General features: G+C 41.8%; 4 protein-coding genes across 17 annotated transcripts; 2 read left to right on the forward strand and 2 right to left on the reverse strand.

The window, feature by feature from the left end:
- Window positions 1-1095: 1095 nt before the first annotated feature.
- plcxd2 (phosphatidylinositol-specific phospholipase C, X domain containing 2) lies at window positions 1096-10232 on the reverse strand. Of its 2 annotated transcripts, XM_071485505.1 has the most exons (9): window positions 9640-10232; window positions 9402-9416; window positions 9153-9289; window positions 8915-9034; window positions 8201-8254; window positions 7923-8078; window positions 5803-5913; window positions 5251-5381; window positions 1096-3704 (listed from the first exon to the last, which is right to left on the reverse strand). In XM_071485505.1, exons 1-9 carry the CDS (start codon window positions 9740-9742, stop codon window positions 3545-3547), a joined length of 987 nt encoding a protein of 328 aa, XP_071341606.1. In that variant the 5' UTR covers window positions 9743-10232; the 3' UTR covers window positions 1096-3544. The 2 variants fall into 2 exon arrangements, with proteins under 2 accessions (XP_071341606.1, XP_071341607.1); XM_071485506.1 differs by lacking the exon at window positions 9402-9416 and having other exon boundaries at window positions 1097-3704; window positions 9640-10225.
- Window positions 10233-10637: 405 nt separating this feature from the next.
- mak (male germ cell-associated kinase) lies at window positions 10638-25156 on the forward strand. 9 transcript variants are annotated; one of them, XM_071485497.1, is made up of 16 exons: window positions 10638-10976; window positions 12892-13292; window positions 14631-14685; window positions 15168-15289; window positions 15877-15956; window positions 16923-17055; window positions 17173-17344; window positions 18223-18390; window positions 19378-19653; window positions 19915-20123; window positions 20484-20623; window positions 21705-21851; window positions 22821-22919; window positions 23625-23744; window positions 24056-24151; window positions 24339-25156. In XM_071485497.1, the coding sequence occupies exons 2-16, from the start codon at window positions 13189-13191 to the stop codon at window positions 24494-24496; spliced, it is 2079 nt and encodes a 692-aa protein (XP_071341598.1). In that variant the 5' UTR covers window positions 10638-10976; window positions 12892-13188; the 3' UTR covers window positions 24497-25156. The 9 variants fall into 9 exon arrangements, with proteins under 9 accessions (XP_071341598.1, XP_071341597.1, XP_071341605.1 ...); XM_071485496.1 differs by lacking the exon at window positions 15877-15956 and adding an exon at window positions 16414-16496; XM_071485504.1 differs by lacking the exon at window positions 24056-24151.
- Window positions 25157-25191: 35 nt separating this feature from the next.
- tmem14ca (transmembrane protein 14Ca) lies at window positions 25192-28049 on the reverse strand. Of its 2 annotated transcripts, none has more exons than XM_071485507.1 (5): window positions 27966-28049; window positions 27526-27610; window positions 27154-27255; window positions 26933-27020; window positions 25192-25388 (listed from the first exon to the last, which is right to left on the reverse strand). In XM_071485507.1, the coding sequence occupies exons 2-5, from the start codon at window positions 27599-27601 to the stop codon at window positions 25331-25333; spliced, it is 324 nt and encodes a 107-aa protein (XP_071341608.1). In that variant the 5' UTR covers window positions 27602-27610; window positions 27966-28049; the 3' UTR covers window positions 25192-25330. The 2 variants fall into 2 exon arrangements, with proteins under 2 accessions (XP_071341608.1, XP_071341610.1); XM_071485509.1 differs by having other exon boundaries at window positions 27963-28035.
- Window positions 28050-31485: 3436 nt separating this feature from the next.
- On the forward strand, window positions 31486-46384 carry tfap2a (transcription factor AP-2 alpha). 4 transcript variants are annotated; one of them, XM_071485511.1, is made up of 7 exons: window positions 31486-31620; window positions 36359-36778; window positions 38092-38143; window positions 39866-40091; window positions 41036-41154; window positions 43145-43286; window positions 44724-46384. In XM_071485511.1, the coding sequence occupies exons 1-7, from the start codon at window positions 31588-31590 to the stop codon at window positions 45010-45012; spliced, it is 1281 nt and encodes a 426-aa protein (XP_071341612.1). In that variant the 5' UTR covers window positions 31486-31587; the 3' UTR covers window positions 45013-46384. The 4 variants fall into 4 exon arrangements, with proteins under 4 accessions (XP_071341612.1, XP_071341611.1, XP_071341614.1 ...); XM_071485510.1 differs by lacking the exon at window positions 31486-31620 and adding an exon at window positions 33478-33635; XM_071485513.1 differs by lacking the exon at window positions 31486-31620 and adding an exon at window positions 34690-34944.
- The last annotated feature ends 24329 nt before the right edge of the window (window positions 46385-70713 follow it).

Genomic DNA, 70713 nt, shown 5'->3' on the forward strand with positions numbered 1-70713 from the left:
GTCTACAGTGCAGAAAATCCAGTGAAACAGTATCTGGACCACTTAGCATCAATACTCTAAATTGAAACCAGCACAAATTGAATCCTTTTTCATTATCTGGCAGCTCATTTAATCTCAGAGGGATTCCTCGCATCATTCGGAGCATTTGTGTGGGTAGAACTATTCAAACCATTTGCTTTGAATAACATCTTAATGACAGATAATTGGATGAAACTGACACTGTCTTGTGGCTTACGGGTAAGCGAGGTGAATTTTCTTCTGCCTGCAGCGGTCTGCTGCAATGCTCCACATGTTTTGTCAAGTCTTTCGGTTGTTTCACCCCCCCCCCCAACCCGTTCTATCAGAGGTAGGATACTGCCATTTGTTTTCACAGCTGCTTCAGTACTGTAATCATCGTGGTCTAAAAGAGCGCACTGATAAATCTGTGTGTAATGGATGTTACCCACCTGGTTGGCTCTGGCCACTGACCTCTCTGAACACCAGGGATATGCAGCGGCTTCATCAAGCATGCAGACCCCGTCACCTACCCTTAAATGTGCCATTTTTGCCAATCAATCTGTACTCAATAAGCCATGATGCTTATTTTGGTTAAAAAAATCACAAACTGAAAACCATTTTCAAGCACTCAGACCCTTTGTCGTACCACTTCAAACTGCAGTCACGAGCATCCTGTTTACTTTAATTAACCCTAGGATGTGTCTAGAACTTGAGTCCAGCTGTGACAAATTGAATTAAGCGCACATAGTTTAAAAAGGCACACACCTGTGTATATAAGGGCCAGCAATTCACACTGCATATCAGGATGAAACGCAGGGGTATAAAACCATTTTTAAAGCTTTGAGCCCAGGAGCACAGTGGCCTCAATAATCAGTTTATGAGTTTTAATATAATTTGTAAAAACTTCCTACAACAGTTTGACTTGGGTTATTAAGTGTAGACTGATGGACAAAAAATCGAGTACACAACAAAGCATTATTTGAGGAATACTTTTAAACCACTGTTTTAGGCTAGTTGCAGGTCTTTACAAACACACCATGCAACCAAAGTGTAAGTGTGACAATATCACTGCCATTCAAATGTGAAAGATTTTCATGATCTAAGATTAGAGGCTGCACCATGTTTGGCTGTGATGAAGTCTGCCTCTGATTTATGAGGTAAAATGATCCAACTGGACTGTTTGCTGTAACTTGAGGTGTAGAGGGAACTGAAGCGCTGTGTTCGGAGCACGCTGATGTCGGAGGAGGCAAACTGCAATGTGTTTAGTTGCTGTTACAACATCTGATGAGATTGTGGTGCCCGACAGGAACCAAAGAAGTCTTGGAAAGCTGTGTGCAAACGCTGCACCACCTTTGTGCAGAAAATGTTTGCAGAGAAAAAGGATTTTGGCTGTCAAACACATGTACATGTGCAGTTTGATTACTTCAGGACTTTATTTACATCTGGGAGACCATACTCGAGTTGTGCTCTCCTTTGAAACCAGGGAAGCATGGAGAGAGAGGGAGAGGGGGAGGTGAATGCTCTCCATCAGTCAGAGCTGCTTCTCTCTGCTCTCTCACTTGCATGCCATGGTATGTGTAATTGCTGCACAATTAAAGTGTCTGTGTGTGTGTGTGCTCTCCCTTTGCGGTGCCTGGTGATCACGCTCAACTGTGTCAACAATGTGGCCTGGACAGAACAGGCAATTTCACACTAGTGAGTCAGGGAGTGAAATAAAGGACAGAGTTGAAATGAATAAAAAAAAAACAAAAAACTTTCCAGCCCTTCTAAACTTGAGCTCATTCGCCGTCTCTTTGTCTCTTATGGACTACACAACCGTGATATGTCATTTTAATTTGTTGCATTTCTTTCCTTCTCCTCTCTGCTCCGTGAATGTGTCTAACTTTGTAAGTCACTTTTACCTTCTTTTTGCTGTCTCCCTCTCCTCCCCTCGTCCCCTGCTCTGACCACAGGAATGCAGGTCGCCTGTCACTGCACTGCCGTCTCTGTCATGCATAGTAATCACTGGGCCCACAGTTAGTGCACATAAACACCATAACACACACTGCCACACATACACACCCAGATACACACACAAAACATTTCAGTCTACAGTATGCTGGCCATTTTTTTTCCCCATTGCTCTTTCTACACGGTCTGTGTTATGGAGCCTGCTGCATACTGGACACATGCTGGACACGGCCATATACTGTGGCTCTTCGGTGCATTTCCCCCACATTCACTGGACACTGTTTACGTTTTCTATGTGTCTAGTTAAACAGTGGAAGTGAAAAAGAAAATACTATAAAGATAAGAGTGGATAGCTGTGTATACTATATGTATGGGTGCATGCTTTATGGGACTTGTGGCACATGCCCCACACATATCTGGGTCTCCTTCTGTAATTCTGTGTATAAAAGGTGCCAATGTTTGTATCTCTATTATAAACAATATGGTCAAACCATAAGTGTTGAGACTGTTGGCAAAGCGGGCTCCTCTTTCACAATACCTGACTTTGCTCAACATAGAAAATATCAAGAACTGCAATCACCACTGTTTGTCTCACGCTCTCAATTTCATTATTGGAAAAACACCAAGTGCACAGTTCAAACCCGACTTCAGCTCTCAGGCCGAGTGTTTACAATCATTCATGTGTTTGAAACACACTGTAAACAAATTCTGTTACCATCATGTCAGGAGTTTTCTTTCGTTGACTCTCCTTTTTGGATGTAATTAGCCGTATACCTAATGTGTACACTTAGGTGCCTTAAATACCTACATACAGTTCTTTAATATCTGTTCCTGGCTTTCACCATAATTCAGAAATTGAGTAATGTGATCGGTGATGTCATAAGTACATTAAGAAATAAAAAGGAACAAAAGCAGCTGTTGCAATATAGATATATTAATGATATGGAGAGAAAAAAAAGTGAAGTCTAAAACCATCTCTTAAGCATCTGAGATGTAGAACCTTAAAAGTTGAATCGTTGTTCATGTCACAGGCTGAGAATCTGGGGACCTGTGTGGCAGTGCCATGTCAGAGGCAACGTGATATGTTCCCATTTTCCCTCAAAAGGAAATGTATGAAAAGAAATCTGCAAATGAAGCCAGGGCTGTGGTGTAACAGGATTTTGTTGGTTAAAAAATGCAGCCGGGCATTTTTGTTCCTCTCTAAGCTCTGGCTTTTTTCCCTCTTTTGGACTGTGTGCATGATATTGTGGCAGAAAGTTGGCTGCAACCAAAAAAACCAAAACCATGATGTTCAAAATACCAAAAGTTAGTTGATGAGTTCCTGGAAGGTTTAAAGGCTTTGTGTCATTCAAAGGTCTAGAGGTCTCTGGCTCATACAGTATACCTGTGTATCTTCATGCTGAAGTGTAACACAATGAAACATCATCGGCTAAACTAGCTCATGATAAAAATCCTTATTTGAGTCACTAATACATTATCATTAATTAACTTCACGGAATATTTTCAGAAACTAATTCCCGGGCCTCCAGCCATCCAACGTCCAAGCTCCGACACACTGTGGCTCAGCTCACATCAGTCCCACGTGTGCAAACGTGGGTCATCTTAGTTTGCTCCCCTGTTCGGACAGTAGCTGGTTATTGAGTTTGATGACAATGTTCGCAAAGTCAGTGAGCTCCACAAAGTCAGAGGTGATGATGTTGACGCCGTCCACCCCGGGCCTCTGAGCCTCAACCCAGGAAATGATGGTAGGCAGGTTCCTGGAGCCGCAAAAAAAAAAAAAAAAAAAGAGAGGTGGAGATTAGAGTTGGTTGTTGGTCAGTGTGTGAATGGAAGAAGCTGTGATAGAACGTAAACAGTTCCACCAGTTTCTGTTACCCACAAAATCCTGTCACTTATTCTTCACCCTGCAAAACCGAGTAACATTAGATATCCATAATCCTGAACATTCCTTGGCTGAATGCCTGTCCAAACGATTTTATGAAATATCTTGATGACTCACAATGTGGGAGAAAATTGACCTATTGAAAAAGTTAAAAGGAGTAATGTTTGTGTCTGTCTATCAGTGAGAGGCCACTGTCTCCAAATCACTTTCTGTTTTGGTTCTAGGCATGCACGCGCGCACACACACACACACACACACACACACACACACACACACACACACACAGAGGACCACACGCCATGACTCTGTACCCGTACCATATCTAACACCCTTGAGTTCTTTGCTATGTTTGAGCCGCCAGCAGAACAAAACCAGGAAGTCAGAATGTTTATCCAGCGGTGATAAACAATCCCATTTCCTCGGAAGTGCAAAATTAGGCCACCTCCTGTCTCGCCACAGCTTCCATGCAGGAGTTATACACCCTGGCATCAGCGGCTGTTTCTCTCAGATTTAAGGGCATGGTGGGAATGTGGTCTACTCAAGTCACGCCGCTGTCATTTCCACCTAAATCTCAGGCTCTATGAGCTACATGACTGAAAAGGTTTGTGCAAATAACTCAGTCCTCGCTTAGGAAATGAGATCTCTTATCTGAGAGATGACATGTGCTGCGGTTTGAGCCTCTGCGGTTTGGAAATGGATATAAAGGATTATAGATGATTGCCAGTGGAGTAAAGCCGTGAAGTGACTGAATATTGTAACAGAGAAGCTAGACAAAACAATGTTTTGTAATAGTAATCATAATTTTCTATAAGAAAATGAAACAGGTGGAAGAGGCAGAGAAACTTTTTCACACTGTGGCAGCTCTATAAATGTCTATCCTGCCATGACACAGTGTTTTCCTTTTTCCTTTTTCAAGACCATGTACAAAACTGGAAATCCTCTTTGTTACAGGCAGTCGCTGTTGTTGCTGCTGCTGTTCTGCCCCCTACTGACCACAGGATCAATAAACGGAGCAGTAGAGAAGATTCTGAGACGATAAGCATTTTATTCCAATGGACCAGTGCATAGGGTTCAGGTAAGGTTGAAGTCAGGTTAAACATCATCATTGTTAAGGCTTAAAGTGGAGGTTAGGTTCAGGTTAAAGTGAGTGGAAACACATTAATAGGGAAAAACTACACTTCCCCCAGAATGTACTTGGAATTTAATGTCAACCATTCTGAGGTGAATGAGCATATATACAAACCTGGAAACTCTGGAAGACATCTGTGTTCAAAGGAAGTTATATGTAAAATGCATGTATCAAAAAAAAACAACAAAAAAACAGATGACATGCTACTTTTTTATTTATCCACATATCTGCAATGTCCCACCACACCTACTTTAGTTACACCCTCCTAACCACAACCAAACTTGTCACTGACCTCTCCACCAGGTAGTTACGTAGCCCCCAGACCAGGCCCTTGGCCACGGTGTTGACCCTGGGCGTGAGGATGGCCTGGGACACGTGGAAGGAGCCCTGTTTCGCTCTCTCTTTCAGTGTAGTTTCCAGGAACTAGACAGGAGGATGTTAAATAAAGGGAGTCTTATGGAAATAATTCTTTTTAATGGTGGGGTTTTTGATAAATAGCTTATGCAAGTAAATTATACATGTCTAAGAGGAAAAAAATATACACTTTGGTCTACTTCACTAAAATAGAGTAAGAAGGCGAGGGATAAGGAGAACCATAACTACAGTGAGTAGCCAGTCTTAAAGTGAGCCATGCTCATATTAAAGGAATTATATTCATTATTGAAAAAATTATTAAAATTAAGCCCAAAAAATATGTACTGCTATCTTTTTTTTTAATTTTCAATCCACAGAGTAATATTAAGTCATAGATTTCTTCATTGATTATTCCCCTGAATTTTTATTTTTTTTAAACTGTATGGGGACTTCATGTTGGTATACTTTATTATGCATGTTGTTTTCTGACCTGTATGAGCTTGTTGGGTTCGGTGGTGTTGGCCCAGGGAGCGGGGATCTTGCTGCCAGGCCACATGACAGGGACGCCCTGAGCTGAGGGGTGATGGTAGAACACTATTACCTGAGGAGAGCAGAGAAGGAAAGACACTGAATATACACCTGAAGTCTGAAACACAACACAGACAGACCTTGACTTCAATACACAGAATAAATTACCCCCAGATTACATTAAAAGTTACTGTAGACCAATAGGTAGCACTTGGGTGATGAAAATTATTTTGCCTATTCATTGCATCTACACACACTGTAACCCTAAAATGTTCATATTTATTTAAGACCAACCTCACCGTATGATAATCCATAACCCAGTATTTACAGGGATATCTACCTTAACACTATTATCCACACTGTGGCACAGAATGCAGCAGCCCATCTGGTCTTTGATCAGCCTAAAAAGGCACATGTGTGCTACTCATCCACCTGCACTGGCTTCCCATGGCCGCCCGAATCCAATTCACGTGGCTAACACTTGCCTTCTGAGTGACTTCTGGCTCTGCACCCATCTACTTGAGCTCAATCATGCAGGCTTATGCTCCTTTTCTTTCACTGTAGTCCTACAAGAAATGCTGTCTGGCATTGCTAGACCTGCACACACAGCAGTCACAGTCTGGATTGTTCTCATCTGTGGTTCCCCAATGGTGGAACGAGCTACCTAATGCTATCAAAGCAGGAATGTTCCTCTGTATCTTCAAGAATCTCTTGAAGACTCATCTCGTCCAAGAGCACCTCCTCTCCTAACACCTCTAACATCCTAAGATGCCTAACTAGCACTTACTATCAGTGCACTTCTTAACCTGATCCCCTTGCACTTATTGAATAGATGTAGTACTTAGTACTTACACCAAAGTCTCCTACTGCACTGAAGCTTCAGTGATGTGCCTCACTTGTAAGTCGCTTTGGATAAAAGCGTCTGCAAAATGAGTTAATGTAAATGTAAATGTATAACTGGAAACACAGACTTTCCTTATTCAGCATTATGCACTCAATAACAAACTTTGTTAGCATCAGTACTGACATATCGCCACGAAGGATGTGCAACAATTCTTTTTAAAATCATAAAAGACCACTCTTTACCACAGTGATTTAGCAGTGAGGCAATATGAGAGCAGGCTGGGTTACAGTGTTGTTTCCAGTGACAAACAGAGCAAGGCTGCCCTCTGCAGCCCTCTCCTCTTCTACTCTCTCCGCTCTACTTAGTTGCTATTCCTTCTCACCTCTCTCTCTTTCTTCTCTGCCAACTAAGCCAGTCACAGATTAGGGTCATAGAAGCAGAGATTTAACTGACAGCAGGCTATCTGAATAAAACAAACAGAACAATACAATGTCACACTTTCTGCACCTAAAACAGGGAACAGATACCACACACACACGCAGGCAAAGACGTGTGAGTGTGTGTACATGGTTGCTTGCTGAGCCTCCCATCTTTATACGTGCATGTATACATAAAAAGAAAGAGACGGAGAAATAAAATCAAGACTGTGTGTGAAAGTGTGGAAAAATAAAGGAATGACAGGAAATGTAAAAGAAAGGCAGAAAAAAAGAGGGGGGGGGTTAGCTGAAGGTAAGTGGAGGAAGAAGTGAGAAATTAAGAAAGGACAATTTTGGAAAGCGAATGTGAACAAATGGTAAATGCTAAATACAATGAAAGAAGGAAGGAGAGTTGGATGGTGGAACAAGTGTTAATAGGATGACGCTCACCACTAATTCCTGGAGCCCAGGAGAGTTACAGGCAACATGGATTACCTGACCACAGGGGTTAAGTGGGCCATACAGTACACACCTGCATTACCGCTTTTACTTGTGTATGTACAGTATACACATATTCAGAATGTATTTTCATGCAGCCATTCATGCAAACTGATGCGCATGCAAGTGGTCAGCTTCAGTCCTTAAATGCAGGCGATGATGATCATCATCTTTTAACTATATCCTATTTTAAGATCTGCAAATTCAACAAATTCAGATGGAAATAAATGTTTCAGGATGGTTTTTCAGTGATGCTGTGCACCCACCCTCATATTGAAAGTGCAAACTTTCATTGAACGCTTGCTCGATGCACCCAGACCTCACCTGATATTTCTTCTCCCACAGGTAGTCCAGTGTAATGCTCTCCACCACACAGTTGTTACAAAGCTTGCTGCCAAACACTTCCTGGAGCATGTTGATGAGGTACACGTGATGCTCTGCGTCCATTGCATAGTAATGGTTGAAGTCCAGAAACACAACCTAAATCAACATTTAGTCCAATCAGTTAATGGTCCAAAACTCTCTCTCCGTGATCATGCTTATGTATCAGTATTTTAATTATTGTGCTTCATAAAAAATACCATTTAAAAAGTCCTTCTCACCTCTTTCCTGTGTCTGCTTAGGAAGGAGTTGATTTCTATCAGACCATCTCTCACCTTTGGACGAGAACAGAGCAAAAGTTGGAGGCCATTTGCAACATCAAACATAAAGGTTTGTTGTTCAGGCAGTAATCAAAAAAAGGCCACAGTGTAGGTCACAAGTTTAGATCCCCAAAGGTTTCCTTTAAATACACTGGATGTTATGTACTAAAATACAAAACAGCATCATATAGTATTATAAAACGAAGGATAATGGAAAACAAGTCAAATACCAATTGTATTGGCAATGTAATGTTCAAACGGTCATCATCACGATGCACAACTTGTAGCACAACACTGACAGGCTTGTGTTAGAATGACCTATGTCAGAGGAGCGATGTTTACAACTAAACACACAACCTTTGATCCCTGTGCAAGGCCACGTCCATCCTACTACTAACAACATCAGCTGGAAACGGGACACAGTACTAGAGCAAAACATTTACTGCTCATGAAGGAAAAAAAAAAACCCAAAACAAAACATCTAGATAGCTGAAATATTTGATGCTACATTCACATGTAATTTTGATCATTTGGGGATGGAGTGATCTGACCTTGAAAGACAAAATCATTCAGTATTGAGGGTTATTACTGGACTGAAATATAACAATGAACTGTAAAACACAATATGAAAGGATAGGGACACTGTCACAGTATGTCTGTATGTCCTCTGCTCACCTTGTGTCCAAAGAGGCCGTGGATGAAGTAGATCTCCTTTCCAGACTCGCCTGGTTTGGAGGAGACCCTGAGATCAAAGTAACGGATTCCTGCATCCAGCTGCTCCTTAAAAGTCAGGTTCTAGGAATACAGACCATGTCACATTGTACAGTACAACCCAACACATCTGCTACACTGCAAAATGTAGTAATCAATCTTCTACAAGCTGCTGGTTCTGTCACTAATTTGAGAGCGGTACCTGTGTCATGGACCACTTCACCATGACCTTCTTGGCTAAGACACTGAAGACAGTGGCCAGATATTTGACATAAGCCTTCTGATCAGGGCCCACAGGAGCATGCACATCTACCCAGTAGGTGAAAGAATCATGGGACCCTAGAAAAAAGATGATGATGGTGATAGAAAATAGAAATAGGAGAGGGGAAATGACAAGGAAATAGATAAGCACAGGGGATGTTAGAGGGGCAAATGACGAGGATGTAGTTACAGATGTTGAGGGAAACTGAAGAAAGTGAATGTGGGGTATGAGAGACAGCAGGACAGGGCATGCAAGAAATAAAAATATGTAAGATAAGGCAGCATACACAGAAAATACAGGTTGGAACTAAAGCTCCATGGGAGTACATTGTATCTTTTAGTTTTTTGCTGTGCATGTATCCTTAAAAGATGTAGGCTATCCATACGGTGATGGACAGAGGAGGCATCTTTACGCACGGCAGGCTCACCTGGCACGGCGAGTTGTTTCAGGGGCATGGCACTGAGCTTGGCGGGGAGCGAACCCATCCAGTCGGCATTGAAATTGCCGATCCCTGCAGGTCGCGTCTTCATGTCAGAAACAGCCTGTCAACAACCCCCCCCCCCCTCCCCCCCTCCCTCAGGAAACCGCTCTCCGTTGCAGACGCGCTCCCTGTGAGAGGTCCCGGTGCGCTCCCATCACGCAGGATCCACCATGGGTCATCTTGGAAAGTTACACTCAGTTGAAATGATTTTCTACGTCCACCTGCCCTTCCGGAGGCATCAGCTCGAGTGTGACCCGCTTCCTCGCCCGGTCTCTGGTCCTACGCTACAGCATATAGCGTGGCGGTGCGCTGTGTTCCAGTTGGCAAACCGGGCATCCGTTGTCAAGACCAGCGGGTGACTAACGACCGCGATAATCCTCTTAGAGCGAAATCCCGCTTGTTATCCCCATTCTCCTGCTTTTTGGCTTAACCTGCCCCACGCGTGTTCGAAGACCACCCCCTACACGCAGACAGAGACCGATGGGAAGGTTGGTCTTGCGGGAATGATGGGACCGTCCCGGAGCGTCCCAGAGAACAAATAAGTACGCTGCTGTGCGCCGGCTTGTGCGATGTAGATGTAGCCTACATGAGCAAAACCAACCACTTAGTCCTCATCCTTAAAGTCCTCTCTCTTGAAAAACGTAAAATACTGTTTTGAAAATACATTTTATTAAACATAAATCCCACTTTTGCGTCACTGCGTGTAATTGCTGGTGTGGAAGGAGACGATCATTGCCTCTTGTGGCTGCTGGTTATAAAGCGCTCACCACAAACACGGTTCTCAGAAATCTTTAAAGGACCAGCGGGCCACGGGGCGCAGTAATGAGCTCAGTGGTGCTCGGAGGCGCGGCGAAGAAGACGCTGCACTCCAGAGCATCTCAGGACAAGATGCACACAGGTGACATTTATTCTTTAAGTTTCCCACAGTTTGTGAATGCAGGTAAGACATCAAGCGACTGCCAAGCCGATGGCCGTGAACCTAACTCGGTGACTCTACACCAGGGGGCTGGCTACATCAGAACATGTGCGCCGACATCTCCAAGGACAACAAATCCCACAAAGCATTGCCCCATTGTCCCCCCCCCCCCCCCCCCCCCCCCCACCTCCACTTGTCACCTGGCAGCGTTTGTGTGTACGTTTCCATGGTGAGCAGTCACGCCAGCGCACACGCTCCTTCCCGTGAGAGCGCAGATTAAAAACATTGCGAGGATTTTATCTGAAGAAGCTCGGTGCCATCAGCAGGCACAGGCGGCGGCCGGGGCGAAGAGCTCCCCCCCCGATCGGTGAGTGTAAAACTGAGAGGAAGAGGGGAATGAAGATGAGGAAAAAGTGGCTGGCACACAATGGTTGAGGAAGTGAACTGTCAATGCTGACATGTCGGCAACAAATGTCAACTGCTGTTGTTTTTTTTTTTATTATTGTCTGATAAGCTACACCGCTCATTTTACAGTATTTTGTACTCTCCATCACGATATAGTGTAAGGTCAGCGTTTTTGTTTCGTGGGCAGCCGTGGTGGAAGGTGTAGACTATGTCAAAAGAGTTAGTTATGGGAAGCAAAGTGCACATTTATTTTATTTTATTTTTTTTCTTTTTACCAGGTGATCACATTTCACGTGATCAAATTTGACTGTTTCTTTTCAACCATCAAGTTAGCGTCCACGCGTGTTTTCCATATAGCTGACCTTGAATAGCTCCCTAATGTCATGTTGCGTGGACAAATCTTAATTCCCTTTAAATCCCCCACAGCAGGTTGCCATATGTGAAAGCTGAGTGCAGACCAGCAGTCCGCTGGCTGGCCTCTCTTATTGCTTATTATCTCAGCGAGACTTGGATATCAAGCAGGGTTTTGTTTAGAAAGGCCATTTTCCAATTTGCAGTGGGGGGAAAAAAAAATAAAAAAAATTGAGAAGTCTGTATGCTGTGTGCAAAAAGGGCAACAAAACTTTGAATGTTAATCACACTCATTCATTCATTGGATAATTATCAGGAGTCATGGAGATAAATCCAGTTTGGACATTCTCTTTGGATGAGAGTTCCTGGCGCCATCCAATGAAATAAACACTAATCTCATTTTGTTTAGCTGCCCTCATGATTCACCTGCAACTGTATTTCCTGTAACCTAAATACAGCAGGTCAGTGTGCTCGTTCACCAGCCTTCGCTAAAGTCTCATGAAAATAGCTCACAGATGGAATTCAAATCCTTGCGCCCTAATACTCAAAAGCATTAGGCTTATATTGCTTAAAATTTTGGTATGCAGTTCATTATTATTTGAAACTAATATATCCATTAACCTTTGTTTATTCAAAAAGAAAATGCTTGGTTTTCCTTGGCATCTCCTCATCCTTATAATGTCAGAGTATACATGCTGTCTTTCAGTGGAGCCCTGCAGCTGCACACTTGACAACTGCTGTTTAACCAGCCCCACCTGTGTCAACTGGCTCGCTCAGGAGAAACTTTCTGTGAACTGCTGAAGAAAGGAAGAGTTTTCCAGCTACTTTTTGGTCACAGTTTCACTTCTATAACTTCTCATCACCAGAAAATAAATGTTCTTTCATATTTCACAACTCACGATCAACCTGTTTAATGAATGCGACTATTATCTTGTGGAATAATTGGTGAACACTTGCATTAATCTACCAATGAATCCCTATGTGTACTATAAACCATATCCTAAAATCTGGAGTCTATAGATTTATGTTTACCTATAAGGTATGTCATTGCCACTTCAGCATCTGTTATTTTAAAACGTCCTTATGGAGATGTATTTGGCTGAATGTACAACCCGACAGTGTGATCACTGTGGCCTGTGGCGTCAGTCAAATCCTCTTGCCAGGCAGGGTGCTTGGGGAAGGCAGTGGATGCCGGTAAGCATGACAGTGATGTAACATCCTATTTACATCCCTGTTGGCCTAATCTGACAAGGGCTGCCTATGTCATCTCCCTTGGGTGGTTATGTTGGAGCCTCCTTCTAGTGTAACACGCACCTACTCCTCCTCATGAAGCAAAAAAAAAAAAAAAAAAAACAAGACGTGGTTCTAGCTTTCCTTTGTCCTCAGATCACTTAAAACAGACAGTTTTGCAGGGATTTTCAGGGGTAAGACAAATACCTGGTATGTTTTTGTGTGATTTTGTGTATTTGGAGTTAAAATGATTGTGTCTCTCGCTGATGATGTTCATTTCTTTCCTGTCGCTGAAGGCTTGCAAATGCGCAGTGTCGACTGTTGGCTGACCTACATCATCAGGATCCAACCTTTCCAACAATGGATCAGTTTCTGCAAGATGGTGAACACCGGGCCAAATGAAAATCCTTCTTCCTGGGAAAGCACAGCTGAACTCTTCTTGAGAAGAGGCTGGTGAAACAAAGACAGAACTTTTCTTCAGCTGAACAGAACAGGAAATAGGGAATACATTTGATGAACGAGTCAGACGGGTGTTCCCGCAGCTTGTTTCACACATTAGGAAAGTTAAAAAGCTGATGAAACCATCATAAGAGATGATGAATCGCTACACCACCCTGAAGCAGCTCGGTGATGGTACCTATGGCAGTGTGCTGATGGGGAGAAGCAATGAGTCCGGAGAACTGGTGGCTATCAAGAGGTGAGGACGATCATTTAAATTGTTTTTTTTTTTTTTTTTTTTTATTTAAGATTTAAATATTGTCTCTTACTGTTAGAGTCTGACTATATATAAATATATATAAAACATGAAAAGTGTAATCTTGGCTAAGGTGAGTTTGGTTATTTTTAATGTTGTGAAATAGTTCAATTGTTGTCTTTCTTTAGTTTTTAAGGCTGCTTTACATTATACTGTCCTGTGAAAAGAACAAGCTTGAATCTAACTTTGTCCACATTGTATACCCAAAATTTAAATTAAATATTGCATAAAAGCAACAACAATCATCCCCGAAATGTCATCAAAATATAAATAGTGAGAAATTAAATGAAAGAAAATGTGATGTTTGAATTTCCAAACTCAACCACGCAGAGTATATTATGTCTTTATTTAAGTTAAGTACATTTCGAGAGGCGATTCTGTACTATAATTTAAATGTAGGTCAACTTTGTTACAAAACCTTGCAAACTAATGTCTCTTTTAATATTTACTGCCTAACTAAACAGCTTTATAAGGCAGATGTACTAAATATTCAAAAACAAGAACTTACTTAATAAATTATACTTGGACTTATATTATACCTTCGATAAATATCATACTGAAAGAACTTGTATGAAAGAACATGTACTACTGGTTTCCTGCCATCACCAAGCCAAACAAACTAGCTTTCATGCCTTTGTCTCCGCAGCATGGCAGCAGGGTTCAATAATAGATGAGAAACCGGGGAGTCCGCTAGTTGATCATTTGGTTACTGTGCAAGACAATACATGTGGTGACGGTGAAAGGGAGTGAAAGTAGAGGGTGTGTGTCGGGTTGCTGACATTGTGGAAGGAACGACCGAAACTGGCAGGGACACAGAGAGTAGAAAAAGATATGTGCACGTTCTGTAACTCTTACGTAATTCCAGAGGGAGGGAGAGGTAACGCCGATCAGGGTAGATAAGCCATCGTAAAGGTTGCCCCCGTATACCAGCTGGTGTGTGGTTTTAATGTACATAGCAACGCAAACTGTGATAAAACAAACAACTTAAGGCATCACTGTCAAAAAAAAATCAGTGGTGATCTCTGTAAGGTATAGAATATCAACTCATACCACTTTGCAATATATAGATTTTGCAGGTGTGCTTATGAAATGAAATGAGCTGTAGAGACACCTCAAAAGAGCTAAATTATTGATGCAGACACACAAAAGAATTTTGCACAGTTAGTCACACCCCTGTGTGTTAGGTGTAACAAACTGCAATCATCTTATTCTATATATCTTTTAACATACACACATATCTGATGTGTCATTTTTAAAAATGTCTGTCTCTGTGTTTCATAGGATGAAGAGGAAGTTTTATTCATGGGAAGAATGTATGAACCTGCGAGAAGTGAAGGTAAGGACGGTGATGCTTTGGAAGCTCATGGAAGCTGCACTTCCAGTAACTGGCAACAGTGAGAATATGTTGCTGTGGGATTTATGCAATAACGCACAATAACTCTTTGAACACTATTGCCAGTCACAGTTGTCCAGCGAGCTTCCTTTGTGTTTAAACTTTATAATATTACAATTTAACTATGTAACCCATGCTGTAAATGTCACACACTGAAAATAAAGTTATTCATGGTGTACACATAAGTAAACGTCAGTCTCTTTGCTGTGCCTTTTAGCACCTGAAGCTTATACAGAACCACTGTTTCGGTTACTACGTTACTCTCAACTGATAGACAGTGTTCCCGCTCTCTGGCAATTTCTGATTCATAATTGTAAACATTTAATGCCAGCTCAGAACAAAGCTATGCAATAGCTCAATGAATAATGTACACATTATGCCTGAGCACGATCTGTCTTACCTTTTCCAATGGTGTGTCCCACCAGTCGCTGAAGAAGCTGAACCATGCGAATGTGGTGAAGCTGAAGGAGGTCATCAGAGAGAACGATCACCTCTACTTTGTCTTTGAGTACATGAAGGAGAACCTCTACCAGCTCATGAAGGACAGGTAAGGAGCGCAATATCACATTGTATAATACAAAATTTTGGACATTTTGTTGCATAACACTGCTTTTATATCATTACTACAACACATAGTTTCCAGATGTTAGCATCTGGTCAGGAGATTCCCCATTGGGTCGCAGGCCTGATGTGGCCAATGTGTCACCAAAAAGACGTGATTAAGGCTGATCAGGATAGGATTCAATGGTTTCGATATTTTATGTATCAAAAGTGTGCCCCTGCACTGCATGAGGCTCCCCCATGTACGCTGCTGCCACCAGACTAACACCTTCTCTCGGGGAGGTCCTTGTGTTTTTGCTAGTTTGGAATCCCCAGGTGTGCACTGCACATGTACACACCTGTGTTTGTTGTTTGTGAAAGGAAAAAGCAAATGAGTCAGGGAAGCCGCTGATGTTTCACAGCTTGTTTACAGCAGTTTAGTGGTTGTATGTGTGTATGTGTATATATATATATACACATATATTTATTTATTTTGTTTTATTTTTTTTCACATATGCTTTGTTTTTTAGCATATTTTACTAGTTAGTATATGTGTGCAAGATCATGAGAATTGTATCTATTTTATGTTTACAGAAAAAAATTGTTCCCTGAGTCAGTGATAAGAAACATAAGCTTTCAGATATTACAAGGCCTGTCCTTTATTCACAAACATGGTAGGTGTACCGTGTTCTCTTCATCGCTTGCGAGTGCATAAGAGTGGTCGCATACTGCAAGATTCAAAATAGAGTCAAAATAAAGTAAATTTGAAAACTGTAAATTTCAGCCTGAAGCCCAACTGGTGATTAATTGATCAGAATCTTGTAGTTTGTGAACCCTCCATAACTGCCTCATCTAACGCTTTGGTCTGCATTTCTATAATTGATGAATGTGTGGATACCTCGTATGTCGGGTTGCAAGTTTTCAAGGACTTGCTGATGCACAAACTTGTGCATCAGCAAGTCCAAGTACACAAACATCCACAGCCCGCTGACACACCCATGCGTCCACACATCCAATAGAAGTGCATGCAACTTTTCTTTCCTTTAACTTTTAACTGGTTGTAACTGCTTTTCTTCACTTTATCTTTTATCCCTATTTCCTTTCTTTTTCTCTCTTTCGTCTGCCAATTAGAGAGAATAAGATGTTCTCAGAGAATGAAATTAGGAACATCATGTTTCAAGTGCTGTCTGGGTTGGCTTTTGTACATAAGCATGGTAAGAGGCTTTACTCTGTCTATCCTTCCTTGTTCAAAAAGTAGTTTGACCTTTAGCTTGGGTGGTGTGTTTGACAATTGTACAATTCACCTTCGTATGCAACTATTTTGCATTGGCTAAATTGATTTTTATATAATGTCACTTTGATGACCTACTGAAGTTTGTCAACTAAAACAACTGGGTCAAGGTTAGAGAAGCAACTTGGCCCTGGCTGTAAAAAATGAAAATGCTGTTGTGAAATACGCCGTGAATACACACAAATATAAACCTATTCAGCAGCTCCTCACGTTTTTTTTTTTCTATTTTGCAGTTCTGTCTGAATTTTACACGACATTTGCAGTAAATGGAAAATACTACTGCACAATAATTATGTATGATTGCAAATTGAGCTCAGTGACTAAAAGCTTGGCATTAACTGTTGTACAGGTTTCTTTCATCGAGACATGAAGCCAGAGAACCTGCTGTGCATGGGTCCAGAACTGGTCAAGATAGCGGACTTCGGACTGGCCAGAGAGATCCGCTCCAAACCTCCTTACACAGACTACGTATCAACCAGATGGTGAGTATAGTTTCAGTCGCCATCTAAAATCAAAAAGAATGTCTATCCCTCAGTTTTCAGTTTGAGTTTTTAACATGTTTATTTAAGTGCTGTCTTGTATTTTTTTTTACTGTCAAGGTATCGAGCTCCAGAGGTCCTGCTCAGGTCATTAACCTACAGCTCTCCCATTGACCTGTGGGCTGTGGGCTGCATTATGGCTGAACTCTACACACTCAGACCTCTTTTCCCTGGGAACAGTGAGGTGGATGAGATCTTTAAGATCTGCCAAGTCCTGGGCACTGTCAAAAAAGTGAGAAGAAACAGAAATGCTTGACCTCAGTTCAGGTCTTTAGTTATTGATACTTGTCAGGTGCTGATGTGGATGGTATGAAATTGTCAGTGACAGGAAGAAATATATTTAGAGTAAATATGTTGATCATAAAAAGTAGGCTAAAAGCAGTGTTCCTCCCTCTGTGGTGTAAAGCAGCTTAAGTGTGCCACTTCATTTCAAAGGCTTTCCCCAAATCCATCACTATTAACTCTGATTGCTAAGCAGAAATCCTTCAGAGCCTATTTTTGGTGTGACCTGGTCAAGAACTGAGCATGTAACCTCAACCGCAAGGGCAGGCATTCACTGCCACTGATGTGTACTTTACATTGGTGATGGGTGCATGGGTTCTGAGGCTCTGGGTACACAGGGTAGTGCACACGAGAAGTCTGATGAGGGGATATACATTTTTTATGATGTATTTCATAATTGCACCTGAGCCTCTTTCATCAAATTAGTTGGTTGTGCCGAACAGATGCGTTAAGGTGGTGTTGGATTTCTTCTGTATTATTATACGTGATCTACACAGAGGAGGCCTTTGTCATATACTGTCACAGGACAAAGTGACACAGAAATATCCAACCTAGACCTGCGATAAGGTCCTTGAACTTTGACACCACCCACCATTTTTTTTATTTGATTGACATCTTCTACAGTGTGGAATAAGCTATTTGCTTTTACCAAGACAATGATCGCTAAGGTTACCATGCCAACGATACATGAGCCTTTTAAAATCTATGAAATATCAAACATTTTCAAGACTGAAATATAAACACTAGCAAAACAAAATCTATTAATCTCTATTTCAATCTGATTAATCAACATAATAATGTGCAATCATCTGATTTTTCCTCCATTAGATGGATTGGCCAGAGGGCTACCAACTAGCTTCTGCTATGAACTTTCGCTTCCCCCAGTGTGTGCCGACCCACCTGAAGACGCTGATCCCAAATGCCAGCAATGAGGCTATCGCCCTGATGAAGGATCTGCTGCAGTGGGACCCCAAAAAAAGACCCACTGCCGTCCAGGTAGGCAAGACTGAGCCTCAAGGTCTGGATATAAGAGTCAAGGCTTTATTTGTCATGTCTGTCCAGTGTAAATACCCTTTACTGGGAAGTAGTCAGTATTTTCAGTATATGTACATTAATTGTCATGCTTTTAGATTAGACATAAAAAAGTGTACCTGTCCTCAGAGAATGAATTTTCATCACAGTGCAGCCTTCATCACTATATGAAGATTATCTGTAGTTCCAATACTGAGATTGCATTAGCCTTGTAATCCCAGTCATTTTAAGAAGAGCTTAAGGCATACTTTATTCCCCCTGCCTCTGCAAAATGTTGAACCCCTGCCTGTGTGCTCCATGTCACGTATGCTGTACATATTATACACGACACATGATGATTGCACAAGTGCCTTTTAGATAGAGATCCTGATATATTGCTGTTAAGAAAACCCTCCATTATGTCAGCTTTGCGTCTTTTCACTGAACCAAACAACGGCATAATGCCACCCCGGTGATAATGGCGCAATACAAACAGGCTGTGTACAAGGGGCTATAGTTAGACAGTGAGACAGTTGAATTACTCTGTGGGCCTTGAGGAGGAAACAATCTTTTTCCATTCTCCATTTACAAAACTCCCAGGTGCAGGATGCACAGCTGATTTTAGGATTTTCCATCAAAAGACTTTTGCTTCTTGTAAAACTTTGACAACAAACATATACAGTCATTTCATGAATGGAATAAAGTCTACACAGCTTATTAATCATTATAACATACTCCTGCCACTGCTGTCAAGTTATTATTGGTGTCTATGGTTATCAGGATTAAACCTCCCTGCAGGTTTGACCATACAAGTTATACAATAGTTTGATCCAAATTGCTTCTGTGTTCAGGGTTTAAATAAATCTTTGACTCTAGCATGAAGAGTTTGAAGTATGAAAGAGTTTGAAAACAAAACTCACAGAACAGTCAATATAACAGAACAGCAATCTGTATTCCTTTCTTTCTGGCTAGGCCCTGCGTTACCCGTACTTCCAGGTAGGCCAAGTGTTGGGGCCACGTCCTCAAAGCCAGGACGTCAAGAAAGTCCAAGCCAGGCCACTGGCTCAGAAGCAGACTTCGGAGAGCAAAACTGATCCCCAGCAGTCTTCCTCGGAGTCCAAAGCCTCCACACCCTCCTTCAGAAATCATCATCATCATCATCATCATCATCAGCAGCAGCAGCAGCAGCAGCAGCAGCAGCAGCAGCATCATCATCATCAGCCTCTTCAGCAGATCCCCCTGCCCCAAGTGAGTGTCCCTGTGCAAATCAAATGAAGGAATGAAATGACCTAACATTATACAGATCCACACTGTGCAACATCTTGTCAGGATATGCCAGAATAATAACACTCAGAATCTGTCTGGCCCCTGACTTTGCAGGGCAGTTTTGTCTTCTTCTGAGGATTAAAAATTGCAGCAGAGAGTTGGAGTGAAGTTAGTACTGGAGTAAATGGAGAAACCAAATGTGACGGTTTGCATGGACATGTATTGTATCGTCATCTTCTGCAGAAAGCAGCATCGCTGGGCAGTGAGAACAGTGTTGGTGCTGGCGTGATGGGGGTGATGAAGAGCAGCCGTCGTCGCTGGGGCCAGACGATGGCCAAGAACGCAGACAGCTGGGAGGAGTCCGACCCTTCAGAAATTGCTGCCTCCAACTCCAAGAAACCTAGCCTGGGGAACACAGAGGAGGAGAGGAGCCCTAAGGAGCACCACTCACAGTAAGTGCTATTCTATTGGAAATGGAATATAAAATTCATAATTATATTTTCATTAGTGTTTAATCACCTGAAACTAAGAATTGTTGTGTTATCATTAGCTTAGAATGAGCCCTTCATATCTATATAGAGAGCAGGTCCTCTTCCATAGAGCCTGTCATGTTGCAGTATAGGTTATATAACAGGTTATATTAACATGCAATTTTTTTGGCTCTATCTATGTAAATTATTCCATAAATGTATAAATCTATCAACACCGATGGGAGTAGGACTCGCATTCAAGACTTATTGTGATACACTTCTAAAAAACACACAAAGTCCTTTTTGGACACAGACCTTGAAGTGTCTGGTTTCTGTTTTCAGGCCCAAGGAGCAGAAGCCTCTGTATGCCTTCAGCACAGTTACCAAGCTACCCAACAATGTTAAGACAGGCCAAATGGACTACAATCTTCCAGGATCTGCTGCTCGGCAGCACTATCTCAGCCAGTCACGGTACTTGCCTGGTAAGTCAGCATGGAACAGCCAATCGAGTTATTGTTATCAAAGAGGTCACCATAACTTGGTGTAGTACAAGCAATTTTGTAACTTTCTTTAGTTTTCTGTCACAAAAGAAAAATATTTATAAAGTTTTTATGCCTCCGTGCTGGTGACAGTCAGAGCCAGAGGCACTATGTTTTCGGGTTGTACGTCTGCATGTCGCATTCTCGTGAATGCAATATCTCAGTCACGCCTTGAGGGAACTTCTTCAAATCTGGCACAAACATTCACTTGCACTCAAGGATGAACTGATTAGATTTTGGTGGCTAAAGATCAAAGGTCAGGGTCACTGTGAACTCATGTTGTTGTGAATGTGATAAATCAGGAACGCCCAGAGGGAATTTCATCGGCACAAACATTCACTTAGAGGTGAAAACACGTTTTTGGCCATAATTCACAAATTCATACACTAATTACAACACATGTAATAACACATACAACAGATGTCTAACAGGATAAAATGAGGAAGTGTTGACATTTTATACCCATCATTCAGTGCTGTAACTCAGGAAGGAGAGAGTGTGACTGTACTTTCTGCAACTTGGCTGGTACCACAGGCATACACCTAAATTCTAGTTATTCTAGTTTTTTCTATATCATGTGGTTTATTGACAAGCATGGCTTTCCCTTTGAAAAACAGATTGTATAACAAATTTCCTGTGTGATATTGTCCTGGATGGTTGTTACTGTCTCAAGAGAAGGTCACAAACGCTAAATCAATTTCACACAAAAAAATCATCATAGTAACAGTGCAGGAGTAAATCATGTAAATAGCATATTATCATATTGATTAAAAGTCATCATTTTTCGTACAGTGTACACAGTTGAATTACAGGCATCAGAGCTGTTTTCTTTGTACGGCTTGCCAGCTGTTCCTTCACTTAGATGCCCTCTATTGTGATATTAACTTTAGCATTACAGTGACTCAAGTAAAAACAATGAAGCATTGTTTCATGTATGTTCCCTGATCTGTTTCATCAAGCACAGCAAGGCAGTTTTAGCATTTGTACCCTTGATTTTTCATCACATTATTTCGGTTGCTTCAAGGATTGATCGGCAAGAGTCAGACTTCCTCGGGAGATAAGGAGCTGAGTGGTATGACGCTGCGGGATCTGTGGGAGAACTCTCCAAACACTGTGAACAAACCACTTGCTCCCATTGGAGGAGGAATATCGGTCGCCAGAAACAACGCAGGTAAGCACCGCTGACGTCCAATGTAGAAGTGTTCAGAATCAGAATACTTTATTGATCCTTTGGGGGAAATTGGTTTAAGTTACAGTTGCTCCATCAAGAACGGAAATGTAACAGCAAAGAATAGAGAATAAGAAATTATTTTATAGAGATAAAAGTTAAAATATAAACATAAAATGTAACAGTTCAGAGATGTGATGGAGTGTGCAGTGGAGGGGGATTGGGTTTCCAGAGTTGACAAACATATTAAAGAAATCAAAGAGTAACTATAATCCAGCTAACACATGGTGTTTAAAATTAGAAAGTAAAGCTAGTTCTACAGTGATATAAATAATGCCCACACTGTGACTTGTCTTGTTGTGCCAGGCAGTGGAAACCTGGCAACTGTCAGTGTCATCTACTGTTACATAACAGGAGACCTTCTTCTTTGTGACACAAAAGCTCTAAATGATAATGATGCAGCTAATGTCTCCTGATCAGTAGTTACGGGGCCATGGACAAAGCGCTGTTAGGAGTGAGCCTAAGTGTCTGCGAATTTAGAGATGGGAGAGCTCTAAAGCTCATTTGTCATGTAGACAGACACACAATATGGGTCCCCGCTGTGCTCCCTCCTTCCCTCTCCGCTTCTGTCTCTTTCTTTCACCTTGTCTCTCCCTCCCCATTGCTTATTCATGAGATTAAGACTGTCGATATAAGATCAAGTGTTTAAATGTTCCTCAACTGCACCCCCTGCTCATTTGTCCCACCCCTCATCATTTACACACACACACACACACACACACACACACACAAACATACACCAAAGTTTGTTTTGATTCTACTCACCTATTACTCATGAATATAATCTTTCATTACTCAAGGAATCTTTAGCCATCAGTGCTAACATGTTCATCATATTTGTTTTCCTCTGTCTTCTCATCCTTTTCTATTTTGTCTTCTTCTCTGATTGCATGATCGGATTCCACTTCTTAGCTGTGAGAGTAGAAGAAAATGCCTCTAAGTCTGTGGATAGCCCGCCAGAGAAAACTGTTGTTAAAGAAAGAATACTGGAGAAACTTGATCTCTCCAAAGGTACTTCATTGAAATGGCTCCCTGTGAACTGTTTTGCTGTGTTTAACACCTGAAAGCAGTGATATAAATTGAGATATCAGACTACAAACATCTTAGCTGGCGTTAGAATAGATGTGAAGCTAAAATGAGATAAACTAACAACCAGCATGGCGGCTGATGCAGCGACCCTCAGGTATTCAACCAGCGACTTACCATGTGAAAGAAGCCGGCTGCTAAAGGCTCTGCGGGAGACGAGGGTGTAAATACACAGTTTAACCACAGAACTAAGAACTCCAGTTGCTAAATAGATGGTAAATTGCACTACAAGCACAACACCTTCATGAGGGAACAATGAGGCTTTTGACTAATTATACTGATAACATCTGTGGCTGCTGGTGAAGCAGATCGATGGTGACACATGAGAAGCTGAATGACTTCAATCACTTGGCCTTATTCATCTGTTTGGGTGCTTTGTAGTTTTTGCATAAGCAGTAGCTGCTTCACACACAATCACACAACTTCTTATTATCAGTGTGTGTGTGTATGTGTGAGAACATCTATTAGATCTTCATTTGTATGTTTTTGTGTTTTTCAATGTTACACATTATTGCAACTTATATTAAGTTGAATGGAAGCATGTGCTGGGGGGTACCTGAAGGGTGTAACAACAAAATACACACACACACACAATACAGACCCATGAGCTATGTCTTCCTTCTCTTATAGGGAACTTTGTCAGCACCAAGTACAACCTCTCTGGCGCTTACATCCCTTCGTTCCAAAAGAAAGAGGTGGGGTCAGTGGGGCAGAGGATCCAACTCGCTCCTTTGGCTGGGCAGCACACGAGTAAGGACTTTTTTCATCTATGTCAAACCAACAAAATGATTCCAGATACTTGAGCTAGATAACTTTAAAAATTCATGCTGCTCTGAGATAAAGGCAGTTTAATTTCCATCCTTGCTGCACTGCTGCTCAAATCTTATTCTTGGGTGAATACTGCTTCTGTAATCTGTAAGCACAACTGCTTCCCTGAGTGATCGCCCCATACTTGACCGTTATGGCTCCTTTTCTGTATTCAGCCTCCACTTTCTCACAAGTATTTCCATCTAAGTTTTCATTCACTGGTGCTGCTCTCTCCCCTTTCTTCACTCTTTCAGTCAATCTTTCTTCTTCTCCTGATAATAAAAAAGACAAACCAAAAGCTGCAAAGCCCAAGCCCATATCCAACTCATCTTTGAGTGAAACCAATGAAGGTATTTTCATTCTCTCATATAGGTTTTTTGTTATTCTATGGTCTTGGCTTTAATCATTAAGAATTTAGAGGGGAAAAAGCTGTCCTTCATTGTTTTCTTTTGCATTAAATCTATTAATGAAGACAGACCTAGTATATATTGTATTTATTAGAGATAGACCAACTGATGAACTGGCATGTTCCTCCAGATTACGAAGGCTGGAAGAGGAGGAGAGATGGGGGTCAGATGAAGGGGAGCTACTCAGCTCTGGGGAAAACCTCTGGGAATCTCCTGACCAGAGCTCCCACCGTACAGCCCGTCCACGGCAGGGTGGACTGGACATCCAAGTATGGTGGAAATCGGTAGTCCGGTGAAAAAAGTGCAACAACTTCTGCTGGGCAGAGTTCCCATAGATAGATAACTTTGACTGACACAATTAATCATGAGCAGAATTTCAACTCAAATCTGGAGGAAATATATTAAAGCTGCGTGTTTCCTGAGACAAACTACATCAAGATGTGCACGACACATCCCACATTTTTGCAGAGACATTTTTCATGTTTATGCATGTAAGACCAACTTGACATGTGCATGGAATCTCTGTTTTGGAGATGAAGGTTGCCATGACCCTAAACCAACACTGTCTGCAAGACAATCCCACTGTATTCCTGAAGAATCCAGTGTGAGCCAATTCTACTGTTAGTGTTATACTGTTTGAACACTCTGAATAGGATTTGAATGTAGCATAGCTTCTTTTTTTAAACTCTAGTTTTTATTGTCAAGTATTGTTTCACTACCCATGCACAAAACATCAACAGCCTTTTATCAGCTGTTCCTGCACTGCTGCATTCTCTCTGCTTTTCACCACCATAGTGTAGGTGACTGATACACGTTGTCAGTGTAATGGCTAAAACAAGGATTACATCAACTCACTCTGAATATTGTAAAGCAAACGTCTTTCTGTTAAGCGATGCATAAACTGAACATTTTGTAAACCTTTTATACAAATAAATACGTTAAAATTCACAGTGCATTTCATTTAAGAAAGGACAAGACACCCATTCCTATTATATAAACAAAGTAGTATATTTCATCCTGATACTTTCAAAAATGACATTAGCGTTCAACAGTGAATGACGAGTTGACGGGGTTGCTCCTGAAACAGAAGAAACAGGACATCACATCAGAATCTTCACTCCATCAGGACTCGTGGGGTTTCTGGAGCAACGCCACACCGAGCTTCCCCACCATCAGGAGACTGGAATGAGAAAACATTCGACCATCAAAGAAGTAGAAAGTGTCACATCCCTGTTTTTGACTTTTAGCGAGAGGAGGTAGAGATTTTGAGTCACTTTGTGTTTGAGTGATCATCTGGGTTTCACAGTAAGGGTATGTTTACTGATCCTATCAGTCAGTACAGTGCATTCAGAAAGTGTGCAGACCCCTTCACATTTTGTTGTAGCCTTATGGGAAATCATTTAAATTCATTTTCTCCCCCTCATCTCTCAGTACAAACCGAAAACAGAATTTTGGGAATTTTTGCAAATTTAGAAAAAAATAACACATTGAAAGACGTATTCAGACCCTTCGCTATGACACTTAAAATTAAGCTCAGGTGCCTCAGATTTCTCCTGATCATCCTTGAGATGTTTCTACACTGTGATTGGAGCCCCCCCTGTGGTAAATTTAATTGATTGGACATGATTTGAAAAAAAGGCACACACCTGTCCGTATAAGGTCTCACAGCTTACTACCCGTATCAGAGCAAAAACCAAACTGTGATGTGAAGGGAACTGCCTGCAGGGGCGCAGATCTGTGGAAGGCTACAAAAAATTTCTTCTGCAATGAAGGTTCCCAAGAGCAGAGTGGCCTCCATATTTCTTCAATGGAAGATATTTGGAACAACCAGGACTCTTCCTAGAACTTGCTGTCCAACCAAACTGCAACATGAGAAGGCTTTGGTAAGAGAGGTGACCTAGAACCCAATCGTTGCTCTGGCTGAGTCCTTGAGATCCTGCCTCCTTAAGGACTCTCAGACTGTGAACAACGAGATTCTCTAGTCCGACAGAACCAAGACTGAACAGTTTGTTCTCAATTCTAAGTGTCTGGAGGAAACCTGGCACTGCTCATCACCCGTGTAATAACACCCCAACAGAGAAGCGTAGTTGTGGCAGCATCATTCTGTGAAGGTGTTCTTCAGCAGCAGGGAGAAGGAGACTGGTCAGGGTTGAGTGTAAGATGAACCGAGAAAAGGTCAATGAAAACCTGGTCCAGAGCGCTCAGAACCTCAGACTGGGCTAACCATTCACCTTCCGACACGACAATGACCCTAAGCACACTCCAGGAAAATGCAGGAGTGGCTTTGGGACATCTCTGTGAATGTCCTTAAATGTTCCAGCCAGAGCTCTGACTTGAACCTAATCAAAAATCTTTTGAGAGACCTGCAAATGTCTGTCCACTGATGGTCCCCATCCAACCGGACAGAGCTTGAGAGGATCTGCAGAACATCCCCAAATCCAGGTATGCAAAGCTTGTTGCATCATACCCACTTCAACTAAGTATGGGTTCTGAATATTTATGTCCGTGTTATATTTCAACTTTTACTTTCTAATTCTGTTTTCACTTTGTCATTATGGGGTATTGAGTGTAGAGTGATGAGGGGGAAAAATGAATTCAAACAATTTCAGCATCAGGCTGCAACATAACAAAATGTGGAAAAAACTCCTTCCATAGAGCTAACATCCTGTTACAGTCATCCATAATGGAGATCACTGTTACTTCACCCAGGATACAGTACGATACCTTGCTGCAGCCATCAAGCCAGCTGGCATGAACTTCCTGGATCCATAGAATCTCTTTCCCATTACGCCAGTCAGAGCTCCTGATGTAGCTGGAAGACAGCATGTGGTATGACATCTTGGTGAATGTTGGAAAAAAAAAAAAAATAGGATGAATTATGACTACCACTGTTATTCAGAAACTCTTTATCCCCTTTGCCCACAAGCAGATAACATAGTACCAACCGAGGGACACCCAAACATTATTAGGGTCATTGGAGATCTGGTATGCACCAACACCTGCGAGGCCCCCGAAGAGAAGGCCTGCAGCCAGGGAGGGGACGCTGCCTGAAGAAACAACAGACACTAAGTCAACACCTGCAGTTGACATCCACAGGACTGAAGAGTTAAGCATGAACTGGTGTGTAAAGTTACTATTTTATAATGCAAACAAATCATGGACTGATCATGGATTTCTTTTCCGTTTTACAAGACAGAGATTATCATCCTAAATCTACTCAAAAGATTGCTGAAATGGAGTTGTAGCCATGAGAGATCAGGACAAGCGGGCGTCTCTGTAACCTTACGCCGCACTTTCCTGTCGAGCTCAACACATACCTGCTTTCACGTAACCAATCACTCCGCCGGATGCGACCAGAGCCGCGTATCCATATCCCACCCAGTCCACAGACATGCTGCACACCTGTCGGGGCCACAGCGTGTGAGTGACTGAATCTGCACAGTTAACCACTGAATTCACATGAACCTGAAAACAGTAGCAGGCGAGTTTTCCCGCCGACACTCAGCAGGACTCATCAGAAGCCGTTGCTTTGTGCCTGTCTGGCTCGGTAGATAAGATTAACAGTGAGCAGCCGGAGCACGGACTAGCATCGCTGTTGTTACACATGCAGGGCTCACGCGAGCTGCTGCTGAATAAACTCAACCGGCTTCTACAATAAGACCGACACGCGTCACTGTTTGTATTAAAGTTGGAGCTACAGACGTATCTGATAATGACAGGTATGAAAACACGACACACAAACACAGATACATACGACCTTGTTCCTTCTTGTTTCTCCTCTGTCACCAGGAGCGACAGCCTGTTCTCAGCCGAGCACAAATCAGTGGTGCACACGTCGTGCGGCGGCGTGATGCCAGATGGGAAATGTAGTCCATAATTCCTGAGAGGCGGAGTTTCTAATACTTTTCTAATACTATATGCGTATGTGTATGTATGCATGATATATTGGGCTTTAGCTGACACACACACACATCTATACAAGCCAATATATAATAATAATTGTTATTAATTATTAATAATAAATAATTATTTCTAAAAGATTTTCACTCTGTCATTATGAGGTAGGCTACTGAGTGTAGACTGATGGCAGTTTTATCCACTTACACTTGAATACCACACAGCATCCCTTGAAAAGAAACCTCCAATAAACCTTTTGTTCAACTTTTGCTAATTCATATTCTGTCATGAAATATATGAGCTATATCTACTCTGTGGGAGGGAATAGAGTCAGCCAGTCTTATCAGCTTATGAGAGTCAGTTCACTGACAACCCTACAACTTTGAGACCTGTTATCAGGCCTTGGCCACAGAATGGCGACTGGTTTTATTTTTCCCAACCACAAGATGGCACTACAGGATTAGATTACGCTGTGTTTGAAGCCGTGCCCCCATCATCCCCAAGCTTTAACTGGATTTATTTATTCCTTTATTGATGTATTTATTGTCGCCGGTTTCCCAAATGTATTTTATGTTACACCCAGAGAAAATACCTGCACAGACGCAGCACTGGAGCCGTGTTAGGTCATTAGACTACCATGTGACTGCAATGTGCAGGTGTATTCTTAGAAGTGTGATTAAAGGTCATGAAGGACAGGTGGATCAAAGTCAACAAGAGGGCTAAACCAAACCCAATGACAGCCTCTATTGAAGTTTTGATAGTGATGAACATTTGCCTGAATTTTGACCATATTTTCGACCTTATTTTACATTTCGCTTATTTTGAGGAAGTTCCTCTTGATCACCTGCTTATTTGCTTTTGGCAGCTCCACTTACTGCAGCAGCGCACACACTCTTATCTGGTTTTAGTTACATGCAGTATTGCCTAAGATCCACCGGCGGCGTGTCCCCTCTCTCTCTCTCTCTCTCTCTCTCTCTCTCTCTCTCTCTCTCTCTCTCTCTCTCTCTCTCTCTCCCTCTCCTCCTGCAGAAAGATGGCGCTAGAACACAAGTTATTTTCCCTGAGCGGCAGCCTTTCATACAAAGGACCTGAAACCTCACTCAGCAGTCACCAATTTCACCAATTTTTACGAGGCTACGTTGGACTTTTGCACCTTGAGAGCCGGTGACGGGATAGTTCCTCAGCAGCCGTGGCGCATCCAGCGGGAGCCGGTGTGCAGCCAAAAAAAAAAAAAATATATATATATATAGGCCTATATATATATTATATATATCTTTGGTACAAATCAAACTGGGAATCTTTTTTTTTTTTTTTTAAAGATGATATTCCAACTTCTTCTCCATAACTTGGGGCTAAGGAATTAGTGCCATCACCGATCAATATTTCAAAAACTACAAGGGAAGGAGCAGAGAGTGTGAGGAGGAAAGCTTTCCAGAATATTTCACTTTTTTTTTTTTTTTTTATTGTTTTATTTTTTGGCAAAGCAAAGGACGCATACATTAGGCACGAAGATCTGTTTGTGTCTCAGCAATTTTCAATTTTTGAATAAGACGCGGACCAACCAGTGCCACATCCAAGCTGCCACCAATAATAATAATAATAATAACAAGGATAATAATGATAATAAAAATGATACGTTTGCGTGATTTGTTTACGTGTGAATGGCTGTACAAGGTGTCTGGTGCAACCGCTGCGACGCCCATTAAACACAGCTCGCAGTTGTAGGAAGCTGAACGTTGCCGGAGGCCCGGTGCCGCGGTGGAAGTGGTTGAAACCAAGCCCCAGACAAACAGGCTGGATATTCAAAAGGGACCCCGCTCTTGTCTGACACTAACCCACTCTTCGACAGCTCTGCTTTAAAACTTACTCCTCCCTAAGTGCGCAGAGCCCCAAACAATATTTCTGATCCCCCACCTCCACCACCACCACCACCAACCCCCCCCCCACCCACCCCCCACCTCCCTCTCCCTTTTGTCCAGGCCTGGTAGCTGCAGGTACTGTCTGTGCAGTTAAAATGTGTTCACCTTTGAAGTCAAACATGAAGGCTTGTTTTAAACATTAACACCGCAAAACAAATCTATAGATACTGTGTGGAATTATATATATATATATATATATTTTTTTTTTTTTTTTTTTTTTGGGGGGGGGGGGGGGGACTAAAGGGAAAATACAAAATAAATAAATAAAAAAATGAATATTTTTCTGGAGAAAGTTTGTTCAGTATTCCCTGTGCTTGCGTGGAATATGTTTAATGTCAGTGTCTGAAGTAGTGAGAGGAGCTTCCGTGCAGCTTTCTGCCGGCGACCTGCACCGCGACTCTGTGCGTCCCGTTCGTCTGCAAACGTTCATGCTTCTCTCCCCAGAAACTTGGAAGAAGAGAAAGGAGGGGGGGGGGGAACTAAAGCTCAGACCATTATCACCTATGTGGGCGCATGTTGCACTCGTCTGTGTGTGCGTGTGTGCGTGCGTAAGAGACACAGAGAGGGAAAGCTCATTCGCTCTTGGCCCGAGGGGTCTACGTAAGTATGTATTAGAAATAAACAGTGGATAAATAAATAATGACCCTCACAAAAGCTGGGTAGCTCTCTGTGCACAAGTAATGATGTTGGCAGTTAACCTTCAAGTTTTTAACTTGACACAGTTTCATTTGCAGTGAGAATTCATGTTTTCTATCAAGTCAAAACAGTGAAGAAAAAAAAATGGAAAGGTTAATTGACTTAGAAGTAACAGATATGTCATTTTTACTCTCATGTCAGACGAAGACAAAACATAACCTGCATAATTTAGTATATTTTGCTTTGCTTCGTGCTCTTTAATTTGCTGGGAGTTTAGTTTCAGCATATTTTCTGAGAGAGAGAAAAAAAAAGCATCTGTATTAATTATTATTTTTTACCGGGAATCAAGTGGAGGGTAAAACCACTTTTCATGTGCGCAATACTTTGGTGATTGTCTATAAACGAAATGACTCTTTGATGTAAATTCACCTCATGCAAAGAAGCAGTCAGTCTATAAAATATGGATTTCATGTGGAAATAGCGCAAATTAACACATATAATGAGTGATTTTTTTTTTATTCATAGTAGGGGCTGTGATTGTGTCACTTACTAATTCATACCAAGATTTTTAGCTCGTTATTTTTTTTTATTTTGATTTTTTTTAATCATTGCTGCCTTAATGAAACTTATTTAATTTAGAGACCAAACTATCACAGACCTGTGTCGCACACTTACAAATAGGCCGTTTCACTTTTTCCCAGGTAGTTTCTCCTTTCGCGTCCACACCCGCATCAGTGCGCATGCGTCACCAGGTGTCCTCGCACCGTTTTTTTATGGCCAGGTGAGGCGATCCAGTCCAGGTAAAAAAAAAAAAAAAAAAAAAAGAAAAGAGCAAGCAGGTTTACTTTGGGACCGAAGGCTCAATGAGATAGACACAGCGCCTGGATCGACTAAAAACAAAGCACCAAAGGCAACAGAAGACAAAGAATGTCAATTATGGGCAAGATGGGGGAATGGCAGGTATGTGCTGCTTACTTTTAAGACAAAGAGACGGCTGTGAAAATCCATGAAGACTGTCAAAGTGTCGACTAGTTGTAGGATGAGGCTGCACAAGCACCGTGAAATCTTTTGTACAGAGACGTGGTGCAGGTCTCTCGTGGTAGACGAGAAGCTTATGGATTTTATCAGTCAGGGGATCATACAAAGCAGTTAGAGGTATTTTATTTTGGAAGCCCATATGGTCCATGTCATTGCTTAGCTGTGAGGATGGTGATCGCATGTTGTTGTTGTTGTTGTTCCAGGCTGCGAGGTCTCCATGCACATTTCGCACAGACTCACAATACACAGGTGTGCTTTAAGATACATTAGAAAACAGGCAGGGAGGGAATGAGAGGATGTAGTTTGGGTCAAAGTAGAGTTTTGACGAAACGCAGCCCTTGCTCAAAATGGTGTCATTGACTCTTTGACGTGAAATGTAACTTTTCCTGTATGTAATTCGCATTTATTCATAGCTGTTCCGAATTCGGACGACATGTCTTAAATTCACAAGTTGCACTGCATCCCATGCGGACTTTCTGTTGACTCTTCCTCTTTAAATGCTCTGCGCCTCACTGAAAACCTGGCCTCGCTTTGGAAGGTGTGTGTGTGTGCGTGTGTGTGTGTGTGTGTGTGTGTCTGTGTGTGTGGATTTAAGAGATGACCTGAGATCTTTGCTGAAACAAAAAACACACTTCAGTTTCACTCGTTTTTAAAAAAACCAAAAAAAAAAAAAACAAAACAAAACCAAAAAAAAAAAAAAACAAACCAAAAAACGATCACCACCACAAGACACAGGCCAAATTTCTAGAAAGTCAACCCGCATGCATAGCTGTCACTGACAGCCAGTTTCATCGCTCCATTATCATTAATGACAACTGCTCGTAAAAAAAAAAAAAAAAAAAGGCACTCCGCCAAAAATGGTAATCCAGGTTTTAAGAGAGAGAGGGGCCAACGCCTTAAAGATGTGGCGACCTGTCTCCTGACCCACGACCTGCTGAGGTGAGGGCTCGGCCGGCGTCAGGGCAGAGCCGGGTTCCCCCCAGCCGCCCATTCAGATGAAATAAGGCCATGTTGTTGTGTTAATTATTTACGTTCCCCCAAACTCAGCGCCCTTACATGTAGTCAATGGACCTGTAGAGCCGCTCCGAATGGCTCACCTTTTTAACATAACATTCAAAGAATAGCCTCTCAAGGTCTCCACTCTCAATGGGATTAAAATAACAGTTTGGAAGTTTAAAAAAAAAAAAAAAAAACAAGGTTGGTGTGAAGAAAAAGAAAAAAAAAAAAAGTGTGTGCCGGGGTAGTATTTGCATAGACATACTGTTTTCACACCAGGCACTGGAAGACTAATCAATAAGACACTGAGCTGTGCAGGAGAGAGTCAGTGCACTTCAGCCAACAAAAGTTATTTCACAGAACAGACATCTTCTCCCTTTTTTCTTTTTTTTCTTCATATAAATGTAACTTCGTCCTTAAAAAGCATTTCTGGAGTCTCTTGTGCTTTTCTCCAGCCCCTGAAAGACATGCAAAATTATACTAGAAACCGTCCCAGGTGCATGCAGGTCCCCATGCATGACAATACCCACCCCTCCCCTCAACAAACACACACACACACACACACACACACCTCACTGAACAGTAGAAATAATAAGCATGTGTAGCGTCTTGCTGCTTTAGTTTTTACCTGTGCGCTGTCCATTGGTGTTGTGTGAGCAGATGGGGGGAATCAAACGGCTGTTGATATGCTAATGAGGCCCTGTGCCAGTGTTATTACAGAGCTGCTCCAGCCCTGTACTTCCACCATTAGAGGGAGACCTCAGAGCGCAAGACAGACAGCAGCCCACAGCTTCAATAAAAATAGTTTTTTTTCTGAGCGGGGAGCACAATTCACTGAGTGAAAACAAGACTAAGGCGAAAGCTATACTCAATATCCACCTCAGCAACCCATGAAAATGCTTTGGAAATTAACTGATAACATTAAATATGAAGATTGCGAGGTAAGGGGCTGCTTTTTGATTTGTCTAATTAAATTCATTTTTATTCATTTTATTTTATTTTCTACCAAGATAATTATTTTAGGGATGTGTTGTATTGTCTTGGTGCAAAGATGTCAGTCTTTTGACAGATATTAGCGAACACATGTAATTGAACTCTAGGATGAGCAGGTCCATGTCTTTTTGTGAATTTCACAAGTTCTTTTTTGCACATGGATGCCCAGTCAAATTTAATAATAATAATAATGCTGCTAATAATAATTATATTTATAACAATAATAATAATTATTATTATAATGAAAGCATTGTGGCAAGAGTAGCTGTATTTAATATATTAGTTGCATGAGTGAATTCACACCAGGGATTTATTTTATTTCCTCTTTAAATTGACATAAAAAATTATCCAAATATGAAATGACACGTGGAGTCATTGAAATAATAACAACAACAACAATAATAATAAAACACTTACCATGCATTTCATTCAAATAAATATTTTAGATCAAATGGCAGATTTAAGCGCTGGCACAGTCTGCTTTATTCACTGCTTAAATATGCATGGACATTCACCCTTCACTTTTAACATCCGTGCAATTTGAGCCGTTAGATATTTTTTTTTTTTTTTTTTTTTTTGCATGCAGCTTTATGTGCATGTATGTGTGGAGTGCATACACTGAGTGATTGTTGTCGTGGGCATAGACAAAGTTTGGCAGTAATGTCAGGGACTTGTTTGGGAGTGGAGAAGCCAGTCGGACGTGTTTTCGCCCGCGTCCTGCGAGGATAGGGACGGCCGAGAGCAGGAAAACAAAAGCTGGGCACCTCCGCGCTAATGTTGTGGCGATTGTAGCAACTCAGTGGTCAATGTTTTCCCCGCTTGTATCGATGCAAAAAAAAAAATTAAAATAAAATATGCACTGGAGATCCGGTCACGGCCCGGTGTTTCGTAATTTGAAAACGCGTGATTGAGCAGGGCGGAGAGTTGGAGCTGTTTGAGCCGCACATGAAAAGTTGGTCTGGAGCGCCGGATCCGAGCGGCCCTGTGTGAGCGACTTTCGGGATTTTATTTTCTCCCCGCGCTTCCGGGTCAAAGTTAAAAGTTAGTCGGTGTGAGTTTGGAAGTCGAGGAGGAACCGGTGGCTTAATTCGGCGGTGGCAGAAGGAGAGAAAGAAAGAGAGAGAGAGGGAGAGAGGAGCCCCCATGGAGGACAGCGCGCTGTCGGAGTCTGAGGTGGAAAACAAAGGGATGAGCGCTAGAAACGAGCCGGACGGAAAGCCCGTAGCGTTGTCTGCTGGATTTTCACCCAGTTCAGAGGTGCACATTGTTCCCTTCCCTGCCTTCTTCTCTCCCTGTCTGTGGTCCACCTCTCGTCATTCCTGTCTTTCTTTCACTTTTGCGCTTTGGCCCTGGGACCCTTTTAAAATGCCCCCCCCCCCACCCCCCCCACCCCCCCCTCCTTCCTCTCTCTCTGATTCGTCAGACGAGAGTGAATATCCCTCTTTTTGTCTCTCTCTCTCTCCACTCCCTCCACACTCTCTCACTCCCTCTTTCTCTCTCCCTCCCTCTCTCTCTCTCCATCTCTGATTAGATATACTGATTCCTCCTTTCAATGGACGTCATTTAAGCGCAGACTCCTGCCTTGAGTTGCGTCCTCCGCTTCACACCCGATTTCCGACCATTCTTTCCCTATTATTAAGTATTCCTGTAATATTAATAGTCATGAATGCGTTCTATTAGGAGTCCAAGAGGGAGACGAAGAAGCGGCTATTTTGCTAATATGAGCTCAAGCGAGGGGACGGCAGCAGTGTGATAGAAGCCAGGAGAGCCCGGAGAAAAGGGGGTTTATCCAGAGAAACTTTTCGACCCAAATCCACCAGCACCGCCGAATATCAGCATTTTTAGACCCAGATGAAGGGCAGCGGGGATCTAACCGTTTCTTTCTGATGGATTATCGTCCTGCTACTGTGGCACATATCTGATCGCCGGGGCCAACGTGATCTTGCAGGAGAGAAGTCTTTTTCGGGGGCAAAATATTTTTTTTTGTTTTGCTGGTTATTCCCTTCGCCCACCCCTTCCCCAAAACACTCCTAGTGTTTTTTGAACTGAATTATTCTCTCCTTGAGTCGCACTAAAATCCTTTCAGATGTTAGTGCACAGTTTTTCCGCGATGGTAAGTTGCTGGAGCTTCACCGTGTCAGATACTTCGAGTTTTGTTTGCACATCAGGTTTTGTTAGAATATCTTTTTTTTTTTTTTTTTCCCTTCCCCGCAGAATAATGTTTTGCAAAAGCTTGCATGCTTTAAACCCGCGGGACATTGCGGAGAAATGATGAAATAATGCGAAGCTTGGTTGTTTGTTTGAGGGCATTTCACCTCCGGAATTTCGATGTTTCATTTTACTATTAACTTCTGGCAATTTGTTATCGTGTCATTAGATTTACAAAAAAAAAAAAAAAAAAAAAAAAAAACAACTTTGTGGACTTGTAGTCGATGTGTGGAATGGGTGTATTTTTGTTTAAAATTATTTTCAGGACTAATTGTAATAATGATCGTTTTCACACTTGGTCTAATTCCTGTCATCCACTCAGGCCATATTTGATAATGCCCCAACATCAGCCCGCAGAGCATCCAGCAGTTAAAACAAAGAGGGAAACACGCACATTCACGCTGTGTCTTTTTTTAAAATGTGTTCACGCTAAAACCCACTTTTCTCTGTCCTCCCCTGCCAGGATCGTCACGACGGCACCAGCAATGGGACAGCCAGGCTACCTCAGCTGGGCAGCGTGGGCCAGAGTCCTTATACGAGCGCCCCTCCGCTCTCCCACACACCGAACTCGGACTTCCAGCCTCCGTACTTCCCCCCGCCCTACCAGCCCATCTACCCGCAGTCTCAGGACCCTTACTCGCACGTCAACGACCCGTACTCCCTCAACTCCCTGCACGCCCAGCCGCAGCCGCAGCACCCGGGCTGGCCGGGCCAGAGGCAGGGTCAGGAGAGCGGCCTGCTGCACCAGCACCGCAGCCTGCCTCACCAGCTGTGCCGGGAGTACCGCAGGGAAGTGCTCCTACCGTCCGGCCACGGCATCGATACGGGACTGTCGGACTCTATCCCTATCCATGGAATACCTCACTCTTTAGAAGACGTTCAGGTGAGACAGCGTTCACCTGCCTTTCTCTTTTTGTGGGTTTACTTAGTTAGAAAAATGAAGATGAAAATGAGAGAAAAGAAAATAAAAGTGTCATAGTGCTGTCATTATTCTACCGTTAGGTGCGTTTGGGTACCACCACAACAACTTTAATTAATATTATTCTAATTGATAATAATAATGGTGGTGGTGGTGGTGGTGTTATTTTTATTTTCAATTACTGCCATTTGTACAAACACCCTGCCTTTCATAATTACTAATCAAATTAATATTATCGGGGTATTAGAAAAACTTTTGTATTATTAGTGTTGTTTAATAGATGACACGCATTCAATCAGTCATGTTCGGGAGGCTCATTGCAGCTCTTAATACGGCCATTTTTTTTTTTTTACTGCCTGGAAAATTACCATGAAAGAACGTTTTCAAGATTATTATTAAATACAACAGCACGTTTTTGTATTGTTTACGTTACTTAAAATATATATAGATTTGAAAATACAATGCTGTTAGTTGCCAGATTCCCTGTGGTTTTGTTCAGTATTATCACTCAAAAGAAATCAAATGAAATAGAAAAAAATATAAAAATTAAAAAAATAAAATAAAAAAAACACACAATACACCTGTATTTCCACAGGGGTTTCTTTGTGTCTTCGGACTTTATTTGATTTCTCAGTTAAAAAAAAAAAAAAAAAAAAAAAAAAAGATTAAGCTGGCCGGTCTTTGGCAACACTACAGTGTGATGATACATTGCATGCCCACTAACAAGAGAATTGAGTTTGGTGGATTGAGTTTGGGTAATAGCTACGATTACTATGGTTGCATGATAAATACGCGCTAAAACTGTCAATAACCCTCGTTCTTATTGGGAGTATTCTTCCCGGTTTTTAATCAGAAACAAACACCAATAATCCTCTAATTAGTTCATAGGCCTTTAATAGGCTGCGCTGCCGTAATTACTATCCAATCTAGATTAGAAGTTTCCTTGTGAGTAGAGCCAATATGAGGGCGAAATTAGGTCAGGATTATGGGGCGACACAGCGTCGTTATTTAAGTCTGAGTTTGTGATCTGGTGTAATGCGTCCATCAGTGGAACCCCACTGAAAACACTCGTGGACAATAATAACAGGAATGGGCCTCCAGAGCCTCCATGTTGGGTGATCGTGTCAGGCTTTGTTCGTCCTGAGGTATATTTACTGACACAGGACTGAGGCTGATATTTTTTGTGCCTTTGTGCTAAAATTGTCCTTTTCTTTTCTTTTCTTTTCTTTTTTTTTTCTTTTTTCTTTTTTTTTTTTTTTTTTGCATTTGTGTCATAGCCTGTTGAGGATCAAGGAATTCACATTCCCGACCAGACTGTAATTAAAAAAGGTAAGCAGTTTCCTCCGAGATATCATGCATGTTTCTGCAAGCTGCACACCACTAGGCTGCACACACACGCACATGCACACGCACACACACACACACACACACACACTACGCACCATTTCTGCTGGAGAGAACTCGATGCAATGCGGTAACGCCTGACTGATCCTAATATGCAGTAGCCTATTTTTCATTACATGGTTTCCAAGTGCATCAAACTGGCTGCACCTTTTTTTTTTTTTCTCTCTCTCTCTCGCTGATGGAATTTACTGTCAGCGTTTCAGAGCAGCGTGGAGATGAGTAGAGCTGGTGGGCTTTGTGGGCCCGTGGTGTTGATGGTCAAAGATACAGGCCCTATAGACGATCCTGGCACTTTGATGGTTGAAGGCCAATGGCTGCAATCACGCTGCATGGTCAAATCTAAAATGGAAGTTGGTACCGCTGGATGGAGCTCAGGCCTGGTGTGTTCAGGGTGATAGTCTGTCATTAAGAGAGGGAATCACAACTCGGCTTAGGAAAAAAAAAAAAAAAAAAAAAAAAAAATCACTGACTGCTTTTTAATAGGCCTATCTCCGAATGTAATTTTCATATTTAGAGTACTTTGGTGGAGGCTGTTGGATTATCCTGCTTCAGTATTTTTACTTGTTTGCTGTCAGAAAATGTCTGTGATAATGGTACAACACGATGAGGCCTTTTTTCATGGTCAAGTTTAAAAGCGTTTTGTCAGGTCAAATTAGAGCTCACTAGATCAGATATGGAGCGACTTTTCTTTCTTTTTTTGTCTTTAATTCCGCCTTTTTTTTCTCATTCTTTCTTTTTTCGAGTCTGTCTATCTGCGCATCAACATGATAATTGGCTTCTTATATTAGTAATCTCAAGAGTTCGTTTAACTCCTATTGTCTCTATTAGGCTCCCCTGAGCCATTAATGTCACAAGTGATCTATCCAAAGACGCACGGTCCCCTTTGTTACTGCACACCAAAACGGTGTAAAGCCCAGTAGTGCGGAGCCCCCACTCCCACCCACCCCCCACCACCACCACCACCACCACCCACCCACCTACCCACCCCCTCGGTGTGAAATCGCACAAGGGCGACGATGTTTTGCTGGATACCGAAGATACTGTGTGTCACGACGAGTGGACTCCACCAAACCTCTCGGCTGAGTCAATCCACGGTGTGGCGAGCGCAGAGAAATAGGCTGTTTGTGCGGAGCGCTCAGCTGCTGGGGGCTGTGACTGTCCGCTGCTGGGATCTGGGTAGAAAAATACTGGCCCGGTGTTTTTGAGATAAAGCACAGATGACTGGAAATATCCAGGTTTTTACGTTTTTAGCTGAGCGAGAACGGTGCCTCACAGCCCTGATGCTGATGATTCCCTGCACACGAACATTACTATTACTGTTATCACCATTACTATTCTTCTTCTTCTTATAACAATCATCATGCTTATTATTATTGTTCTGATATTCCATTTTGTTATGGCTCTATTAGTCGCTTTCTCTGCATGCCCTTGTTGCTGAAAGCGTACACATGTGGCGCTAAACTCTAAGTCCGGGGCCTAAATCCCCCCTTCTCATTTAGTTAAGGCTCTGCATTGCATGAAATTCACTGAGCACGGTCTCTCTCTGTCTCACCCCCCCCCCCCCCACCCTCCCTCTCTCCATCCCACCATCCCTATCCTCTCTTCCCCCCCCCCCACCCCACCCTCTCTCCCTCTCTCCCTGGCTAGGTCCAGTGTCTTTATCCAAGAACAACAACGTTTCCGCCATCCCCGTAAATAAGGACGGTCTTTTCGGAGGAGTGGTAAACCCCAATGAGGTGTTCTGCTCAGTTCCGGGTCGCCTTTCTCTCCTCAGCTCCACATCAAAGTACAAGGTCACGGTGGCGGAGGTGCAGAGACGCCTCTCGCCGCCCGAATGCCTCAACGCCTCTCTGCTGGGCGGGGTGCTGAGGAGGTGAGTCTGAGACTGGGAGGCTGCAAAAATCTCCTCTCTCTATATACCTGTGCTGTGTGTCTGTGTCTGTGTGCGTGTGTATGAACTCCCTCACTCTACTCCAATCCATTCTCTGTTTGAGCATGCATCTCTCTCTTCCTCTCTTGCTCTCCCTCTCTCTCTCTCTCTCCTCTGTAGCAAGAATAATTAAAATCGACCAACCATGACACCTAGCTCCTGCATTTAAAGCAGGAGGGGTCTGTTAAATTCCATATTAACTTCCCTAGCGCAGTGGATCTCTCTCTCTCTCTCTCTCTCTCTCTCTCTCTCTCTCTCTCTAAATTAATGTAGGCCTAGTCTGTTTCAACCTCAGCTCTATAGGCCCAGTGAAGGCATTACACATGAAAACATTGGTCTCTGGTGAACTGTCTACTGAAGTGCTGCAGACACGCAGCCTGCCTATTAAGTAGGGTTTTATTTATTCATTTTGTACAGTATTTGTCTGCTGGTGAAAAGGCTGGGGCTCCTTTAGTATTAGTTATAGTTTGTATCAAGGATGTATCAGAGGGCAAAGCTGGACAAATTTAGTCCAGCCACCCTTGCATTAGGTTAGTATATATATGAGCATTCATATGTTTATATAATGTAAATATCAAGTAGGCACATGCATCATAGAAAGTATGATCAAAATCCCACTGATAGGACATAATCATTAAAAATATCAGCCAGTACAGAAATGACTTCCTGCTTGTAAAGCACATTTTGTCTTTCCCTAAATTCACCACTGAAATATTATATATTTTACATATTTGCACAGCCATATTAGCTGTGCAGCATCTTTATGTCCATTTCAAGTAAAAAAAAAAAAAAAAAAAAAAATTCTTCCTCAAATATTAGCCCACTCAGAGAAAGTTCCCCACATGAGCAACACTACAATGAATTTCTGCTTTGTTTCACTGTCACAGGGCCAAGTCTAAGAACGGAGGAAGATCCTTAAGGGAGAAGCTGGATAAAATCGGCTTGAATCTACCTGCGGGCAGACGCAAGGCAGCCAACGTCACCTTGCTGACGTCACTAGTCGAGGGTAAGTCGGTATCGTAAATCACGTTCCCAGTCTTGTTGCTCGCGCGATATCAGGTGCTTGCAAACTGGGATTTTTTTCCCCCCTCTCTCTCTCTCTCTCTCTCTCTCTCTCTTTCTCTGTGTTTGAAATCAGCATATGCGCTCATCCGTGTAATGTGGACCGACTTTGCCTCGCAAGTAATAAACCATGAAGGATGTGTGTGTGTGTGTGTCTGTGAGTGTGCATGTGCACAGAGAGAGAGAGAGGGAGAGAGAGAGAGAGAGAGGGAGGGAGAGAGAGAGAGAGAGAGGAGGAGAGGGAGAATGGTGCTGGTAATTCTAGTGGCTTTGCAGCGTTGGCCTTCGCTTTCAGGAGCACACTTGCAGGTCCGCGACTGGCCTAGTTTATACGCTGGATGAGTTTGTGTTGAAGTCCAGTTAATTATTGAGTGCGGCTTGTTTATTGGGCACCGCTGAGCTGTTTCACCTCACGGATGAGAAGTCGATTGATTTATTAACCCTGCATTGTTTCAAACATTAATACAGCCTGGATATGGCAGCGCAGGGGCCGATTTTTAATGGTGACTTAATTCTTGCGTTAATAGCTTCCCATGCTTTGGTTTCCAGTGAAGATTCTTGTTGCATGCAAATGGAATGACCTATTGGGAGCTATATGTTTTGGGCCTATTAAAGAATAAATTAGCCAGTTATGGTGCTGAAAAGATGCCTTTTTCCCCCGACTGGATAAATCCATTTTGCTTGCAGTTGAACCTTATTATTCAGTGCAGTGGTATTTGGTGTGCTTTGGGTTTCCAAAGGTGAAAGCCTGCGATGGTTCATTGGTCCCTGTTAATCATTATTACAGAGGAGGACCAGATGCAATATTCATTGTGCTTCGTAGAAATTTGGTGCTGTATTTTAATGAGCCTGGAGAAATGTATGATTCTGAGTAATAAGGGGGCTGGTGGCAGAGAGGGTGAAGGCAGTCGGTCATTTAGTGAAGAGACACTGCGTTTTCTGAAGAGCTGTCATTCTTTATGGTCCCCTCCATTTTATGGAAACGAGTTTACTGGACTTGAGCTTTGATGCTAATTGGCGCATGCCTTCTTCCAGAGCAGAGGCTTATGGACAGGAAGCCCTGCAGTCAAACTCAACTGCTTCAGGAAATTAAAACCAAAGACTCAGAAAAAAAAAGGAAAAAAAAAAAAAAAAAAAATCTGCGAGCTCAGACTCAGACCAGTGTCAGGCTGACCATCGGCGGCCGCATCAGTGCAAGAGAGTCAAAGTTCCCAGGCCCTGTCAGTCTCCTCACCTGTGCCTGGAGTTCCGGGTGCGCTGGAGATTTGAGCTCACCAACCAATCACAACCAAGTTTGATCCCTCACTGATAAGACCCCCCGCCAACCCCTCACCCCCCTCCCCGGGGGCCGTTCCCAGCAGATAAGTCCAGGGACTGAATGTCTTCAGTCTCGGACAGAATGCACTTCTTATAGCTGAACTATGTAAAAGATTTAGACATAGCCCTTCAAAATTGCCCCCCCTCCCCCCACCCCCCCACCCCTCAATGCTTCTGTGATCTGCTGGACTTTCAATAACGTGCAGGCATTGGTAATCAATGACATGGTGTTAAGCATGATGCTGCGTCTATATTTCATATCCACTTATTGTTTCTCTTCCATATTAAAGCGTTCTCTCAGTGTGGAGGGGGAAGGTGGTGGGGGTGGGGGTGGGGGGGGGGGGTGGGGGGGGGGGTCTTGATGTGTATTGACAGCTCGCAGGGCTGTTTTATTATTATTTCTGGGCTGTTATTGTTCTCATCGTCATTAATGTTGTTAGGGAGGCACAGGTGCCATAACCCCGCTGTCTGAGCGCATAAACAGAGTGGACGCTGTGCTCAGATCAGATTAATCATGTGTTAGTCCAAAGCGCGGAGTGTGAACTGCTCTGAATTTGATGAAACCATATTTAATAAGCAAACATATTCAATCTCCATTTTTTTTTTTTCTTTCTCAGGCGAAGCGGTACATCTTGCCAGGGATTTTGGTTATGTATGCGAGACTGAGTTTCCAGCCAAGGCAGTAGCTGAATATGTAAACCGTCAGCATTCCGACCCAAACGAACAAGTCCAAAGAAAAAACATGCTATTGGCCACGAAGTAAGTGCTATTATCACATTTCACTGTGTCACACCGAATGCATCCCAGCCTGTGCCAGTGTGTGTGTCTGTTTATTTGACAGTTTGCACACACACACACACACACACACACACACACACACACACACACACACACACACACACAGAGAGAGAGAGAGAGAGAGAGAGAGAGAGAGAGAGACAGCTCATTGAAATTGTAGGCTAGTTTTCTTTTTAACAAATATCAGTCCATTAACATTACTGGCTAACCTAAAATTAATTAACACACGTTTTTAGCCTCACTTTCAAACTGTAGGCTAGTTGACATCTCTGTTAATTACGGATTTCATTCAGACACTTATTTTCCTTATATTTAAACGATATATATATATACCTATATATATATATATATATATATATATATATATATATATATTATCCATTATAATTCAAACACTTTTAGTGTAGTTAAATATAGTGCTGTTGGTTTGTTTACTGGGCCTTTCCCCTCATCCACACACACACACACACACACACACACACACACACACAGCAGCATTTTGTTTGCCCTGAGATTTCAGTGACACTGACAGATAGCTGGTTCTCATCCAGCGCTGCCATTGGTTATTTTTGCTATGCGTTAACTCAAACATGGGAATTCCTTACAAGGCACATAGAGGCACAGGCCTGCATTTAATATTAATGATGGGCCGCTATAATCAAACAGCTGTCAGCTATAACCGCTTATTATAGGCTTCTTGAGTGTTATGAAGATACCAATATACCATGAAATGAAGAGTAAACCCGCGTTACAATTTTTTTCGAGAGGCTACTTTATGAATATATTTTACGTAAACTCATGGGAGAGGCTACTGCACCTAAGTTAGAAAGGAAATGTGTGTTTTGAAAGAATAAAAGCATGAATTCATGTTTTTTTTTTTTTTGGATTTTTGATATCGGTTGTTAAGTTCAAAGTTTACACTGAAAAAAATGTTCACCTCCCATCAAAAAGTCATTTAGACTCATGTTTCTCTTAAAATTTTATTTTATTTTATTTTTTTAATAAAAGTAAAATATCCTGCCACTGAGCTGAGAGATTAATTTCCACCTGCTTGTGGCTCCAGGGCATTTTCTTTAGCTAAGTTTGAATTTCTAGAATCAAAGCAGAATAAGAGCCACAGTTTCATTACACTAATGGATGTATTTTTTATTTTATTTTTTTGGAAAAATGATTGAAATAAGCAGATTTTTTTTTTTTTTTTTTTAAAGAGGAGGCTTATCTCACCACAGTGGCTGGTCACTCTTCACTTGCTCACACCTGCAGGACTGACTGGTTCTCAAAAGGGCAGCGTTTGTCGTCTGTCCACTTTGGTTTATTTTAATCGGGGCATTTCAATACTAAACAAAATACATTCAGATGTTTCTGATCCCCTTTAACGCGCTGCTCTCTTTGTTTCAGGCAAGTCTGTAAAGAGTTCACAGACCTGCTGTCCCAGGACCGCTCGCCGCTGGGAAACTCACGGCCGCAGCCCATTCTTGAACCGGGAATCCAGAGCTGCTTGACCCACTTCAGTCTAATCTCGCACGGTTTTGGGACCCCGGCACTGTGCGCGGCCATCACGGCTCTGCAGAACTATCTGACCGAGGCTATCAAAGCCATGGACAAAATGTACCTCAACAACAACCCTAACAGTCACTCAGATAACGGCACTAAAGGCGGAGACAAAGACGAGAAACACAGAAAGTGATGTTTCCATCCCGCCTTCGCCATCGAGGGCCACATCCCAGCGCCCTTCTTCTACACCGACCCACGCCCCCTGCGCCTCGCCCCGGCCCCACTCATCCAATATAAATATTATAAATACCTTATAAATACTATTGATAAAGTTAATCGTGCCACTTCCTGATCTTGCGTGGTTTTACATGTTTTTTTTTGTTTTCACATCCCACATTTGGATTCGTGAGGAAATGACGCAAGTGTTTTCTTCTTCTTCCAACACCTGAACCACATGAAATGTTATTTAAAAAAAAAAAAAGAGAAAAGAAAAGAAAAGAAAAGAAAAGAAAAGAAAAGACAAAAAAAAAGGCTGCAGAGGAACAGCTCCAGGGCGAGGAGGAAAAGGTGTACTGCCTCAGCCAGAGGACTTTTTATGTACTCCCCCTTTTTATGAGCTGCAACGAATGGACTGAAATCCAGCGACCCCTCTATATCTCAATTTTACGATTGTGACAAAAACGAAGCGAAAAGAGGATGAATTCTTATCAGTATTGTGAATAATAAACTTGAAAACAAAGAGAAATTCCACAGAGCTCCCTGTCATGACTTCAGTTGTAGACTCTCACTCTCTCTCTCTCTCTCTCTCCAAGCGACCAACTTGAACTTTTTGAATTTCAACACGATTCACGGTTATATAAGGGAATCAGTGTTCATGTATGTATATATTTATTTATGTGTAATTTAATGGGAATTGTAAATATGGTGCGTCTGTTGAAACTTCTTTTTTTATTTATCTGGTGCCTCCTGTTTTAGTGGGTTTGAATATTCGGTTAGTTCTTCATGTGATTTTATGGTTTTTAGAAAACAGAAGTTTGGGGTATTTTTATTTCTCTGGGATATTTCAATTCAGCCCTCTTGTAGCATGTTGAGGCGACATTGAAGCAAGTGAACAAATTTAATAGAAATAAAACTTCCATTTCTCTCTCTATATATCATATTTTTCAGTTTTTAATTTGAGACAGAGCATAAGTGAGACCCGGAGGAGAACTGTTTTTTTTTTCTTTCTTTCTTTTTTCTTTTTTTTTTTTTTGTGTGTTTCTATTTTCGTTTTTATACAAGCTTTTATGTGTTGTGCCAATCAGAATACGTTTCACCCCTTGTTCTCTCCTTGAAGCACCATAAAAGCAATAAATGGAATATTGTCTTTTTTTTTTAAATGTTGGAAGACATTCAAAAAACATTTTTGGGACCACCTGATATCTTGTTATGTCCGATAATGTCCAAAATTGGAGGCGGTTTTAGCTGTATTGTATAGACATGTGCTGGCAATAGTTCCCATGCCTGTCAATGTATTATAGTCCTTTGTTGCCCTGAAAAAAAAAATAAATATTTGATACGCTTCATCTCGATTTTTATTCATATCTTATAATTTTCTATTCACTGCTTGATAGCCTGGGTGCTTTTTCTTTCTGTATTTTTCTTTTTTTTTTTTTTTTTTTTTTTGGTCTTCGTATTTTTTTTTTTTCCCATTCTGAACGGCTACAGTAATTGAGCTTAAGTCTCCCCTGACGATTGCTCCTTGCAATAAGCAGCTGAACTCATTGTTTCCCTCAAGTATAATAATAAAAAAAAAAATCTTACTTTAAACTCCCTAGTTCAGAGCACAGGATCTTATGCAGGCCAAATGGCTCACAACAATGGATATATTCGCGTTTGAAGTGTGCAGCACCACCCCTCCAGCTAAAACCCTCTGAGATGTATATAGGCCTGGTGTGCAATGTTTGGTTGTTATAGGCTATATTTGGCTCTCCCCCGTTTATTCTGTGCTGGAGTCTTATTCAAAGACATGCATCAAATATTTGTTAGGGCTATGTTGTTTGCCTCTCAGTGTAATCAATGAACAATCAGTGCTCAGTGTGCTGGATTTATGCGGATATTTTGTGATATAATCATAATACCTACTGCTATTTAGTGCGTTTTCGTTGCGTGGCTGGGTGACTGTATAAATGTGGCTACCTCGTTGGCTGTGATGGCAAAATCTGATGCTGGCCTTTGCTTTATTTTGCGTGCAGAGCTGCTGCAGAGAGTGGACCGTTGCATAACATCTGAGCTGAGTTTGATTGTATATTGATGGCGTGGCACCTATAGCTCGAAATCAATCTCATCTGGAGCATGAATCAGTCCAGTGATATATGCATCTTGGTATTGTTTCTTGCTTTTCCTATTTCACTGTCTGGTAACCATGCACTTTAAAATACTGTAACACTGGGAGATAGAGCAACCCCCCCCCCTCCCCTCCCACCCCCACACCCCCTTCTCTCTCTCTCTCTCTCTCTCTCTCTCTCTCTCTCTCTCCAATGTCCTCACCCATATTTATTATCTGCACGATTTTCGGTCCCCGGTTTAATTCTGAGGCAGTTGTTTTGCAGGAGGGTGAATGAAACCTAACTGTACATGTCCTTGGCATAATTGCGATGCAGAGTGCTGGAGCAGGTGAAGCGAAGCATTGTCTGTCAGGCCCTGTTTTTGTTGGCTCAGTCCTCAGATTGTGTGTGGGATCCTGTCCTCAGGCACAATAGCTCACTCATAAAGGGGAGAGACTACCCGGCTGCTCCTGCTGTGGTGGATGTGATGGAGGGGGGGGGGGGGGGGGGGGGGGTGGAGGGGGGGGGAGGGGGGGGTGGCATAAATAGTCACTTTAAGGGAAAACAATCGTATTAAAACAGCATTCATTGGTATTAGCGGGAAAGGGAAGCCCCTCACGTGTGTCATTAATGCTAATGTTATTTAATAAATTTATCGGGGTTTGGTTGAATGAAAACAGGTTTTTGAGGGTGAAACGAACGCATTAGAAATAGTGGTATCTGTAACAATGGTGGATATTTGTGCGTATTATTAGTATGAGACGAGGAGGATCCCAAGGCCTATAATTGTGTCTGTATGTGTAATAGAATTGTGTTAAAGAAACTCCAAATCCCATTGTCTGTCGTTTGTTTACACCGATACCAGCCTATAATTTGCATACGTTTTTAATGCAAAATTGTATTTTATTTTATTTTTTATTTTTTTTTACCCTAATTTGATGTTAAACAGGTAGAGCTAGTTTCCCAGAATGCCTCACAGCGAAAGTCTTTTGCAAAAAAAAAAAAAAAAAAAAAAAAAAAAACAAGGTTTGAAATTTGAAGAGCTAGTCAGAAATACCCAGCTGAATTTGGTTAATTCAATCCATAACCGCTGCTTGTCTCAACTAAAGCAATTACTGCTGGTTTCCATATAGTAATTAATAAGTGTGAGGCCTGTTGTTATCAAATATTCTGGAGAACACGGGAACTCAAGTATATACAAGGGGTCACCGTGATACCACATTGTGTGTGATTAAGCGTCTTCTGGTGGAGTTTTCTTTCTATCTATTCCTCTATCTATATTTAATGGCGTATGTTTCTCTGCTGGCGAAGACAGGTTGAGTGGGCTGGCGCTCTGTGGCGGAGCTGTAATCAAGGACAAGCACAGACAGACACAGCTACACCACCTCTGTGGACAGAGCTGTGTGTGCGCACACCGTCGTCAGTTGGTACCCAAAGCAATTTCATTGAAATCAATTTAAATAGATGCTTTATGTTTTTGGTTTTTTTTTGTTTTTTTTTTTTTGTGAATTCATTCGCAGGATAAATTCATGCCTGTGTGCCAATGGCCTACTCCAAACATATTTATTTTGTCCATGCTAGTCGCAAGCCGCTGAGCACTGTCTGTCGGTCATAGCCTATAAACGCAACTTTTTATCTGCAACCAGCTGCACATTAGCGCTGCGCCCATCAGTTCTGTACAAATGCGCCCCATCCACTTCACACGCCAGCAGTCATGTTTGTGGTCAGGGAGTATTTAGTTGATGCTGCTGAGATCACTGCTCGGTGAAAGGAGTGTCTGCATGGCCTAATTACCCTGTAGCACCATCACTACAACAGTCTGCACTGTAGCGCTCCGAGGCAATGCTTTGGAGCTGCTCGCCTGCATGGGAAGATATAGGGCACCGACCCACAAGGCCCAGATTTTCTTTTTTTTTTTTTTTTTTTTTTTTTTTCACTGCATTGCTACATGTGTTGTATTAGTACGAGTGGAATTTGATTTAAGCCCAGCTGTGCTTCTAACATTGAAACAGAGGAGTGTGATGGAGACCGAAATGACTGTTTGAAGATGATCAGTTGTTGCGCAGCACTTTGAGAAGAAGAAGAAGAAGAAGAAGAAGAAGAAGAAGAAGAAGAAGAAGAAGAAGAAGAAGAAGAAGAAATCTTGGCCTTTGCAGCGGATTAGTGTCCACATAATGCTGGAACGTTTTCTCTTATTAATGGCGCGGAGATGTTTTGATAAAAGATTTGATGGACTAAACATGTTGATGTTCTGGAAATACTAGGAGAGACAAAGTCCTAAGTGATAGGAAACAGATGGCCACTTTATCGACAGAGTTTACTTCAAACGCAGTGCTGTCAATCTGAGCCACTTTCCTACTTTTACCCGTTTCAATCTGCTGGTTTAATAATATGCGACTTGGACAAGACACGGGGTTCCACTAAACGACATTTGATACGGTTATTGGACCAATCAAATTATGGTACTTTAAAGTTTGCAGTGAAGCTCAAAATGGCTAATTGTCCTCAACTCTGACATCAGCCGTCGTTTGGAGCTTTGGCCCCTTGCCTGGTGCTGACCCCCTATGGGCCCCCTTGCCCACTCTGCGAGCCGGGGCTCAGAAGCCAAGAGAGGTCAATGACTCCACCAAATCGCCCTTGATTACTTGAGACATTAGGTAATCGATTAGAACACATTAAGTCACTTTGAATAAACAAAAGGGCTCCTGATAGGCACTGGAGCTCGATAATTCGACCGCAATATGGTTCATTCACAAAAATGAGAGGTTTCTGATGAGTCTTTAGTAATATCTGCATGGGAGAGCACGTCTCAACACACGCTCTTTCACGGACTCACTTTCACACACCCGAAATACATACATATATATACATATATATATGTATATTTAAAGTTTAAAGTTTATATCGATTTTTTATAGATTTATCTATTTTCTGTTTTTGCGTGTATAAACAATAAACAATGTTTGAGTGCTATCAGGAATCATTGGTGTCCACCAGTCACCCATCAAGCACTGAGGTCCGACGATTTCACGGGCTTGTGTATCCCCAAATATATGAAAAAAAAAAGAGCGGATTAAAATCGTGTTATTGTTTCTCCACTCGGTTAATGCAGTTTATATTCTAGATTTAGTCATTCTCTCTCTCTCTCTCTCTCTCTCTCACTGTGTGTCTCTCCCTGCATCCTCTGCAGTCAGCCAGGGGGGGAGTGTCGCCCCGGGCCAAACATATGCTTCTTTCCATTGCACTAATCCAAATGCAGCGTGGAGGAATAATTGCTCGAGTGGCCGTGGCTTCGCAGGGGCTTTGTCCCTCACTGGCTCCCGTCAGCCAGACACACGCCATTTCAATCAACTCTCTCTCTCTCTCTCTCTCTCTCTCTCTCTCTGTGTGTGTGTATCAAACCCCAGACCTTTTATCAGACCAGACCCCCACGCTTCATATGCCACATCCCTTAAAAAGGTTTTTTTTTTTTTTTTTAATTTTTATTTTATTTCCCTCTCTTGTTGTTGTTGCTGTCAGGTCATCATATTTGGGCACCATCTTCCTTAGCACGTTGGCAGTCTTTATTGGAAAAACGGTCGCCTGAGCAATGACCACACATGAAAATGACTTTTTTGGTGACTTTTGTCAGCGCCCCAGTATTTTGGACACTTTTTTTTTTTTTTTTTTTTTACTTTCAGTGTTTCCAAGCACCAAGCATTTCTTCAGTCAGGAAGGGAAAATCAGCTTTGTCATCCAACCAGAAAGCTGACAGAGCTGATTGTGAGTTTAAGTTAATATGAATTCTACAGAGAACTGGCTGGAACATGTTGTTAGAAAATGAGTTTCACAGGTTTAGCTTGAAAATGAAGCAGTTTTTGGACCAGTTTAAAGTAGCTCAAGTTATTATTATTCTTTAACAAACGTATTATTATTATTATTATTATTATTATTATTATCTCAATATTTAAACTACATAAAACTAAGTTGGGGATATTATTTTTTACATTATAAATAACAGACGTGGGAAATGTAATATTATTTTTATTTCTGTTAAAATTTGGGAATATTTTTTGAGAAATGTTGGTGTTGAACAGCTCGTACCAACCCGTCCCACCGTGCCAAGTCTTCCAGTCTGACCTATTCAGTAGGCGACAAAAGGTGATTCGTTAAGGGAACAAAAAATAATAAAAAAAAAAAAAATAAATAAAAAATCTGTTTTTCTGTAATGAATTAACAAAAAACACACGGTCCCTCCTTCAAGTGCATAAAGTAAACGGAGGAGCACAACAGCCTCTGTTGTGTCCTGCACACACACATACACCCGGTGCTTGAACACCCGACGCCACCCTTTGCCTTATTTTCAACGATGAAAGATCACTCTAGTAAAATGGAGAATTTGCTAGGAAATCACATATTTCCACGGATAAGGGATGGAGTAAGACAGAGAGAGAGGCGGGGGCAGGGGGGTAGCAGCGGAGAGCCGTGGATGTCTGACTGAATTAATAGACATGATAATTTCACACTATTTCATAGTGAGCTATCTGTTCCATCACAGGAAAATAAAAGGGTCACTGCGCAGCTGTGGTAAACCCCAAGCGTTATTATGAAGTTTGATGATAGACCTCCCCTCTCCTTTCTTTTCTCTCTCTCTCTTTTTTTCCTTCTCCCTGGTACTTTGCTTCAGGCCAGCAATAGCTCGGGGCCACGCCGGTGCCTCCCCATGATAAAGGACTTATACTCTGTGCGCAAAGAAAGCCGCAGCAGCTTCTCTCTCTCTCCCGAACCTAATCAACTCACTGGCTTGGCCCTTTAGCGACTGGTAACCAACCCCCGCCTCTGTCTCTGTCTTCCTCCATCCCTCTCTTTTCCCTTTCCCTTTTATTTCTGTCTCTCTGTGTTTCAACGAGTTATTGCACATTTTGCTGAGAATGTATTTATCTGTCATTAAAGCCGAAAAACTAAATATTTTTTTCATAATAATAATAATAATAATAATAATACACGTCAAAATCTGTCATTTCTATAAATACTCCATAAACGCTAAAAAGTCAGTATTGATCAAGATAGAAACAAACAGGAACTGGAAAACCCAAAAACCAAAAACAGTCCTTTCCTAAATGTATGGCTGAAATTCAGAAAGCAATGGGACACGTTATATCGAGCTCCTACCCCTGAAGCATTTAAGGGACCTTAAAGATTTTAAGTAATAAAAGGACAGCAGGCTGATGTTTGATGCTAAAATCCCACAAATACCATTTATTCATATTTTGGAAATGTTTTCGGTGGTGGTTCTTTGGGTATTGGGAAATTAATTTTGATAAAAGTTGACATATAGTGTCACAAATAACTGTCCACTCTGTATGGAAAATAAAGTGAACGCAATTTTAAAGGACCCTTGGCTGCTGTTGTCATGGAGGCCATGTGCATGTTGAGAAGATATATACTGTCCAGACCTTCATTCATGACCCTCATCATCATCATCATCATCATCACAGAGTAAGAAATGGATAAGTTAGGATGAATGTACTATATACACAATATCATATTTGTTTCGTTTTCTCTTATTGAATTTGCTGTTTTATCTGTAACCTTTCTCACATTATTGACTGTCATTTCTTTTTTTAACAGTGTACAGTGACGAGTGACAGTGAGAGATGGAAAAAGAGGGGGGTCTGTGGCATGTGACAAAGGTCAGCTTCAAGCCAACACTCCTGAAATCACATGTCTTAACCTATGGAGCTACCAGGAGGTTGTGGAGGCTGTTCTCTGTATAGTATGAAAACATGACATGACATGTGGGACTGAACCAGGCCTGACAAACAAAATCATCATGCTACCCCGAACAGAGATAAAAAAATGTGCCTACTCTTTATAACATTTAAACTGTTTCCTTGTAATGAAACTGGGAAGTTTATGAAAGTCATTTCTGTTTCGTTTTTTCTTCATGTTTCTGCATGTGTCCAGTATCTTTCTACTTTCTGTCATGCTAAAGAATTACAAGGTTTCAACGTTTAATCTGGAATTTTACAGATAACAAAGTGAAAAACCGTGCCGAACACCATTTAGACTATTGTTACAAACATTAGAAAAAAGGGAAAGTCTTTCCTGAAACCAAAAGTGATGGAACTCAACAGCACCTTTTTTGAGGGAACTTGTTGATGAACGTATATAATATTAAATCAGCGTTGTGAAAAAGGACAAAGTCTTGAAATGAAATTCAGTCGTAGGTTATACACATCTATTTCTGTTGCTGTATTCACAAGTTGGTGTTGGTGAATGATATGAAGATGTGACGTATTCGGTTATATCTTGTTCCATTGTTTTCAGCAGTTAGGTCAATACTTTGCTAAAGGTCAGGGTTAATTGGTTAGGTTAAAACACAAGCTGAAATTAAAATAATAAAACAGAAAATAATACGCCTAAAATGATATTGATGGATTCATGCTATGGGTGACTACTCAAATATGAAAAACAGGACAATTTTGAACAGTGTTTATCTTTACTGATTGTTTCAAGCTGATATCACCGAATGTGCGAAAAAGGCACCAATGGCTTTAATCATTTCATAAGTTATCACTATGCACTTTTTGCTTCTTGTATGTCATTTGGTGCCTTGTCTTTTCTCTGCCTAACCCTTACACTGAAGCTTCAAATGCTAAGACGTGCTACGCAAAATGTCCTTAAAACTAGCGTGGTATTTATATGCCACCCCATGACATCACGTTGACAGGGCAGGAGGACAATAAAGTTTTTTTTTTCTGTCATTTTCAGTTGATTCAGTGACCAGCTGATAATAACATATTAGCTTTATGATAAACAGCCACATGATTAGCTTAAAGGGGAGACTTGTGTGGTTGAGAGAGTTAGAGAGCTTGGTCTGGCCTCTCAGAGCCTGTGAAGAAATGGTTTTGATCTTACCACAGGCTAAACATTGCCAACAGGACTTGACATTGCAGAACAATTTCCCAATTACCTTTTGACATGCATATTGACACAAATGCGCAAAACTGTAATTTTCTCTCTGAATTTGTTAGCTTGAGGGGCTCACTTTCATGCCAGTGGATTGTCAGATGTGCTGCTCTCTCTCTTCCTCTCCATCACTTAGTATCTCTCTCGCTCTCTCTCTCTCTTTTCCAGTATGCTTATATGTGAGTGTCCAGAAAAAGGATTCCCTCCTAACAGATGGAAAATAGAAAAGACCATTTTCAAAATGGAGGAAAATAGTGCTATAGGAAAATTGTAGTATATTCATGAGAAATACATTTTCTGTCAATATTTAAATCTAGTTTAAATTGGCATTGAAATTGTCTTGTGTGCTTACTTTTAGTGTAGGATCATATTTTTTGAAAACGAGTGCCTATGTATGTTACTCGTGGTTTGTGGTTTTTGGAATGTCATGGATGTAAATGTAATCTGATTGTTTGCTTCCATAAACACGTTTTATTTAATCCCACTGAGGACTTGTGTCAGAAACCTCCAACCTTTCTCAATAAACTTTGCAAAGCTCACAAACATGTTGTCTCCCCATTGTCAGTCTCACGGTTGTGGCCAAACTCAACATGCCAGTTGACACTGAAATGCCATAATCACTGGGATGTTTTCTTGCTTCTGAGATGTCGAGGCAGCAAAGAGGAGAGAGCACGATGGCCATGTCATCACGAGCTTGTCATTGTGTTCGCCTTGATTGGCACATGCTAGGCCAGATTACAGTAGTTGGTGATGATGGAGGGTTACCCTGTGACTCCCAGCCGCCTGCTATCAGGAACCCCTGAAAACTGGGTCAGATTTGGGCTTGGCTCTGCCCCGAGCCCCTCTGGCCCAGTGTTAGTCCCAGTGCAAGTGCTACTAGAAGAGGAGGATCAAGCCTTGGGCCTCGGATGAAGGCCAAAGCCAGTCAGTATCTCAGCCGCCCTACAACACCCATTTCAAAAATCAGAATCACATCTACAGTGTAATGCTCTTAGAATAGAAATACAGTATATCCAAGTTTAAGCAATAACTGATGACACCTTTGGTTAGAGGGGGTGGTTGCTTTGTTTTTGTCAGCGTCGGCAATGACAATGACACAGTGACATTCAGTATAGACTGTGGCTTCCTTTGTTTTCTCATGGTTTTCATACATATTTTAAACAAACTGTTGTTGACTTTTAATTAAACCAACCAATTAACTGTTGTGTGTGTGTGTGTGTGTGTGTGTGTGTGTGTGTGTGTGTGTGTGTGTTTGTGTGTATGTGCTGTTATTTAGTGATAGAAAGCAGAAAGAATGACAAAAAAAAAAAGCCAATTTGAACATTTCAGTTTAGCACATTAAGTCCCATCCCCTGCCCTTCACAATAAACCTCCTGATTGTGTTTCTACTCCTTCATTTCATATCATTAGGCTGAATGTGAAGAAAAACATAAATGCACCGTAACGGAGGATGTCAATTAAATTTGAACTGACAACATTCAAAGTGCAAAATCTGATAACGTGTTGAGCCCTCATGACAACTCGTTCATGACCTGTCAAAATATTTATAAAACACACATTCAACAGAAAAGATAAAAAAACAAGCATTTTTAAAGGGTGAACAAATGGGTCAAATATAGAATGAAGGGAAGTTTAGTTGGTGGAGAAATGTTTGCAATTCACATAATCTGGTGGAAATTCATATACATGATCCAATCACGAGCCAATGCAAACAAACGGAATGGTTAAAGATGTCATTTTGACACTTAAGATGTATTGATTGATTCAGAATGACAACTCATGCATTGAGTAACACACAAGAAAACATTCCACCTTAAAAATAGCTTCCAGCAGTTTCTGAGTGCACAGTGAATCGAATACATGTTTTGTCTACCTAGCTTTTGCTCACCAGTAAAAATGAAAAGGCACCAAAACATCCTTTCAATCTTCATTCTCTCTTCTGACGGTTTCTTCATTTGTGATGCATCTGCAAAGAAACATGTCAAGACCAGCCTGTTAAACTTGCACAGCTTGTGCTGCATCCACAGCGCCTGCTGAAAATGAAAGCTAATTTAGCTATGCTTTTCACAGATGAGCTCGACCTCTGCCTGCAGTTTTTCCTCAGAATGGACATTTCAAATGCAGCTAATCTAACAATTTGGTGAGTTATGGATGACTAATGTATATATACTTGCCACTGTAGGAACAGCTATTAACCTTTGAAACGAACCACGTCTTTAAACAAGCGCTCACGTCATAGGTGCACACCTGTACTTGAACAAACAGCACAACCCCCTTTTTTGATTTTATTGGAAAACCTAGACTGTCCTCAGGTAAAAATTGATCCCATAAGTCGTCTGTGCAAGAAGCTTAATACGACCTATAATTATGCTTTATTGCCATATTACGATGGGAACAAAGTTAGATGACGTAGCAAAGTCGTATGACAAAGTCCATGTTGGGAGGATGGATGGATGCGTTGACAAAATTAAAGTTTCCCATGTGACCAATTATCCATGACTGCATGTTTATTATTGTTACCATGACGACCAAGGTCCTCTAACCTAAAGGAGGCAAGCTACTTATTCTAACCCAACCTAAACCTAAGCAATTTGTTTTTGTGTTTAAACCTATCCAAACTGTGGCTTTTCTGCAAACTTAGTCATGTGGTCATTATCGTTACCATGACAACAAGGTCCAGTCGGCGTGTCACTAGGGCACTCCCATAGGTTCTAGGGACAAATGACCTACTGTATATGGTCCTTTCTGTTGGAGGTCTTGTTGAGGAAACCACATTAATGATTGTGGTGACAGTGGGTGGAGTTTGACATTAAAGTGACATTCAACCACAAGTCATTTAAAAACAGCATGGCTCCATCGCTGTGGCTTAAATGTTTAACATTTGGAAATAGTTACACAACAATTTGTAGTTCTCTGCATGCAGCCCGGAATATGTAATTTTCCTCCATGCAATGAAAGGCATGGTTAACTTTGCAACCTTGTAGATGCAACCTGAATAAATGAATTATTTTCTTAACCCTAGTCCTGAAGAAGTTGCAAAGCAGATGCAAATGAGAAAATGTAAATGCATGCTATGTGAATTCAGCATGGGCATCCTCTTTATCTCTTTCCTTGGCCTTGGTGCACACTTTCAAAGTGTGTAACCCAAATGAGCTCTGTCTTCTTTCAGTAGTCACCCAAATTAAAGCAGCCACAACTAAGGGCTGAACGCCAAAGCTTTGCAGTGGCAGCACCATGTTTAACACAAGTTCCATTAAAAAGAGCCCATTACTACTACTGAGGGAAACAATGCCCGGGGCTTCTCTAAAGTGTTGCGAAAACCTCATTGATAATTAAATGTTGGTTACCCCCGGTATGCATCGCTCCCGCACTTTGCTTACCAATCAAACCTGCGCCCACCACTGCTGCCGTTCGCTCTCTCCTCTCAGTGTTTGTCAAGGAATCATACAGCCCTCTAATAGATGCCAATTAGAAGCAATGGGGCTCTGAGGTTAATTATTCCTAACACATTATTTGATTGAGCATATTTAGAGCTGTACAGTGCTGGGGAAGGACGGTGACAGGGGTAGTGGTAGATAACACCTCAGTCTTTGTTGATGCACACTCACAGTAATGGGCAGACAGTGACAGACACACGCATGCTGACATGAGCGCTTGCACGTGCACACACACACACACACACACACACACACACACTTCTAAATCCTGTTACTAGGCAGATGAGACCTTCTTTTTCTTTCCACAGCTTTAAGCGTTCTTATTTTGATTCTTGTCTTGGACTTAATGTGAGATGCCTTGTGTAAAACAATACAAAAATGCAAGAAAGGGTCTCACGCTGCACTTTCCTCATTTCAAAAACTGTCAGCTGATTTGATTAGGATCCTCACATCAAAGTCTGTGCTTTGCATGCTCGCTCATAAGAGCTCATGTTGATCTCCCAAAGTAGTGTGAGAATACAGGGAGCGTGATAAAGGAGGCAACTTGTTAATAATTTGTATTGTTGAATAATCTCACTCGCGCAAATAACAAATGCCCCAAATGTATTAGATTTCATTGCGGAGGCAAACAAACAAAAACAACAACCAGTGAAAAATCATTATCCCTTTTGCAGGTTCTTTTAAGTGCTATGTAGAGTGTATTGCCATCAATAATACAATAATATGTGAAGAGGGAGAAACAAATGTAGATTCAAGCATGCAGCTCTCCTTGAACAGTAAACACTGGCAGGAGAAAGAAAGTAAAGAAAGAGCAAGACAAAAAAAAATAAAAATAAAAATAAAAAAATAACATACACAGTGAGCGGTATGTATCTGATTTATGTTGGGCAAATAGATAACAATCATTATGCCCAAATAGCGCCTCTCCTCTGTCACACTGCAAAGAAGCAAAGGCATAAAAGTAAGTTGAGAATGAAGCTTTTGACAGGTTGCTAATGGATCGCTGTAGGCCCATCTGTTTCACTGCAAATAGAGAAATGGTGGGGTTTTGATTTGGGTGTTGAAACTGTTACCACTGTCACTGTAAACAATAATTGTCAAACATATTTACCCCGCAATCGCTTTAGCAGATGTTCTGCTTTTTGTTTCAAGCGGCTTTTTTGTGTGTTGTATCTCCCCTCTGCAGACACACCACATGCCCCACCACCACCACCACCACCACCACCACCACCACTCTTGCACCCCCAACTAGAATATTGAGCAGGTATTTGCAAAAGGTGCTCCAGGGCACGGAGTGCGAGGGATTGGGTGGGGTGGTGGGGAGAGGGGAGGAGCGGTGAGAGGGGGGTGGTGCGGGTGGGAGAAGGGGAAGAGAGACAGGGAGAGAAGGAGGGAGGAAGAGATTATCTGGGCTCTTCATCAGTGGTTCAGCCCACACCCTCCTCCTCCTGCTCCTGCCCATCGTGGAAGCCCGAGGGCCTGGGGAGGCGGCCCCGTGCCTTGCAGCCATGCAACCTCTTTATCACTCTAATCTGCTAATTGTAGGCACTCAATTGGCACATGGTGGCTTTTTATTAGAGCCTCCCAACATTAACTAGACAGAGAATGTAGAAAAGCTGGTGTGACCCTTGTTTTTTTTGTGTGTGTGTGTTTTACTCCTTCTGTCTACCATTTAAAACAGAAGTGTTAGCACTCCATACTTAGCATTCTTCATTGAGCAGGACTCATGGTGTACTCAAACTCTTCTAAGCCCTTCAAAATCTGATTCATAATTAATAAAATTAACATTTAAATGAACTGGGAATTGTTTAAAAATGAAAAACAGCAGTAGAATAACAACCTATTAACTATACTTGATGTTTCCAGTTTATGAGCGACATCATAGTATTTCAAACAAAAACAATAACAAAAACAATTATGCCTATTGGAAATGAGAGGCACGATGTATCACTTTCTCTTTTTTTCTGTAACCCCTTGAAGACCCCCCCCCCCCCCCCCCCCCCTTAAAGGGAGAATGAATGAATGCAGAGATGACCCTTTACTTCAGGCAAGTGATCAACAGATTTGATCTCAGGTGTTCAGCTCTCCTCCCTCCGCTCCTCCCGCTGTCTTTGTGCAGCTTGTTAGAGTGAGCCGATCCCCTCATCTGAGGAGACTCTGAGGGACGAGTGGTGGAAGGCCAGAGGTCTCCCTCCTGTCTCGTCCAGGCTTGTCTGCAGCAATTGCTCTTTTTTTTTTTGTTTTTTTTTTTAACATTTTTTAGCTCCTCCCTGCAATTTCTCTGCCTCCTCCTTTGTTTGTGGTGTATCAGTGAGACGCCCAAGACGTCCACAGGTCTATTTTAGAAATAAAAGGGGTGGGGGATTTACTCAGGCTGTCCAGGTGATGTATATACACAGATGTGAATGCGCTCTTCACACACATTCACACACCTTCAATGCTTTCTTTTGGTCCAAACAGCTTGTGTTTGTTGTCAAAAGGCTGATTAGGAAAAAGACCCCTCTCAGCTGGCTTTCCCCAACCCTCACAGAAGGTCAATAGCAGCTAAATGCTGATAAATTAGTGTTTTTCACTGTGCAAACATTAATCTCAATATCAGCATTCCACCAAAAAGTGTTCGTTAAACGGCTGTGACTAATTAACAGTATAGTCAAAGTGTGCGCCGCAAAAGAAGACAGCAATTTTTTATTCAAATTTCTGAAATGCTTTCTAATGTAGATTATATGAACAGAACCAAATCACTTGCAAAGGCGTTGAAATTAAGAAGCGGATTTCCATGTTTGTGCAGGATCACAGCTCAGAAGTTTGGTTTCCAACTGATGGCTTTAAAATGTTAGTGGGAGGGGAATGGAGGGGGGTGGAGGTGGGTAGAGGCTGGGTGGGTGGGTATACTTTTCAACAAAGTTTTTTTTACCTCATGAATCCCACAGAGAAATGCAACCTGGTGACAGAACAATGGAGTGAGCGATTTATGGCAGGCTATTAACAGCTCCGGCTTTCAGGCCCCCGTCCTGCAAACAGGTGTTTTACGAGTCCGCCCCCACACTGACACAAGTCCTGCTGTTTATTTCCCCCAATGTTCAGAGTTTCCATTTCTATTCCTGAGCAAGGGTTAAAAAAACGAAACAGCTTGGTGGAAGACAGCTTCGAATCACATGGTTAATATTTGTTTTCATATTTGCCTGAGTTACAGAGGGAAAAAAAGAACATTTCTGAGAAGAAACACTGGCCCCTTTGCAGTTGAATTATGAATATTTGCCTTGTTATGACTAAGGCTCCTTTTATTTGTTCTTCACCGCAGAGGCAGAAGAATTAGTGGAGCAAGAACATTGAAAACTTCCATGAAAATCATAAAAGGCATCATACTGCCTAAATTGCAAGAGTGCAAATTGATTTAAGTATAAACATGTCAGGCTCCCAATCATCATCACAGCAGTTATGCCACCAACAAAGCCACTCAATGTTCTTTGCTGCTTCTTTCTCTCGTGTTATTATTCATGACAGATTTACCAATCCACTCGTGGCAAGACACAAGAAAATAAAGGAATCCTGATAATAAATTGGATTTGGACAGGCAGCAGATTCTTTTGGCCTCTGGTTCAGTGGAATCACTGGATGTGGAGGGACTGTTTCAGAAAGGAAAACATTTTAGAGAACACAACCACAGAAATGAAATATATGTACATGTAAAATAAAAACATGTATTTAAGAATTATTATGGAATAATTTCATATATTGACGTATATGTCCAGCCCATTTAAATATCTATGTTGATGTATCAATGCTTATATTGTAGACATATGTTACATAAATATATACACTGTCCAAAAGTCGAAGACCACTTTCAGAGCATGGGAAGACAGACAGATGTTTAAAGATAATGAGAAATTAATAAGATTCATAACATATAAATTCTAATGTATATTTCTAACATATATGGTGGCAATAACCATATCAAAATTCATCATACAGATTTTTAATATATGCTTACATATACATTTTACAATGGGTATTTCATATATGTTATAAACGTATATCTTCATATATGTATGTATGTGATAATAATATATCCCCTTATTGTTAACATATAGGGCAACATCACTCTTGATATAGGCACATAATAGATTTGTCGCTGAGCACATTTACTGTTTGCATTTGTACGTGTACTGTGTATGAGTATGGATTTTTGTGTATGCATTTGTTTTGAGACCATGTCCACACGTGCTCGAGTCTTGCGTTTTAATTTGGGTCTGTGTTTGAAGTTGTGCTTCTCTGAGTGGGACAATTTGTGTGTTTATGCCAGAAAGCTTATTGAGAACTCTTAGCAGCCGTAAAGGTTTTATCTTGATTCTGTGGCCTGGTCACAAGGACTTCATGTGGCAGACAACACTGGGTATGATACAGGCCTTAAATACACCATGAATCTGTCAATTTTGGGTTAATAGTGCCATGGAGTGCAGCTGCAGAAACGTTCCAGGCCCTGAACCTTCCTTAGTCACATCTGCTTACACTCTGCATTGAGGATTGACTTCAAGATTCAAGGTATAGCTGTATGTTAGGCACTTAGCTATGCTCGAGCAAGTGAGCGCAGCAGAGTTGGCTCACAAGCTTAACAGTCGATTTCATGTAGTTTTAGACATAGAAGGTTTTATTAAGGTATCAATTTTTGCAAAAATGGAGGAGAAATCTGTGGGAAAGGAGGGAGAGGATGTGAAGCATTTCCTGAATGGATAGATTTTCAGGTCAGGGCAGAAGACAGGGAGTAACTCTGCCATCCTCCGTGGAGTGAAACTAATCTAATTCACTTTGAGGAATGTAAGTGGGCCAATGCATACAAGGTGTGAGGAGATGGCCTGTAAACAAAACTCTTGAAAGGTTTAATTAGAAACTGACACACATGCAATATACCTTTTGAAGAGCTAAATATAACCCGAAACTGCTACCTTGGCAACTCCAGCTAACTGCTGAGGTTTTACTGTTGAGTCTATGTAGGTCTTAGCACAGGACTCAAGATGACTGCACATAATGAAATCCCTCACATGTCTTGTTGACCAGCATTCACACTGAGGCAAGAGAGAACAGTTTTACTCTTTCCATTTGTGTCAAATCTGACTGTGCTTGCATGCATTGTAATACTCTATATATACAGAAACAGTTAAAAAGAGGATTAACTGGCTTGAGAGTAACAAACTGTACTTATAGTCAGGGCTACCTTGTTTCTTTGTGACTCCTGTGAAAGAAAAATATGTGCTGAACTTGTAACAGTGGAGGAAAATGGGAAAATTCTTGTCCATGTTGCTGTTCCTCTCGGAGGAGAAATAGCGTTGTAGCATTTCAGAAAGAACAAAGTGGTGACTTAAACAATGTCTATATGTATATGAGACAGGCTTAAACTAAATGTCGGTGTAGTGAAGCATTGGCTGTTTCTTGTTGTGTTGACAGCTTTGTCATTGGCGGTCAAACTTGGGCTAGACACGCCATGCCACAGACCGCACTCCAATTAAATAGCTTTTATTGGGTGACTTTTCGACAGGCTGAATGGGGATACGTTTTTATTTGTAGTGTTTGGGGAGTGCCTGAGGTGTGTAAGACCAACATAAGTGGAAAGGCTTTGCAACTTAAAGGAGCCCTTACCTTCCGGCACTGTTTTATTACAACTACTGTTTACATCTCCCAATACATCCTAAGTATTTCCATTATTAAGTTTGGACAAATCATTTGCCTGGGGTTCAAGGTAGTATGCCATTGAAACATGATCCTACTGTTGATCTTATTACTGCCAAACCAAACAAGCAGAAATCAATTTCAGCAGGAAAGGTAAAGGAAGAGGAAAAAAAAAAAAAAAAAAGGAAATTAGATCAAAACGATCGGGAGTGGTGGTTGCAGCTGTGGATGCAGGGGAGGGGTGGGGCTAAGGGAGGTATATACAGTATGCCAGTGTGAGTGTTTGTTCACTGCCCAAACAAGTCGACAAGTACTGAGCAGTAATTCTTGAGGCACTAAAACATGGTACCTCTCTACAGAGCTGCTCACCCCCACCTCCTGCCCCGGAGGTGAAATCAGACACCTTGGATAACAGTTTTTTTTTTTTTTTTTCATATTCATTGCATACTGTTCTTAGTTCTAAAGACTCACTCTGCACTGTGAGAAAGCACGTTCCAGCTGCTTTGGTACTAACGATGCCTCAAGTCTGACAGCTTAAACGTTTTTATACACTGTTGTTTCATTTCACAGAACAACTTAATAGAGTGTTAATGAAAATACAGATGCTATTGCTCTTGACTATACATCCTGTATTTATTATTTACTTCTGGGAAGGACTTTCATACACATGTTCCGAGTTAATTAAACATAACATTGATGTCCCATACACAAGCATTGGAGATTAAACTATTACAATTGGTACAAGATTTTAGATTGGAGCTCAAAATCGTCTTTTTGCTGTCTTTATTCATAACAAATCTGCTTAAAAATGAAGGCAGCGCCGTGTCCCACTGGACACTAGCACATTAGTGTGCAGTGGTCTAACCCAGGAGAACTCGCACCCCTGGAGAAGAATGAGTGAGAAAAGGATGTGATAAATTAGCCCTGGGAGGAAATGCAAAGCAGAGGTTCTGGCAGCGGGCCACTTGGAACCCCTATAAAACAGCAACGCGCATAGTCTCTCAGCTATACTCCTCTCATTTGGGTGGCACTGGAGAGGAGAGGAGAGCAGGATGATGTGTTAACGCTGTTAATACCAGATGAGTGATGTCATGGAAAAGTTAGCCGCGGTTCGTAGCTTCTACCACCACCACCTCTCCACCTTCCTCACATCTTCCGCCTCCTCGTTTGTCCATGCAGGGGATGACAGTTAACAAATGCGCGTAATAATTGCATGCAATAAATATTTGTGTGCAAATAAGCTTCACCTTTTTAACAAAAGTTCTTGCAGCATCAGAATCTTTTCTCGGTCATAATTTATGTGTGTTTGTGTAAGTGTGTGCAGTTTTTGGCAGTGGATCCTGCTATGGATATCATCTGCCTATGATGGACATGAACAGACAGGCCTCTGTGAGAATTCCACTGCAAACTTATTTCTAAGCTCATTATACAAAATATTACCAAACAAAGTAGGCCATTTGCATTCTGCTTTCACATGGTTAAACCCAGGGTGCAGAGCCTGCTTCTAACATATGCCATGTTCCTTAAAGACCATACATATTTCAAATATGTTAATATGGCATGGATTATATGCAGTGTGAGGTTACAAAACACACGTTAGAAAGCCATGAATTAATCTCATGAAAAATGCAAAAACCTGCCTAATTATTCTTTGGGACAATCATCAATTGCAAAACAGCTTCTTGCATTTACAAAGACAGAGCAAATAATCGAGGGGAAATGCTCGCTCCTCTCCTGCATTAGCATTCTTATGCTAAGCACTGCAGTGTCTCCAGCACTGGTCAGTTATGCAGGTTCATCGAAACCAACCAGACTTCCCGGGGACTTTCGCCCTCTTACATCATGCAGCAGAGACAGTAATGAGTGAAGAAGCTCTTTCTCTCTGTATGCTAATCCTCGGGAATGTGCAGGGGCCCTTAATGTTACACAGAGTTGATTTTCCAGCTTTGCTGCTTTAAATAGCTTCGTGAATGGGGCAAGGATCACTCGCATACTCCTCAACATGCGCACGCACATTTGTGTGCAGGAGTGCACACTCATGCACAGAAAGTTACGAGAGAGCGTGAGCACCATGGCATGCAGTCGCCATGCTTCTTTCAGCCTGATTTGCTTAAAGTATCAGGTGAAAATGTTTGGGGACAAGAGAACGGGCGAAAAAACAAAAAAACAAAACAGGTGACACAGCAATGATTGATAAATCCAGAGCACAAAAACAAGCTACATTCAGCGCTGCGCTTAAGTCAAATGCTATTCTAAGGATTAAGCTAAAACTATTCCGAAGTGATGTTGAAATGAATTGTGTCAGTCAAATGCATGTACTGAATATTGAAGCTCTATGGCTGTGGCAACACTAATTGCCTGTTGTCTTTGCAGAAAGCTATGGTCTGGCTTTGATTACTTTCTGTTCTATGTGCGCTCTACTGTGGAATTGTCAAGGTAATCAACCTGTCTGTTTGAATCTGTCTCTCCCAGCAGTCAGTAAAGATAATGACATGCCAACATATGCTAAAGCAGAACAACAACAAAAACTTATCCTGTGTTCACACCGAACAAAATCATGAAGCAGGAAGGTACCTTTAATTTTTGACAGAACTCAATTTTCAGGCATGTAGGCCTAATACAGTTTATTACACCAACAGCTAAATAAAACATAGCACTGACTTGTCAAGCTAATGTATCTCTCTACACTCAAGTCAAAACATATTTATCTTAAAACTTTAAAGAACAGCTGCATTTCATCAAACAGGAGCTTGGCCTTAATAGCTACGCTCTCACCACTCCTTTACCACTCACAAATCTAAGAGAAGACAGCATTTCTTTGATGCCAGACAACCCAAATGACAAACATAATACTGTCTGCAAAGTGTGAATATTTGTATCTCTTTTCTTTTTTTCTTCCTCTTCTCTTTTTTTTTTTGCTGCCTGCCCTGCTGTCTGCCTGTGTTGTTTTGAAGCGGTGAATAGATTTAAAAGATGCAGGATGACAAGACAAAGAGCTGGGGAATAGCCCCCGGGCGCTTGTGCTTTAAGTCATGCCATTTCCTTGCATGGCAGGCAGCCCTAAATAAGTTACTTATAAGCATTTATTGATGCACAAGTATGGCATCTGTTCCTAGGCTGCGGTTCTGGATGTAATTAGCTCAGAACCTTACGCACTTCAATCAAGCGACACATTTAGAGATACACCCCCACCACCACCACCACCCCCACCCTTCAACGTTTCTTCCTCATTCCCTCTTTCAATCTCTCGCGCTTGGGTATTTTACTCATTCACACTGCGTGGAATCCTCCATGCACAGTAATTACTCCACGATAACCTCCATCATCATTATCATTATCCTCTCCAGCATTCAGCCAGCATAGTGGGGATTGCTTAACTGTAAACCTAGTGAAGTGCTGCTCTGGTGTGTGTGTGTGTGTGTGGGGGGGGGGTGGTGGTTGTGTTTTTGATGACATCATCGCAGATAAAGGGACACCAAACAATCAAATAGGCACATGGAATGAGCCGCTGGTTCAGGCATGAGCTATTTCACGAAGCCAGATCTGAAACAACCCCTGAAATTCTTTTACTAAGGTTTGTTTCACTGTGTTTTGTGGATCGCTTTGTTGCCTTGTGTGCACACATTCAGACATACCATGGTGTGTGTTTGTCTCTGTGTGTCTGTGTGCATGTACTTAGGCACGGCGCAAAGAGGAATTAAATTTGATTAATTTCAGACGGATACTGAATATATAAACTACTCATTTTGTTACATAAAACAGAAGAGAAGGTTTAAACCTAGCCCTGGGGTAGAGCCTTTGTGTTGAGTCTTCTTTGATATTAGTGAGGGCTTTTTATTGAGCGCTTGACATGATAGATAAACCATACAGTGGATTGAATGGCCTGCCTTTGCAGCACCCAGTAAATGCCATTTGCCATTAACAATTCTGCAGTGGGGTACATAAACCATTAATATAACCTTTATGACCATGCGGTCTAACTGAGCATGTCTCCTGTGCAGCTCCTCTTCTGATGGACGCGTTAGCTGCGGCCTTCTCACAATACCACTAAAGGAAGAATTTAATTGCACCAAACAGATGAGATCACAGACATTAGCTTTTTAAAGGCTGTCGTAAAATGGAGACAGGATGAGACAGGACTGGTACACCTATCTTCTGCAAACTCAGCCAATACAAACTGTACCTTCCCATGGAGGGGGGAAAAAAAGGCATCTTGTTGTTTCCGTATGGTCTGACAAAGGCAGAAGCCAGTAACAAGGGGGTCTTTGACCTGCTGTTTGGGTTTAACTGAGGGGACCACATGAGTACTGTACCTCTTCCAGGCCATGGGTGTGGAGAAGGTGTAGAATGACAGGCGATCAGTCACAAGATGAGTGGACCCAGTAGTGAGACCTGTGGGGTGCCACAGACCCTCAGCCACTCCAGCAGGGCTTGGCCATTGATCATCACTGGGGGTTCAATCAAGGAAGGGATGTGACTAAAGCAGGCATGCATGTAACAATGGTTCATAGTTTGGCTTACGTGCTTAAGCAGCTGGGCGTCAGTGCCTTTAATAGAAGTGGTAGACTCCCTCTATATGGTCTACAAAGCATTGTCTGTTTCCCCCCTTGGACAGAAAAGGTGGTTTTCTGCAAGGGGCCGGATCTGCTATCATGTGGTGGTTTTTTTCCCCCCTGCAGCCAGCAGTCTCCATCAGTTGAATAGACTTTGTGGCTGACATGGTCTATATGTTTGTGTGTGGATGGACGGGGGAGGCTACAGAGGAAGAAAGCAGGCCATTGAGACGCATAGCAAGGGGGGAACACACACAGCATATCACAAGGGAGCATCTGGTAGGAGGAATGTGTACATGATGTCAAATGATAGTCCAAAGATAGGCCACCCTTCATAAAAACCGGAGAGGGTGATAAAGGGCAGCCCTGACAAGAAGAGTCAAGAGAGAGAGAATCTTGTTTGTGTTGCCTCGTCGGTGAGTTTTCTTAATGGGGTTTGTTGGTAACATAGCGCATATTTGGGGAGGTCTTTTCCATCACATGAGTAGGAATATTTCCGTGTCCACATAAAGTATCTGACTCAAAATTGTGCGGTAGGCTAGACAATAGAATAGTTGAAAATAGAATTGGAGGAACACGTGCGCAAATCCACCTTGACACATCGTCTGAATGCACACTTACTGTCAGTGAAGGCCAAGGCATGTTCAGACACTGTTAAGAATCCTGCAAACACCTGCTATAATGCTCTGCAGTTTGAGTACAGCTATCAAATCACCACCTGTCTGCTATCAGGGAAGACAAGCCTTATTTGAATGAATGTCTGTAAGTGTACTAAGAATGTATGCATAGGCTATTTGGCAACAGGACATTCAAGGAGAGAATACCCCTTCGGTTCAATCCCCTAAGTCACAAAGAATCCTGTGCTCTACACAGACCAATTAAATATCTCTTTATAATCATTACATTATATAGAGATATGCCTGGCACTGCTACTCATACTGTCCTCTTTATAGTTATTATTTTTACTGCTCCAAGCCTTACATCTCTAAAAAAAGAATTTGGTCATCCCATTATATTGGGAATAATGTCAGTTGTGGATGATTCCCCAACTCATGATTTAATTCAGTGACAAAGAATGCAAACAGTAGCATTCCACATTTGTAACAAGGCATAAGGGTGTGGAGGTCAGGGTGGTGGATAACCCACAGTTTTTTAACCTTTACCACAACCTTGATCTACCCTTAGCAAAGTGTTTTGATTTACTAACCTTAACCCTAGTTTTCCCCAGCCATATCCATGCCATAGGTCCCATGTGCAGATACAATAGAAAGTGAGAATCCTAAAAACATTGACATTGGCCATAAAACCATTGTAAATGAGTGTAATCAATGGTTCAATTGTGACGTTCTTGTCTGGAAACTTGGGGAAAATACATCTTCAATTGTGGTTTATTATTTAATGAGATCTATTGTCCTGTGGAGTAAGAGAGGTACCCTTATGGTTCACCTTGTGCTTTTTTTCTATATGTTACTTCATTGCACAATAGACATTTAATGAAAAATTTTGGCATTAAATAACAAAATATTGACCTCTGAAACTGATCAGAAGTAAAACTGGAGCTAAGTTCTTCTTGGCTGCATAACATGATGGGACCAGAACCTCCCAGAGATCCATTTAGTTGGACTGTGGCTCTCACACTTTAATAATAATAATAATGTTGCTTCAACTTGACATAAAATGTTGAAATTAATAAAGATTTTTTACAAAGTATGTCATCAGAGAATTAGAAATCCCTGTGTCTCCTACATCCTGCAATAAATAACTAGTCCTGGCCACCCAGCCACAGAGCTTCATACAACCCAAGTGGAAGTGGGAAATAGAGGATCAAGTGGCCATTTATCATGTACTTGTCAGATCTTGACCTCCTTACCATTAGCAGACACATGTGGCCCAGCATTCATAAGCACTCTGCGTCTCAGTGCCCAGAACCAGCAATTGGTTTGTATAGACATTTACATCCACACACACAACATTTGTATGTCAGTGGGGACAGAGCCCGGTTAGTCACAGGGGAACCCTCACCTCGGCTCTGAAACCCCTCGTTAGTTGACCTATCCACCTCCCTCCTCTAGTTTATCTTTTAACCTCTCTCTCTCTCTCTCTCTCTCTCTCTTGCTCTGTCCCTTGGGGTTTGGTGGACTGGGATCTTCCCAAGGGGGTCCTCCTTTCAGCCACCTGACTATTACCTGTGGAGTGAGCTGTCACAGTTAGCTACCTGCACAGGGGAGATACAGGACACACACAAATTCACACACTTTCATGCACACACTCTGGTGGTGACACCCTCAGGGAGCTTTGCGGGGGGGGGGGGGGACTACCAGGGGACCCACAAGCTCTGGGGAAAGAGAGCATGCCATCAGTCAAGAGCTGGCCATGTGCTGGCTGTGACATGAGTAAGATAGCTGTATGGGTAGCAAACAAACTATGTCTTAAGGTGGTAGATATAAGAATACTTTGCCAGTAATGAGCAATGTTTATGAGCCACAAAGGCAACAGTCGCCATGGGCAAAAGAGAGTTTTTATGGGCAATTTAGAGGCAGAAAGAAAAAACCTGAGTGAATAATTTCTTTAGGAATTGCTGTAATTATGATGTGAACAGTTGATAAAAACATGTGTTAACGTGAGTAGTAATCAGTATTTGGCTGATCAATAGCGATCAAAAAGTTTGAATATATGCCTTTAGAGGAAATGTCTGATAGTCTGTCTTTTTTGCACAGATGAGGAGAGTACATTACACATAATCACATACAAATTCAACATTAAGGATCTTTAAGTAAATAAAGTGAGAATTATTATCCATTTATTGAGGTTGTCTGTGTATAATAGCAAGGCGACACTGATAATACAGACATTTTTCTTCAGGAGTGAGTCCAGGTTGGTCTTGAAACCCCCATCCTATCCATCAGTGTCAACGCTCCACACCTCACTGCCCTTTCCTCCGTTGTCCTATATGGAGAGAGGCAATGAAACAACTGCTTGGCAG

Source organism: Trachinotus anak, unplaced genomic scaffold, assembly GCF_046630095.1.
Source record: "Trachinotus anak isolate AG129_WGS33_773 ecotype Australia unplaced genomic scaffold, CSIRO_AGI_Tana_v1 ptg000009l, whole genome shotgun sequence".
Taxonomy (NCBI): domain Eukaryota; kingdom Metazoa; phylum Chordata; class Actinopteri; order Carangiformes; family Carangidae; genus Trachinotus; species Trachinotus anak.

Bases quoted from the DNA above. Each gene is read 5' to 3' on its own strand.
- tmem14ca (XM_071485507.1), bottom strand. From the start codon at position 27,601: ATGTCTGTGGACTGGGTGGGATATGGATACGCGGCTCTGGTCGCATCC. The intron at 27,256-27,525 runs GTATGTGTTGAG...TTGTTTCTTCAG, and splicing joins GATTGGTTACGTGAAAGCAG to GCAGCGTCCCCTCCCTGGCT. The intron at 25,389-26,932 runs GTATCGTACTGT...TTCTCATTCCAG, and splicing joins GGCTTGATGGCTGCAGCAAG to TCTCCTGATGGTGGGGAAGC.
- tfap2a (XM_071485513.1), top strand. From the start codon at position 34,831: ATGGAGGACAGCGCGCTGTCGGAGTCTGAGGTGGAAAACAAAGGGATG. The intron at 34,945-36,358 runs GTGCACATTGTT...CTCCCCTGCCAG, and splicing joins GATTTTCACCCAGTTCAGAG to GATCGTCACGACGGCACCAG. The intron at 36,779-38,091 runs GTGAGACAGCGT...TTTGTGTCATAG, and splicing joins ACTCTTTAGAAGACGTTCAG to CCTGTTGAGGATCAAGGAAT.
- plcxd2 (XM_071485505.1), bottom strand. From the start codon at position 9,742: ATGAAGACGCGACCTGCAGGGATCGGCAATTTCAATGCCGACTGGATG. The intron at 9,035-9,152 runs GTACCGCTCTCA...CTGTATTCCTAG, and splicing joins TGAAGTGGTCCATGACACAG to AACCTGACTTTTAAGGAGCA. The intron at 8,079-8,200 runs GTGAGAAGGACT...ATGTTGATTTAG, and splicing joins TAAGCAGACACAGGAAAGAG to GTTGTGTTTCTGGACTTCAA.
- mak (XM_071485496.1), top strand. From the start codon at position 13,189: ATGATGAATCGCTACACCACCCTGAAGCAGCTCGGTGATGGTACCTAT. The intron at 15,290-16,413 runs GTAAGGAGCGCA...TCTGCCAATTAG, and splicing joins TACCAGCTCATGAAGGACAG to AGAGAATAAGATGTTCTCAG. The intron at 17,056-17,172 runs GTGAGTATAGTT...TTTACTGTCAAG, and splicing joins GACTACGTATCAACCAGATG to GTATCGAGCTCCAGAGGTCC.